The 57,378-nt window shown below is 46.5% G+C and overlaps 1 protein-coding gene across 1 annotated transcript; it reads right to left on the minus strand.

The window, feature by feature from the left end:
• Positions 1-15,600: 15,600 nt before the first annotated feature.
• Positions 15,601-53,291, minus strand: FBXO30 (F-box protein 30). The gene is made up of 3 exons (XM_063918060.1): positions 53,023-53,291; positions 25,990-27,958; positions 15,601-18,379 (listed from the first exon to the last, which is right to left on the minus strand). Exons 2-3 carry the CDS (start codon positions 27,943-27,945, stop codon positions 18,176-18,178), a joined length of 2,160 nt encoding a protein of 719 aa, XP_063774130.1. The 5' UTR covers positions 27,946-27,958; positions 53,023-53,291; the 3' UTR covers positions 15,601-18,175.
• Between the last annotated feature and the right edge of the window lie 4,087 nt (positions 53,292-57,378).

The following is a 57,378-nucleotide window of genomic DNA, read 5'->3' on the forward strand; positions in this document are numbered from 1 at the left end:
TGGTGCTTTCCCTACAGAAATGCTGGAGGCTGAAATTATCACTATACCCAAGCCAGGTAAAAACCCAGCGCATTGTCAAAATTATAGGCCCATTGCACTACTGAACGGTGATATTAAAATGTTTGCCAAACTTGTCGCTTTCCGTTTAAATGTCTTTCTGCCATCTCTCATTGCCTACGACCAAGTTGGGTTTGTGCCTGGTAGACAGGCGTCTGACAATACACATAGGGTTTTTGATTTGATTGCTCTCTTTAGATGCAGAGAAGGCGTTTGATAGACTGAACTGGCAATATATGTCCTCAGTTCTAGACAAGTTTGGTTTTAGTGGCCATATTCTTTCTTCGGTTTAATCTCTATATAGCTCCCCCTCTGCACGGGTATTTAGTACCGGTTTCCTCTCCGATACATTTCCTATTACGAATGGGACCCGACAGGGTTGCCCTCGATCACCCTTAATATTTACGTTGGGCATAGAACCCCTTGCTGAGAAGATTAGGATGTCTGGGGGCTTCCCGGGGGTGACAATTGGCACTACTACTCACAAGTTGTGCCTCTTTGCGGACGACGTCCTTCTGTTTGTCACGGACCCGCTATCCTCCCTTCCTTGTTTGCATGCTATCTTGGGACAATATAGTGACGCTTCCTTTTATAAAATTAATACGACAAAGACAGATGCTCTCCCCATTAATATCCCAGCTCCCATAGTGTCCACCCTTCAATCACACTATCCATATTACTGGCATTCGGCTTCAATTCAGTATTTGGGGATCCAAATTCCACCTTCTACGGCCTCTGTTTTTGATGTTAACTTACCTACACTCATTAATAGTTTTTTAGACCTGACTAAGTCCTGGCTATCTTATGATATTTCGTGGATTGGCCGCCTAGCAGCCTTCAAAATGACTCTCTTACCTAAACTCATGTACTTATACCGAACCATACCTTTTCTTTTACCTAAAACGTACCTTGATAGATGTAGTGCTATAATGCTACGCTATGTCTGGAAGGCACGGCCACCCCGATTGGCTCGGTCCAAAATGATTCTCCCTCGTAGAAAGGGAGGGCTAGATATGCCCGACCTGGTCCTTTACCAGGAGACATGTGTACTGGACCAGTTTAAATACTGGTTGAGTGGGGCACCTGTAGTGGGATGGGTATCTCTTGAACGTACTGGAAGTTTGGACCTTCCCTTAGAAGACCTTTTTAAGATACACCCAAACTCTAGACCCCGCTTATTGTCCCTCCTCCCCGCCACTAGAACATCTTTACAAATCTGGGATAAATTGGTGATTTGCCTGCCTGGACATCAATTTCCATATTCTGCTATCTCACTACGAGCCATAGCTAAATGAATCCCTAATTTAAATCTCTCTACCTGGTTTGTGTGTGGTTTTACTGTCTTGGGGGACCTTATGGATGGTAATGTTATGCTATCGTTTTCTCAACTCCAGTCTCCATATAATCTTCCCAGTGGAGAATTATTGCATTATTTCCAAATTCACCACTGGTACAAAGGTTTGCCTAGACAGGTGGCTCCCCCAAACCCGTTATCCCAGGTTGTCTTAACACGTGTATCTCTGTGTGACTCTAAAGGGGACATCCCGTTTTGGTACAGAACGCTTATCAGCTTGCTTACTTGGATCTTCCCCTATCTGAAGCCTAATGGGAACAAATTTTTATTTCTTCTTACCGAATGTCCAAGTGCTTGAATCACACGGAAATGCATATCAAACTCCTTAATAGACTATATTTAACACCGGAAAGGCTACACTCATTCTGGCAGTCTTGTTCCAAATATTGCTGGCGTACCTGTGGGGAAATAGGCCATATTTTCTGGTCCTGTCCTTCCCTTCAACATTTCTGGAGCGAGATATTTGCTTTGATTAATTCGGTCTTACACCTGTCCCTTACCCCCTCACTGGCCATGGCCCTGCTCCACATTTTTCCTGCTGAGATACCATCTTATCAGAGACATCTGGTGGGGCATATTTGTATAGCTGCCAGGGCTGCATTGGCCCAAAGTTGGAAACAAGCTTCTCCCCCTCCTCTATCACTAGTCACCAACAAAATTCAATTCCATTTTACTATGGAAACTGAGTTCATGCCTTACTCTTCTGCGGCCTCCTCCCCAATGGGGAAATGGAGAGCATGGCATGACTACGTCACTGCTGGAGGGGGTGTTTCACCTTCCCCCTAACTGACTCGGCTTATACTTCCACTCTGAGCACCGGCTGTGCCTTACTAGCCCTGTGTCTATTATTGATTATCTGTTTATTGATATGTATTCATGTTTGATCCAGTGTTTATCTTTATCTGTATCTTTTTCCAAGATGACTTTGTATTTTTCCTATTGGATTGTTATATTTGACTTCTGACAATTTTGATATTTGCATGTTTACATCCTGTTCCCTTGGTTCTATGTACCCCCCCGCCCCTTCTTTCTTTCTGTACCCCTTCCAATAAAAATTGATGAAAAAAGAAAAAAGAAAAAAAAAAAAAGGATTGTCAAGGTATGGAAACATTCTTATCTCCTGCTGGCGGAGATCAGCTGAAATTACAACCATAATCTTGGTAACCCAAAAGGTAGGGCCTGGAACTGAAAATGCTGTTGGAGGATAGCGAACCTGAGATAGCACTGATGGGACCAAGCCATAGGAATATGTAGGTAAGAATCCTGGATATCCAGGGATACCATATAATCCCCTGGCTCCATGGCCAAAATGATGGAACGTAAAAAGTCTCCATCTGAAATCGAGCTACCCAAATGTATTTGTTCAGCACTCTGAGATTGAGAATGGTCCGGAATGACCCATTCGGCTTCTGAACTAAAAAGGTTGGAGTAAAAACCCTGTCCTCGTTGTGCAGGAGGAAATGGAATGATTACTCCTGACAGAAGCAATTTCTGAACTGCCTCTTGCAAAGCCCTGGCCTTCGTCTCTACCCGAGACGGGCTGGTACAAAAAAGAAAACCTGAGGAGGGTGCTTCTTGAAGGCAAATGCATAACTTAGAGATACCGCTTCCTGCACCCAGGCATCTGTTGTAAACTGCTGCCAGATCTGTCCAAACTGAAAAAGCCGGCACCCCACCCTAGGACCCCCCAGGTGGAGGCCCACACCATCAGGCTGATGGATAATTTTCTGTTTTACAAACCTGTCCTCTGGTAGCCCAATGCTTTTTAGTCTTACCAGACATGTTGTATTGGGGCTGCTTGCGATCACTTTTTCCTTTAGCTTTTCCTCGAGACCGAAAGGGACAAAAAGCTGAAACTTTACGTTTGAATTTGTATATAGAAGGAAACTTTACCTTCTTGGAGTCTGCTTCTGACTCCAAAGGATCTGTCAATTCTTTACCAAAAAAAATATTTCCAGAAAAAAAGCAAAGATTCCAAACCTTCTTAGATTCTGAATCAGCTTTCCATGTACGTAGCCAAACTGCTCTGCGAGAAATTATAGTTGAAGCTGGTGCCCTGGAGGCAATAGTACCCATATCCAATGCTGCTTCTTCCAAGAACATTGCAGCCTGTTTTTTTATGTGCTATATGGGATTTTTGCTCTCTAGGAGCCATTGAAAAGTTCCCTTCCAATGCATCAGCCCAGGCAGCCACTGCCTTTGCCATCCAAGCTGAGGCCATGGCTGGTCTAATAACTGCCCCAAACAGGGGGAAAAAAATAGGATTTTAAATTACCTACCGGTAAACCCTTTTCTCGTAGTCCATAGAGGATACTGGGGTCCACATTAGTACCATGGGTATAGACGGGTTCACTAGGAGCCAAGGGCACTTACAAATTTGATAGTGTGTGCTTGCTCCTCCCTCTATGCCCCTCCTACCAGACTCAGTCTAGGAAACTGTGCCCGAGGAGACTGACAAACTGAGAGAATAGAAAAGATTGTGTGTGCTGGTTTGGAATCTCACCACTAACTAGAGGAAAGCCAAGCTAACCAAACTTTAAACCAGGAACAGCAACCGCTGAACCAACAACTTAACCAAGTAACAGTGCAGGAATAAACGAAGCACTTGGCAGGCGCCCAGTATCCTCTACGGACTACGAGAAAAAAACATTATCTCTTACGTCCTAGAGGATACTCGGGTCCACATTAGTACCATGGGGATTTACCAAAACTCCAAAACCGGGTGGGAGTGTGCTGGGGTTCCTGCAAAACGTGTTCTAACCTGACCAAGTAGCTGCTCGGCAGAGCTGTAAAGCAGAGACACCACGGGCAGCCGCCCAGGAAGAACCCACTGACCTAGTAGAGTGGGCCTGTACAGATTTTGGACATGGCAAACCTGCCGTGGAATAAGCATGCTGGATAGTAAGCCTGATCCAGCGTGCAATTGTCTACTTTGAAGCAGGACCCCAAATTTTATTGGTATCATAGAGAACAAACAGCGAGTCAGATTTTCTGTGATGAGCTGTCCCCTTCACATAGATCTTCAAAGCCCTCACAACATACAAGGACTTTGAAGTAGCAGAGGTGTCGGTAACCCCCGGAACCACAATAGGTTGGTTGATATGAAACGCAGACACCACGTTTGGAAGAAATTGCTGACGAGTTCTGAGTTCAGCTCTATCTTCATGAAAAATCAAATAGGGGCTTTTGTGAAAACTCCCCCAGCTCCGACACACGCCTTGCAGAAGCCAAGGCCAACAGTGTGACTGCCTTCCACATAAGAAGCTTGACGTCAATGTCCTGTAAAAGCTCAAACCATTCCGATTGCAGGAACTGCAACACCACGTTGAGATCCCAAGGTGCCGTAGGAGGCACAAAGGGTGATTGGATGTGCAGAACCCCCTTCAAAAATGTCTGAACATCAGGGAGAGAAGCCAATTGTTTCTGGAAGAAAATGGATAAGGCCAAAATCTGGACTTTTACGGAGCCCAGACATAGGCCCACATCCACACCTGACTGCAGAAAAAAGGAGTAAAAGTCCCAATTGAAATTCCACCACAGGAAATTTCCTGTTCTCACACCAAGAGACGTATTTTTTCCAAATATGGTGGTAATGTTTAGACGTTACCCCCTTTCTCGCTTGCATCAGGGTTGGAATAACCCTATCCGGGATCCCTTTCCGGGCTAGAATTTGACGCTCAAACTCCATGCCGTCAAATGTAGCCATGGTAAGTCTTGATAGAAAAACGGCCCTTCTTGGCAGGTCCGGAGCAATGAGAATTGCTTGAACCTTTTCCCCTTTTATTCTTTTGAGAATTTTTGGGGTCAGTGGAAGTGGTAGAAACATGTACACCATCTGGTAGACCCATGGAGTCACCAGAGCGTCCACCGCCACTGCTTGTGGGTCTCTCAACCTGGAACAATACTGCTTGAGCTTCTTGTTGAGACAAGAGGCCATCATGTCGATTTGTGGCATTCCCCACTGACGTGTTAAGCACCCGAACACCTCCGGGTGAAGGCCCCACTCTCCTGGGTGGAGGTCGTATCTGCTGAGGAAGTCTACTTCCCAGTTGACTACTCCTGGGATGAAGATGGCCGACAACGCCACAGTGCGTCTTTTCACCCAGAGGAAATCCTGGTCACCTCTAACATTGCTGCTCTGCTCTTCGTTCCTCCCTGTCAGGTTTATGTACGTTACCGCCGTCACATTGTCTGACTGAACCTGAATGGCGTGATCTTGAAGATAAGGGTGTTGTATATGGCCCTTAGTTCCAGAATGTTCATTGGAAGGATGGTTTCCTGACTTGACCATTTTCCTTGGAACTGTTCCCCTTGGGTGACTGCTCCCCAACCTCTGAGGCTGGCGTCTGTTAGCAGAATCCAAATTTTGAATCCCGAACCTTCGGCCCTCGGTCAGGTGAGAAGTCTGAAGCCACCACAGAAGAGAAATCCTGGCTTTTGGCGACAGACGGATCACAGATCCAGCTGGAAGGGTCTTGCGTGAAACCTTCCGTACTGCAGTGCCTCGTAAGAGGCTACCATCTTCCCCAGGAGGCGAATGCATAGATGCACCAATATTCGGGTTGGTTTTAGAACATCCCGTACCATCGACTGGATTACCAAAGCCTTGTCTAAAAGGAAGGAATACCCTCTGTGCCTCCGGATCCAGTATCATCCCCAGGAACGGAAGCCTCAGTGTTGGTTCCAGATAAGATTTTGGTGTGTTCATAATCCACCCGTGATCCTGGAGTAGTTGGGTTGAGAAGGCAATGTTGTCAAACAACCTCTCCCTGGATGGTGCTTTTATCAGATCGTCCAGGTATATTATGTTCACTCCTTGTTTGCGGAGAAAAATCATCTCTGCCATTACTTTGGTGAACACCCTCAGTGCCGTAGAGAGGCCAAATGGCAGGGCCTGGAACTGGTAGTGACAGTCCTGTAATGCAAACCTTAGATAAGCCTGATGAGGTGGCCAAATCGAAATATGAAGGCATGCATCCTTCATATCTAGAGACACCAAGAATTCCCCTTCCTCCAGACCAGAGATCACCGCTCTCAGAGACTCCATCTTGAACTTGAACACCCATAAGTATATGTTCAATGACTTAAGGTTTAAAATGGGCCTTACCGAACTGTCCGGTTTCGGTACAACAAACAGGTTGGCATAATAACATCTGTTTTGCAGTTGAAGTGGAACTGGAACAATGACCCGAGTCTGTACCAGTTTTTTAATTGCTTTCTGTAAAGTCATGCTTGCTTCTTGAGAAGCTGGCAAGTCTGATTCGAAGAATCTGTGAGGTGGGAGTTCCTGAAACTCCAGTCTGTAGCCCTGGGCGATAAGATTTTTGACCCAGGGATCCTGGCATGATGTTGCCCATATGTGACTGAAATATCTTAATCGGGCTCCCACCTGCCCGTCTTCCAGGCAGTGCACACCAGCATTATGCTGAAGGCTTAGAGGAAACAGAACCGGGGTTCGGTTCGTGTGAACCTGCAGTTGCTGGTTTTCTGTGTTTACCTCTATTGCCTTTGAAGGCCGTAGAAGAACCTTTTTTTTTTTTTTTTTTTTAATTTTGCCGTCCGAAAGGACTGCAGCGTTGGAGCAGAGTAGGTTATCCCAGCTGAGGGAGAGTCAGAAGGAAGGTATGGAGACTTACCTGCCTTAGCATTGGAAATCCAAGTATCTAATTCAGCTCCAAACAGGGCCTCACCTGTAAATGGTAGGTTTTCCAAGCCTTTCCTGGAATCCGCAGTGCACTGGCGTAGCCATAGGCCCCTGCGTGCTGACACTGCCATGGCGGTGTTGCGTGCATTGAGCAATCCTATTTCTTTTATGGACTCTACAATAAAATTTGCAGGGTCCTGTATATGCTGTAGAAGTAAAACTATCTCCCCCCTGGATAAGGATTCTAACTTGTCAATTAGATTTCCTGACCATTTTGCAAATGGCCCTAATGATCCATGCACAAGTAATAGTGGGTCTCTGGGCCACCCCAGCAGCTGTGTACAGGGATTTGAGAGTGTTCTCAATTTTGCGGTCAGCCGTGTCCTTTAAGGAGCCTGCCCCAGGGACAGGTAAGACAACCTAGATACAGACGCATCAACAACCGGTGGGTATTCCCATTTTTTCCTATCATGCTGAGGGAAAGGGAAGGATGTGAGTAATCTCTTAGGGATCTGACAACTTTTTATCAGGATTAACCCAGGTTTCCTCAAACAGAGAATTCAACTCTTTTGATGCAGAAAAAGTAGCAGAGGATTTCTTTTTTACATTAAAATAAGACCTTTTATCCTCCTCTGTCACCTTATCAGGAATTTGCAGAACATGTCTAATAGCTTCTATCAGAGCCTGTACCCCGTGACAGAGCTGCAACCCCCCTGACTGAGTCCACCTCATCCTCCTCTGCGTCTGACACGTCCTCATCAGTTTCAGTCTGCAGGATCTTGGCCAGTGTACACTTTTGTGGACAAATGGTAGGGGTCGGAGACGCTGGTATGGGAACTGAATCTCTATTCATCAGGTCATCCACAGACTGTCTTAAGTTGAGTCTCTTTCTCATTCTGAGATAATTTATTAGAAATATTCGAGATCATCCCTTTTAGAGAATCCAACCATGCTAGTTCGGATCCACTAGCCTGAGAATGAGTACTAACCAGAGTACATTGTAGTGATCCCCCTGGGGAAGAAAAGCACTCTGCCGTACATGAAACACACACACACACACACACACACACACATAGATAGATATCTATATATATCTCTCTCGCAGGTCCGCCGGCCAGTATGTACGCACGAGCGATATGTCTGTTAACACCGTCGTTCACAGACATATTGCGTCGGCCCCGGAGCACTGCCGACGGCCAATATATCTAATGATATATTGGTGCATCGTGCTGTGTGTACGGGCGGTCAAAAAACTGCAGATGCCTGCAATGATTGACAGCACAACTGGGCAGGCGCATGTACATGCCCGCCCAGTTCGTGACATCAGTCCCGACGGATCGGGCAGTGTGTATGCACAACAGCCTGCCCGGTCCGTCTGTAGAAATATCTGCAGATCAAGTGATCTGCAGATATATCTACAAGTGTGTACCCAGCATAAGAAACGTCCACTATAGATTCTCACATTCTGTGCGTGCAAAATCAAAACATTGGTCTCCTGAGTAAGTCTGTGCTGTTGCGGGCAGAGCTGCACCCCTAGGAAAACTGTCAGAAAATGGTCCAGAGGCATCTGCATTTGTCTAATCACACCCGTTACCTCCCCCAAACACTGACTACCTGCCACTCACTTTGCATATAAATTCTGTGTGTACTAAATCGCAATTCAATCAATCAGCGAATCCTTAATATTTGCAGGAATCCCCCAAATATTATACGATAACTAAGCCACCTAGAGGGGCGTGTCCAAATGCAAATAAAAATTAAGCCCAGCATTTGTAAGCTACATGCAAAAACATTTATATTTTTTCCGTGCCTGGTAAATACAGTCTGCATTTACATTCAGTCCACAACCCACCTGCTGTGTAACATGGTCTTGCCCAGTTGCTTGCTTTTTGTGGTTTGCTTCCACATCTGAATAACGCCCAGTGTATACTTATTTTATTCACTGGCAACCAAGTGAAATGCTAAGATTTTACAATTACCGGTAAATCTATTTCTCATAGTCCGTAGAGGATGCTGGGACTCCGTAAGGACCATGGGGAATAGACGGGCTCCGCAGGAGGCATGGGCACTTTAAGAAAGACTTTGGACTCTGGGTGTGCACTGGCTCCTCCCTCTATGCCCCTCCTCCAGACCCCAGTTAGAGAAACTGTGCCCAGAGGAGATGGACAGTACGAGGAAAGGATTTTTGGGAATCCCAGGGCAAGATTCATACCAGCCACACCAATCACACCGTATAACTTGTGATAACTACCCAGTTAATAGTATGAACAAACAGTCTCGGTCTAAACCGATGAAACTATAACATAACCCTTATGTAAGCAAAAACTATATACAAGTCTTGCAGAAGAAGTCCGCACTTGGGACGGGCGCCCAGCATCCTCTACGGACTACAAGAAATAGATTTACTGGTAAGTGCAAAATCTTATTTTCTCTAACGTCCTAGAGGATGCTGGGACTCCGTAAGGACCATGGGGATTATACCAAAGCTCCCAAACGGGCGGGAGAGTGCGGATGATTCTGCAGCACCGATTGAGCAAACAGGAGGTCCTCCTCAGCCAGGGTATCAAATTTATAGAACTTTGCAAAGGTGTTTGACCCCGACCAAGTAGCTGCTCGGCACAACTGTAATGCCGAGATCCCTCGGGCAGCCACCCAAAACGAGCCCAACTTCCTAGTGGAATGGGCCTTAACCGATTTAGGCAATAGCAATCCTGCCGTAGAATGCGCCTGCTGAATCGTGTTACAGATCCAACGAGCAATAGTCTGCTTTGAAGCAGGCGCGCCAACTTTGTTGGCTGCATACAGAACAAACAGCGTTTCAGTTTTCCTAACCCTCGCTGTTCTGGCAACATAAATCTTCAAAGCCCTGAACACATCAAGGGACTCTGAATCCTACAAGTCCCGTGTAGCCACAGGCACGACGATAGGTTGATTCATATGAAAAGAGGAGACCACTTTAGGCAGAAATTGAGGATGAGTCCTCAATTCTGCCCTATCCACGTGGAAAACCAGATAGGGGCTTTTATGTGACAAAGCCGCTAATTCCGAAACACGCCTCACAGAAGGCAAGGCCAACAACATGACCACTTTCCAAGTGAGATATTTCAACTCCACTGTTGTGAGTGGTTCAAACCAAGGTGACATGAGGAAACTTAATACCACATTAAGATCCCACGGCGCCACCGGAGGTACAAAAGGAGGCTGAATATGCAGCACCCCCTTCACGAATGTCTGTACTTCAGGAAGAGAAGCCAATTCCTTTTGAAAGAAAATGGATAAGGCCGAAATTTGGACCTTTATGGACCCTAACTTTAGGCCCAAAGTCACTCCTGTTTGCAGGAAGTGAAGCAGACGACCCAAATGGAACTCCTCCGCAGGAGCAGTCCTGGCCTCACACCAAGAAACATATTTTCGCCATATACGGTGATAATGTTTCAATGTCACGTCCTTCCTAGCCTTGATCAGGGTAGGAATGACCTCCTCTGGAATACCTTTTTCCGCTAGGATCCGGCGCTAAACCGCCATGCCGTCAAACGCAGCCGCGGTAAGTCTTGGAACAGACAGGGCCCCTGCTGCAGCAGGTCCTGTCTTAGAGGAAGAGGCCACGGATCTTCTGTGAGCAACTCTTGCAGGACCGGATACCAAGTCCTTCGTGGCCAATCTGGAACAATGAGGATTGTTCTTACTCTTCTTAGTCTTATTATTCTCAACACCTTGGGTATGAGAGGTAGAGGAGGGAACACATAGACCGATCTGAACACCCAAGGTGTCACTAGAGCATCCACCGCTACCGCCTGAGGGTCTCTTGACCTGGCGCAATACCGCTTTAGCTTTTTGTTGAGACGGGACGCCATCATGTCTATCTGAGGCAGTCCCCACCGACCCACGATCTGTGTGAAGACTTCTTGATGAAGTCCCCACTCTCCCGGATGCAGGTCGTGCCTGCTGAGGAAGTCCGCTTCCCAGTTGTCCACCCCCGGGATTAATACAGCTGATAGGGCGCTTACATGGCCTTCCGCCCAGCGAAGAATCCTGGTCGCTTCTGCCATGGCCGCTCTGCTCCTTGTGCCGCCTTGGCGGTTTACATGAGCCACTGCTGTGACATTGTCTGACTGAATCAGAACCGGTTTGTCCCGAAGCAATGCCTCCGCCTGGCGTAGGTCGTTGTATATGGCCCTCAACTCCAGGACGTTGATGTGGAGACAAGTCTCTAGATTCGACCAGAGACCTTGGAAATTTCTTCCCAGTGTGACTGCTCCCCAACCTCGGAGGCTTGCGTCCGTGGACACCAGGATCCAGTCCTGAATTCCGAACCTGCGGCCTTCTAGGAGGTGAGCACTGTGCAGCCACCACAGGAGAGAAACCCTGGCTCTGGGAGACAGGGTGATCCTCTGATGCATTTGTAAATGGGACCCGGACCATTTGTCCAGTAGATCCCATTGAAAGGTCCTCGCATGGAACCTTCCGAAGGGGATGGCCTCGTACGATGCCACCATCTTCCCCAGGACACGTGTGCAGTGATGCATTGAAACCTTTTTTAGCTTTAATAGGTTCCTGACCAGGGCTATGAGCTCCTGAGCCTTTTCCATCGGAAGAAAAACCTTTTTCTGGTCTGTGTCTAGAATCAGACCCAGAAAGGTCAGGCGCGTTGTAGGTACTAGCTGGGACTTCGGTATATTGAGAATCCAGCCGTGCCCCTCTAACATCCTCACCGACAGCGACACGCTGTCCAGCAACTTCTCCCGAGATCTCGCCTTTATGAGGAGATTGTCCAAGTATGGGATAATTGTGACACCCTGCTTGCGCAGGAGCACCATCATTTCCGCCATTACCTTGGTGAAAATTCTCGGGGCTGTGGAAAGCCCAAACGGCAACGTCTGAAATTGGTAATGACAGTCCTGTACTGCAAATCTCAGGAATGCCTGGTGAGGAGGGAAAAATCGGAACATGACGGTATGCATCCTTTATGTCCAGGGACACCATCCAATCTCCCCCCTCCAGGCTGGCGATGACCGCTCTGAGCGATTCCATCTTGAACTTGAACTTTTTCAAGTACAAGTTCAGGGATTTTAGATTCAAAATGGGCCTGACTGAACCATCCAGTTTCGGGACCACAAACAGGGTTGAATAATACACCTTTCCTTGCTGGAGAAGAGGAACTTTGACTATCACCTGTTGAAGATACAATTTTTGAATTGCAGTCAACACTAACTCCCTCTCTGACGAGGAAGCCGGCAGAGCAGATTTGAAAAACCGGCGAGGAGGCACGTCTTCGAATTCCAGCCTGTATACCTGAGAAACAATCTCTATAGCCCAGGGATCCACATGCGAGTGAATGCAGACCTGGCTGAAAAATCGAAGACGTGCCCCCACTTGAGCTGACTCCCCCCGGGAAGCCCCAGCGTCATGCGGTGGATTTTGCAGATGTAGGGGAGGACTTCTGCTCCTGGGAACTAGCTGCATGCAGCTTTTTTCCCTTGCCTTTTCCTCTGGCAAGGAAGGACGATCCCCGTACCTTCTTGCTTTTATTGGAACGAAAGGACTGCATTTGATAATGAGGTGCCTTTTTAGTATGCTGCGGGGAAACATAAGGTAAGAAATTCGATTTACCGGCCGTAGCAGTAGAGGCCCTCTACAAACAACTCCTCCCCCTTGTAAGGCAACGACTCCATATGCCGCTTTGAGTCGGCATCCCCCGTCCACTGTCGGATCCACAGGTGTCGCCTAGCAGAAATAGACATAGCATTTATTCTGGAGCTTAGTAAACAAATGTCTCTTTGAGCATCCCTCATATATAAAGCAGCATCTTTGATATGCTCTAGGGTCATTAGAAAGATATCCTTATCTAGGGTGTCAAGTTCCGTAGATAAGGAATCTGTCCATGCTGCGATAGCACTACACACCCAGGCCGATGCCATAGCCGGTCTAACGATAGTATGTGCCCCCCCATTACTTTAAAACCCCCTTTCACCGTGTGTCAAGCAGGGAAGAGTCCAGGGAGCTTCCTCTCAGCGGTGCTGTGGAGAGAAAATGGCGCTGGTGAGTGCTGAGGGAGAATCCCCGCCCCCTCGGCGGCGGGCTTCTGTCCCGCTCAAACTTACTAAAAAATGGCGGGGGCTCTTTTATATACATGTACAGTGCCCACCTGTACATGTATATAGACTTTTGCCATAGGAGAGGTGTTTTATTGCTGCCCAGGGCGCCCCCCCGTACGCCCTGCACCCTTACAGTGACCGGAGTGTGTGAGGTGTATGGGAGCAATGACGCACAGCTGCGGTGCTGTGCGTTACCTCAGTGAAGCACCGAAGGCTTCTGCCGCCTGAGACGTCTTCTGTCTTCGTTTCTTCTGGCTCTGTGAGAATAACGGCGGCGAGGCTCTGGGGTGAACGCCCAGGACGAACCTGTGTTCACTGCCTCTGGAGCTAATGGTGTCCAGTAGCCAAGGAAGCAGAGCCTATCATTTAAGTAGGTCTGCTCCGCTCTCCTCAGTCCCTCGATGCAGGGAGCCTGTTGCCAGCAGTGCTCCCTGAAAAAGAGAAAAAATCCTAACAAAAAAGCTTTCTAAGCAGGAAACTCAGGAGCGCTCCCTGCAGTGCACCCATTCTCCTCTGGGCACAGTCTAAACTGGGGTCTGGAGGAGGGGCATAGAGGGAGGAGCCAGTGCACACCCAGAGTTCAGTTCTTTCTTAAAGTACCCATGCCTCCTGCGGAGCCAGTCTATTCCCCATGGTCCTTACGGAGTCCCAGCATCCTCTAGGACGTTAGAGAAAAATACTTAGGGGCTGATTCTGATTTGAGACCAAAGCAAAAATAAAAATAGAGACCCCTGGAAGAGTTTGATGTAAGTAGTGACCCCCTCCTCTCATGACTGTCTCTGCTACCCCTCTGTGTTTCTGTAAACTTTTTTGGGGACAGAGAAAAGTTGAATCTTCACACACAGCATGTTACTCTGGGTCTGGGTTGGGAGTAAAGCAAGAAAGCGTAAGTAACTGTGCACCTGGACAAACCATACTGCAATGTAAGGGTTGCATATATATATCACGCAGAGTAGATATTTGCTGCTTTTGCATGGTTCCCAATACAAATTAAGGGAAAATACACACAAAAAAACCACCAAACACATTTTATACCAGTATGTCTGTGCTGTCCCCCTGCAACAGTACACAGGACTTGTATCAGGTGGAAGAGGAATGCCACGCTATCACCTTAAAGGAATTACCAGAGTATATGCATTGTAGAAGTGTTTCATAAGAAAACATTTACTACTGCCTTGCACAGAAAAGAATTTGATTATTATATTTCAAATGTATGTGTGATTTTCTATGCATGTGTTTGGGAATATTGTCCTAAAAAGAAAAAATAGTTGCTCCAAAAAATCAGATTTGATTGTGCAAAACTATTTACTGGGGGATATTCAATTGTTTGAAGAGCCAGTTGGGTGTCTGTTTTTTCCTATCTAATAGACCTGAAAACAGACAGCCAACCAAACTTTTCCAACAATTGAATATCCCCCACTGAATGTTACTTTTCCATAATCATCTTCTCAGTTTAACTGCTGCTCTGGAAACGTATTTCAATTGCCTTATTATTAATGGCACAAAGTCTGCATCACATCCACATTTTAGCAAACTGTCATGTCCTTTGCAAATGTAATAAGCCTAAAGAGCCTCTTCAGGCACAGGAATAAATGGGGCACAAACAAGATTTACCATGTTCTATTACACTCAGACACTGCGCCTGCTGTAGCTTACATGGAGCCTCAGTGACAGGTTATTTCCTGGATCTGTAAAACATTGAGTGATAGTACAGTACATATAAACCACATCAAATGCAAAAATTAAATTAAATTTATGGAAAGAATTACAAATGACCTCATCACAAACAAATCCGAAGGGTTCATGGACTGAAAAAGCAATTACAGGCTAGAACATGATTAATATAACCGCAAAGGATGTCACCATGCCTGCATTTGTTGCTTTTCAATAAGCAATACAAAGGGTCACAGAGCTAACTGGAAGATCTATACACAATACAAGTAATACAAGACAGTAGTAACCTTTTGGAAATTTTTACAGAGATGAACAAAGCTACCACCTTCTTTATCAGTCACCAATGACTGGAAACCACGCCTTTTCTCAAAGGAGGAGGTACATCATTGATCACAATTATATTGCAATCCTCTCCCCATCACTGGTGACTTACCAACATTTGAGTCCACTGACATGTAACAGTCTCTTCTGGCAAGGACAGCTTTTCCCATATACATCTGTCCCAGCGATGAAGTTACTTCCAGGATTCCGACTATGTGCTTAAAATGGTCATGCGAGAGCACCGGTCTGCAACGGAGAGGGATCCTTCAGATACCTCTTATTGCGGAAATATCTAATGCCAGTGAAGGAGCACACCGCAGCGTCTATGGTGACTGTTCTGAGCGCAGTACAAACAGACCTGTTACCTGCGCCTGAAGGTAATAGTACCTATTGGGATCTTGAACATTTACAAAATAGAGGTTTTAAAAATAAAAATGATTAAACCAATGCGCAGGTGGTTTTATTAGATTTTATTATACACCAAAATATTTTATAATTGAAAATAAAGCATTTTGAACACCAAGTAACGGAATTAAATATTACTGATCGTTACCAAATATGTTTAACTTAAAAGGGGAGGGGAAAAAGGCTTTATTATGTTATCGATAACAATCTAGGCACCATGCATGTCTATGTATTTGTTATGTTACTATAGAGACTTTGATATCTCAAATGAATAATCGGAGAACGTCTCCACCTTAACAGAAAAGGTAAGGCTTCAAATCTTAGCTGCAGTCTCCAGCAATGGAAAGAATTAACCTTTCAATACTGTTACAATGAGATTGTTCCATATGTCTAAGTAAAGCTGTTCAATGTACATCAAATAAAACAATTTTAACATACCAAAAAATAAATCTACACAACCAAATTATTGTAAATTTATGAAATGGGCTCACATTGCTGCATCTTACTTCAATTACAATTCAGAACTTTTTAAAGATTAAAGAAAGGAATTCTGGTGGTGGTGGTGGGGGTACTATCTGGATACACCCTCCCACCATAGGTAAACAAAATAAAAATATGGCCTGGTAAATTTAGCAATACTGATAAGTGTAGAATAAAGTTCTTCACACAATACTGTGCATACATCAATGCTGCTTGTATGGAAACATTGCAGATGTAATGCACCTGAAGAAGAAGTTGCAATCCCCACGAAGCCACTTACCCCGTGCTGAGAACTTAAATCACCTTTAAATTACATTTAAAATAATACAAATGCAAAGTGCTTTAATATGAGTGTTTACAGTCTTCGAACAACTTTCTGAAAAGAAGAAATATTTTGTGAAACACTGAAGTACAAACAGTATAGTGTGTGCTCACTTGACAGTGACAATGTTAACCATCCCTAGAAGTTATGGATAGAAATCACCAACTGATAAGGCCTCTGCAATACAAATAAGCGTTAATGATTGCTGGGTGACAAGAGGAGACAGAAATAGCGCTGATCGTTAGGATCAGCAGTTCCTATCCTCACCTGGAAAAACAATTTTAAAGCGCATTATGTGTGGTAAAAATTGGTTCACCCAGATCCATAGCCCTAAAATAAAGTCTGCACACATGAAAGATAGTATCCCAATAATTACAGCACAGACGAGGACACACAAAAATCAGTGCTATTTGCCTAAAAGGCACTGTACTTTAGGTCAGCCGTGGAAGACTTGTTTAGGAATAAAATCTCAACCCCAAATGCATAATTGAAAATAGTGTTTTATCTCCGCTCACAAAAAATGAATGGTAAAAACATACAAGGAAACAGATAGAAAAAAAAACATTCCTAAAAGTCCTTTTTTAAATATTCTACTTTTAAATAACTTTTAGTAAAACAGAAAACAATGCTTAAAATATGTAAAATAAGCTGCATGTTAAAACTGTAGATGTGTCTGCAATGCTGTATAAACCAATCTCCTTCATGAATGCCAAAAACCATAAAGCTAGTGAGTAAAAGTAATTACACTGGGGGGGGGGGGGGGGTTCAATTGTTTTTGTGCACTTTATTGTGCCTTATCCCCCATCTAAACTACTGGGGTAATAATTAACTATATATTTTTTTTGCTTATTTGCCTATGTCACACCCAAATAGACTGGATAAGGCACCTAAATCCATGTAAAGTCCTGGTTAGCCAGCGCAAACAAACTGGTTTGGTGCCCAAAGTCAGGAATTCAGACAATTTCTATTCGCTACCCCAGGAGGCTGCAAACATTCTACTATCGGGCCCTTTGGTAGCTGTCATTGGGTATGCAATACCACTCTGGGCAGAGAAAAGAACTGAATTACCCCCTAGGTGTGCAGCAAAATATTCCCCAACCAAAGCAGGATGCAGCAAAGTCCCCTTTACTCCTTCTACATGCTGCACTTGATCCCTAAACAGTCTGAAAAACTTCCAGAGCATTGAAAGAAAGTGCTAGCAGTGTCTGTCACTGCTCAAACTTAAGTGCATTTTTGTATTACAGGAAGAGAACAATTGACTTATGGCAAAGTGGTCAGCTTGCAGCACTATAGGAGAAAGAGGGTTCCGTGTGGGGTACCATTTGATGGAAGGCAAACCTGGAGGTTTGCAAGTCTTCCCTGATAACCGGAAGGTGACCAACGCTGAAGAATACATTTACATTCTAACGTTATTTTTGGTCATGGTAAAGAAAAATAACCGTTAGTATTGTTTGAGTGCGTCTGCACATCAGGAAAACGGCACTGGTGAATAAGCATATCATGCTTTAAGATGAAGATCTGTAAGGAAGTTTATATAATTTATACTTATGAAAGGTTAAAGTCCACATCCAAAGTTCAAAATTCCACAACCATTAAGGCATTTCTTACTGCTTACACCTAAACTATTTCTCTTTAATAAGATTTATAAAAAAATAAACATCACTTTCAAAACCATTGTTATATACAGTGAGAGTGGCCTTTTAAATATTTAAGTGTCACAAATTATTTGTATAGAGGTTAAAACTGGTGCTTGAGTGTTGGTGCTTAAAGGATAAGTTTCAAGACAGAACGGAGTGAGTGTCCTTCTGTAGTCCATCTTGCAATTAAAGGACAGGTCTCAAGACTGAACGGAGAGAGCGGCCATCTTTAGTGAGTTCCCGGGTTACACACATGCAAGGAAGAGGGACAGCTTCTTCTCTTTTCTCTATAATATTGTAGTTACATTTCTTCAGATGGTCAGCCATGCTTACAATATCGGCAAATTTCCACTCCTTCACTGTACAGAAAGCAGTGCTGAATCGCCACACCTGAATGGAAACAGAAAAGAAAGTCAGAATAAAATTAGTTAAGTCGTCTAGTTTCCCTGCTTTTATATTTGCCATTTTGAAAATGTGTTTATAAGTGTTGTTTGTCCTATACATTTTACTGTTATTACGCCCCACCTCCTCTGTTCTATGGTTCCATCACTCATCATATGAAACAGTGACACAAAATGAAGGAAAAAAAACATCCTCTTTGAAGAATGATTCAGTGCTGTAGTTGCTGCATTCAACGTTTTCCGAACTACAAAGCTTGTGTGACTAGAGGGGGATATTTCCCTTCACTATGTGTCACCACTGTAGAGACCATATTCTTATGAACACTTCACTTTCGGTCAACTAACCATATCAAATGGTCCAGAATTAAATGAATTTGTTGCTTAAACATTTATAAATCTTTTTATTGTGTTTGTGATGATCCCTGTAAGTAAGTAGTCAGAAACCACCATTACATAACTTTTATGTACCTTCATATAAAGATAGTGGCCATGTTTGTATCATGGCGTATGACCTTTTTTCATTTTGCAGATGTTTTGGGGTAAATGCAATACCTCAGCTAAGAAAAAAGTAATAGAAAGCTGGGATAAAAAAAAATAATATTATTTTCAGCACATTTCAAGCTACATTTTTTGTCATAACTATTTCCCTACCTCCCTTTCTTTTGACTGAAATTTACGGCCAAAGTTAATGGTCAGATTAAAAAAAAAATATATATATATTTTTTTAATTGTATTTCAGTGGGAAGGAATAAAATTTTAAAGCTGTAATATTGTTTGGGAATAATTATACACTCAAATTTTGAATAATCTATCTTGTCTACTTTTTTTATTACAGCACTTTGAAATTGCTTGTTTTTGTACCTAAATTGAAGTCTAACTCTCGTGGGGGATCTGATAAAAATGTCAAAATCACAGCATACACAGAACTCTGTGAGGGTTAACTTTAAAAAAATATTTTGGAGCTTGATATTCCTTTTTTTTTTTTAACAAGTTCTGTTGTGCTTCAGATACAGATTCAGTTGCACACAAATAGCAAGTGTCGCATATAAAATAAATAAGTGCAGTACGGTGTAACAAAAAAAATAAACAGGATTTTAATACCTACCGGTAAATCCTTTTCTCCTAGTCCGTAGAGGATGCTGGGGACTCCAAAAGGACCATGGGGTATAGACGGGATCCGCAGGAGCTTGTGCACACTAAAAAAAACTTTGACTGGGTGTGAACTGGCTCCTCCCTCTATGCCCCTCCCCCAGACCTCAGTTATAGGAACTGTGCCCAGGAGAGACTGACATTTCGAGGAAAGGATTTTTGTTAAACTAAGGGCGAGAAACATACCAGCCCACACCACAAACATACCGTACAACTGGGAGTAGCATGAAAACAGATAACAGTATGAACCAACAACAGCAACAAACTGAACATAACCGATACACAAACCACGTGTAACCGGAAATAACCAGTATCAACCTAACTGCAAGAAACAGTCCGCACTGGGATGGGCGCCCAGCATCCTCTACGGACTAGGAGAAAATGATTTACCGGTAGGTATTAAAATCCTATTTTCTCTTACGTCCTAGAGGATGCTGGGGACTCCAAAAGGACCATGGGGTCTATACCAAAGCTCCAGACCGGGCAGGAGAGTGCGGATGACTCTGCAGCACCGATTGAGCAAACATGAGGTCCTCATCAGCCAGGGTATTGCAAACTCGTATTACTTAGCAAAAGTGTTTGAACCAGACCACGTAGCTGCTCGGCAAAGTTGAAGTGCCGAGACCCCTCGGGCAGCCGCCCAAGATGAGCCCACTTTCCTGATAGAATGGGCCTTTACTGACTTCGGCAACGGTAGCCTAGCCGAAGAATGAGCTTGCTGAATCGTAGTACAAATCCAGAATACAGGACATACAGAGCCTCTGTCTTCCTAGTAAGAGCCGTCCTGGCGACGTAAATTTTCAATGCTCTTACAACATCAAGAGATTTTGGGACCGCCACAGCATCCGTAGCCACAGGCACCACAATAGGTTGGTTAATGTGAAACAAAGAAACCACCTTCGGCAGAAATTGTTGACGAGTTCTCAATTCCGCTCTATCCGAATTGAAAATCAAATATGGGCTCTTGTGAGACAAGGCCGCCAACTAAGACACTCGCCTGGCAGACGCCAGAGCCAAAAGCATGACCACTTTCCAAGTGAGAAACTTTAACTCAACCTTACGCATAGGCTCAAACCAGTGAGACATAAGAAACTGCAACACCACTTCCAGATCCAATGGCGCCACAAATGGAGGATGGATATGCAGCACTCCCTTCACGAAAGTCTGAACCTCAGGAAGGACGGCCAATTCCTTTTGAAAGAAAATAGATAAGGCCGTAATCTGCACTTTGATGGAACCCAATTTCAGGCTTGCATTCACGCCTGCCTGCAAAAAAATGGAGGAAACGACCCAAGTGAAACTCCTCCGCAGGAGCTGCTTTGGATTCACACCACGACACATTTTCTCAAAATACGGTGATAATGTTTCGCCGTGACGTCCTTCCTAGCCTTAAGGAGAGTGGGGATGACTTCCCCAGGAATACCCTTCCGAGCTAAAATCTGGCGTTCAACTTCCACACCGTCAAACGCAGCCGCGGTAAGTCCGGAAACAGGCAGGGCGACTGCAGTAACAGCTTCTCTCTTAGAGGAAGCGGCCAGGGATCTTTCACTAGTAATTCCTGAAGATCCGGATACCAGGCCCTCCGTGGCCAATCTGGAGCGACGAGTATTGCCTGAACCCTTGTTCGTCTTACGATCCTCAGCACCTTTGGCATGAGAGGAAGCGGAGGGAAAACATACACCGACTGAAACACCCACGGAGTTACCAGGGCATCCACCGCACAGGCTTGGGGGGTCCCTTGACCTGGAACAATACGGAAGTTTCTTGTTGAGGCGAGACGCCATCATGTCTATCAGAGTACCCCGCCAACGCCTTGTCACTTCTACAAATACTTCTTGATGAAGAGCCCACTCTCCTGGATGGAGATCGTGTCTGCTGAGAAAGTCCGTTTCCCAGTTGTCCACGCCCGGGAGGAAGACTGCTGACAGAGCGCTCACGTGTAGTTCCGCCCAGCGGAGAATTCTTGTGGCTTCCGCAATTGCTGCCTTGCTCCTTGTTCCGCCTTGGCGGTTTACATACGCCACCGCTGTGATGTTGTCCGACTGGATCAGGACATGGAGACCCTGAAGAAAACTCTTCGCTTGTAGGAGGCAGTTGCAAATGGCTCTTAACTCGAGAACATTTTTGTGGAGAGAAGATTCCTGGCTTGACCATTTTCCCTGTAAAATTCTTCCCAGCGCGACTGCGCCCCAGCCTCGGAGACTTGCACCTGTGGTCAGCAGGACCCAGTCCTGAATTCCGAAGCGGCGTCCCTCTTGGAGGCGAGAGCCTTGCAGCCACCACAGGAGAGAGATCCTGGCCCTGGAAGATAGACTTATTTTCCAGTGCATGTGTAGGTGAGACCCAGACCATTTGTCCAGCAGGTCCCACTGATATACCCTGGCATGAAACCTGGCAAACGGAATGGCCTCGTAAGCCGCCACCATCTTCCCTAGCACTCGAGTGCATTGATGAATCGACACTCTTGTCTGTCTCAAAAGCTCCTTGACCATGGTCTGTATTTCTAGAGCTTTGTCCTCCGGAAGAAACACTCTGAAGCTTTGTGTGTAGGATCATGCCCAGGAAGGGCAGCCGAGTCATCGGAATTAACTGAGACTTTGGTAAATTTAAAATCCAACCGTGATGTTGCAGAGCCGTCAGGGAGAGTTACACATTCTTTAACAATTGTTCCTTTGACCTCGCCTTTATCAGGAGATCGTCCAAGTACGGGATAATTGTGACCACTCGCTTGCGAAGGAGTACCATCATTTCTGCCATAACCTTGGTGAAAACCCTCGGGGCCGTGGAAAGCCCAAACGACAACGTCTGAAATTGGTAATGACAATCCTGCACCGCGAATCTCAGGTGCGGAGGATAAATCGGGACATGTAAGTAGGCATCCTTTATGTCAACTGACGCCATAAAATTTCCCCCTTCTAGGCTAGAGATCACAGCTCAAAGAGATTCCATCTTGAACTTGAAAGTTTTCAAGTATGGATTGAGGGATTTTAGGTTCAGAATCGGTCTGATCCAACCGTCCATTGGGACGGGGGAACGGGAACAATGACCCTCTGATGACACAACTTTTGTATCACCGCATTTACTACTTCTCTTTCTGGAAGAGAAACTGGCAAGGCCGATATGAAAATGCGGCAGGGGGGCATCTCCTGAAACTCCAGCTTGTACCCTTGGGACACTATGTCTAATACCCAAGGATCCAGGCCTGATTGAAACCAGACCTGACTGAAGATCCGGAGACTGCCCGCCCACCGGCACGGACTCCCGCAGGGGAGCCCCAGCGTCATGTGGTGGACTTGGTAGAGGCGGGGGAGGACTTTTGGTCCTGGGTGCCTGATCCTGCAAGCGACTTCTTTCCCCTTCCTCTACCCTTTGAAGCGAGGAAGGACGAGCCTTTACCTCGTTTGTATCTATTAGGTCGAAAGGACTGCATCTGTTGATTGGGCCCCTTCTTCTGTTGAGTGGGAACATAAGGAAGAAAAGATGACTTACCCGCAGTAGCGGTAGACACCAGGTCAGTCAGGCCGTCACCAAACAAGACACTACCTTTGAAGGGGAGAGCTTCCATATTTTTCTTGGAGTCGGCATCAGCATTCCATTGATGAATCCACAGCGCCCTCCTGGCCGAGACCGCCATGGCATTGGCTCTTGATCCCAAGAGGCCAACATCTCTCGCTGCATCCTTTAGCTAATCTGCAGCGTCCTTGATATAACCAAGAGTCAAAAGAATATTATCTTTATCAAGGGTATCCATATCAGAAGCTAAATTGTCCGGCGACTCCCAAGCTTTTTCACAAAGAGTATTCATTTCATGAGAGGGGGGAAACTTTACCTCAGGTTTTTTCCCTTAAAATGAGGCAAATCCTTGTTTCCTGAGCTGCAGGTTCGTCAGATACACGTAAAACATCTTTAATAGCCACAATCATGTACTGAATACTCTTGACTACCCGTGGGTGTAAAGTAGCCTCATTAAAATCGACATCGGAATCCGTGTCGGCATCTGTATCTACCATCTGGGTAAATGAACGCTTTTGTGACCCTGAGGGGGTCTGCACCTGAGCCAAAGCATCCTCCATGGATTTTCTCCATGTTTGTGTCCGAGAATCAGATTTATCAAGCCTCTTAGACAACAAAGCCACATTAGCATTAAGTGTACTCAACATAGCAACCCAATCAGCAGTCGGCTGTGCCGACAGAGCCATTTCCAGCTCCTTTTCTGCGCTCCCAGTAGCTTCCTCCGGGGAGGAACACTCAGCCTCAGACATGCCGACACGAAGTACCAACTCCCAACACACACACAGGCCAAATAAAGGGGACAGCCTACAGGGAAGCCCGGAGAGAGAAACACAGAGGGAGTATGCCAGCTCACACCCCAGCGCCCATATACTACACAATTATAATATATGTCAGTAGCGCTGTAATAAGAAAAGCACCAGATTATCTGTCCCCGCCCCCCCCCCCCGTTTTGCTCCCAATTACTTGTGAGGAGCTTGGAGGTCCGGGCCAGCGTTCTCTGCAGCGGCTGTGGAGAGAAGAAAATGGCGCTGGTGAGCTGTGCGGCTAAGCCCCTCCCCTTCCTGCGCGCTTCAGTCCCGCTCAAATTTTAATTCTTTATACTGGAGGGGGTATTATATACGGTGCCCGGGCACCAAATATGCCTTTTACCAGTCCCAAAGACCTCAGTAATTGCTGCCCAGGGCGCTCCCCCCCAGCACCCTGCAAGTGCCGTTGGTGATGTGTGTGGGAGCATGGAGCGCAGCGCTACCGCTGCGCTGTACCTCCGTTACTGAAGTCTTCTGCAGTCTGAAGTCTTCGGTTCTTCTAATACTCACCCGGCTTCTGTCTTCTGTGAGGGGGGTGACGGCGCGGCTCCGGGAACAAGCAGCTAGGCGAACCAAGTGATCGAACCCTCTGGAGCTAATGGTGTCCAGTCGCCTAAGAAGCAGAGCCTTTAACTAAGAAGTAGGTCTGACTTCTCTCCCCTCAGTCCCTCGATGCAGGGAGCCTGTAGCCAGCAGGTCTTCCTGAAAATAAAAAACCTAACAAAAGTCTTTCAAGAGAAACTCAGTAGAGCTCCCCTAGTGTGTGTCCAGTCACTCCTGGACACAGAGTCTAACTGAGGTCTGAGGGAGGGGCATAGAGGGAGGAGCCAGTTCACACCCAGTCAAAGTCTTTTTAGTGTGCCCATGTCTCCTGCGGATCCCGTCTATACCCCATGGTCCTTTTGGAGTCCCCAGCATCTTCTAGGACGTAAGAGAAAAACAGTTTTTGTTGCATTGTATTATGATTAAGATGCGAATTTGAGCTAAAGGCACTTCATGTCGTACGGATCTAAGGCAGGCCTAGCCAACCTGTGTATCTCCATTTGTTGGGCAACTACAAGTTCCAGCATGGCCTGCCACAGTTTTGCTATAAGGTAATGCTAAAACTGTGGCAGGGCATGCTGGGATGTGTAGTTTCACAACAGCTGGAGAGCCACAGGTTGTTCATTGCTGATCTAAGGTGTATGAAGGCACATCTGTATGCCAATTCAATGGTGTTTTAGGAGGGTTGGACTATCTAGCACTCAGAAATGCTAAGTACTCCTTAAATCATACCTCCTAACATTAGCAAATTATCTGGAGAGTGGTTAACTCCTTGTAGTTCTTCAGCATTGTATGCAGACAGGATATACAGATCGTGTCCTCATGCATCTAGCCTCAATACGCCATACAGCGTGAGCCTCCGGGGTCCTGTGGAACTCTGCTAGCGTCAGGCATCTTTTTTGTTTGCAATAAAATAAGACTAGGACACACCAGGAGACTGTGCTGATTAATTTGATATGCGACACTCGTATATCTGTGTGCGCCAGAGTCTGTATACAGAGCATAACAGAACCTAGCAAGGGGAGAAAAAAAAAAAAAAAGGGTCCGCTGCATCGTAGCACTTTGTATACAGATTCGGAGACTCATTCGCACACAGATATACAAGTGTCATATCAAATTAATCAACACAGTCTCCTGTTGCATCGCGTTGCAGCTAAGATGAATTTTCGTAAAATAAGAAAGAAAAAAAACCACCTGACGCTAGCAGTCTCATGGGATGACATAGGGGGCCGTTTGGAGTGACTGCGTCAATGATGAACAGAGTTGTTCATTCATTTCAAAACAGACTATACATTTTGTTGAAGTCTTAACATTCAATCTACTAATTTTATGACTGGTATTGTGTAACAGTTCAAAAATAAATGTGATTTTAGTGCTATCTGATCATATTAGTTGGTCACTCAATCTGCAGAAAGAACAGCTCAGAGCATTTATTTCCAATAAAGAAAGTAATGCTGACCGTGACAGTGCAGGCACAGCAGTCTGCTGTGTTCTACCAACACCTCCCCCAAACGCTAATCACAAAGAAAGTGGCATTATGACAAACAACAACATTTGAAGATTAAATTATAATATTTTGTAGACAAACCTTTTCTTTGATTTGCCAGGAACTTCCATGTGGATACTTTCTCTTTTCCCAAAGCAGAACAACCATGCCGCGGGACTGCAGCAAGCTGGCACAAACATCTCTCATATGTCTAGACACCCTTGAAAGTTGGCACAAGGTAAAACCATCAAGAAACCCTGCAATATGCTGCAGAACTTCATAAGGCAAACTGCTAAAATGATCCTCAAACTGCCCTAAAGAACAGCTCTTTACAGATTTAATGTCACTGGTTAAATGAGGCTGAACCCCAAAGGATTTCAAGTGTCTATCATGAATTATTTTTGATCCTTGTGTTGATGGACAAAATCTACGTTGGGAATATGTACATCCATAATATGCTAACGGGCATCTTTGTTCCATCCAGCCATTTAAGCCTGCATGAATATCACCATGTACATTCTTAAAGTGAGAAGAGAATTCATCTCTTCTAAATAGTTGTCCACATACAAATGTAAACATAGACCTCTGTTTGGCTTGGTATCTTGCAACGCATTCCAGAACTAAGTCGAGACCAAGTGTCTGGAAAGGACTTGGGTTGGAAAGTTGAGGATTTGCATGGTCACAAGCAGAAGCTGATGCGATTTCTCCAACCATAGTATTTGTTGCTAAAATAGCAGATGGAAATGAAAAGGTTTGTGTTCCAAAGTCAACATGATAACCGTCTACATTTCGACTATCTGAAATACCTCTGCCACCAGGGGAATCCCCCAAGTGGAATAGCAAAGCTGCCGTGATTAAGTCAATACTATTGAGGCCCATGGGATCTTCTTGTAGTTCCAAGTCCGCAGTGTCCACTGCTTTGTTCTCCATTTTAGCTTTGAACCAATAGGTATCAACCAAGAAAGGCCGTCTTCCAAAGACCACAACATTCCGTAATCCTTGTTCATCTTTTTTATCTATTTGTTCTTCTGAGCCATTCGTAATGCATGATGCCGACAACTGTTCAACAATGGGCAAATGATTGGACGAATTTACAAGTTGTTCACTGGCTTCTGAGACAGCACCATTGTGTATTGATCCTACAGTGAACATAGCGTCCCTTCTCTCATCATGGAAATCATTGCACAGTGTAGATGACCGGCTCATGTTAATGTCTTCACTTTCTACTACATAACTACCATTTGTTCCTGGGTAAAAGTCACTTGAACCATTCTGATGCAGCTGTTTCAAGGAACTGCAAGTCATGCCACCAGCAGCTTCAATACTTTCCTCTTCTTCAGATTCCGGATCCGTGAGGGTATCATTTTTACTACATTGCTCTGTAAGCTGGAAATTCCGGTTCATCTCACAGCTTGCATCGCGTAGCCTACCATTAAGCATAGCAATGTCTCTTGTAGCGTTATTTAAAATATCCAGAGCAGCAGATAAACTCTTAGTGGTCTCCATTGTTGCTTGGTAAAGTGCACTATAGGAATCTTCTTCACCAGATACACCGTTTGTAAGTATTTTATCAACTTCCTCTTTTATGACAGATATTTCTTCTTGAGATTCAAGTTTTTCTGTTGTTTTGGGCATCATTGTTGCTACTCTGAGAGACTGCAGAAGCATTCTTTGATCTTGCAAAGCTAAAGCCATATCTAGCTGTTCTATTTCATCAACATCTCTACTTAGGTTTTCATAAGATTTCCTGTCTGCATAGCTCACAGGCCATCGATTCCATTCCATTGTACAGCACACTACACTCGCAGGACATATTTGTAAGTGATCAGCAAGTTTGTTACGAACCATGACAAATGGACATCCAAACCCTTTGTTTAAGCAAGGCACTCTTTCTAGGGGGCATAATGTCCGATGTTCATCAGCTTTGCATGAGTGAAAGACTGCTCCGCAAACATGCGGGCAGCCCACCAGGTCACATGAAACACCAGTCTCTGGTCTTATCATGCAGCGTCGACTGAAACAGGTAACACAATGTGAATGTTGATGTTCTTCATCCATGATGGGTCCAGTTCTAAAGAACATAAAAAAAAACCTTTTATTAAATAACATTCTTTAAAAACTATATAGACTTTGTATTAAAAAACAAAACAGGTTCTGTTCAAAAGGTACGAAGCACTACCTAAACACAGCTGTGTCCTGATACACTGTGGTTTCAGTCACGCGAAACAGGCCGCTAAGCGTGCCAGGCGACTCTGCATAGCATCTTTTTTCATTAAAACTATGAGTCTTATTTGCAGAAATATTAATACTGGAAGAGAAAAAACTTCTTTGCGCTGATCAATTTGATATGTGACAATTGTAAATCTGTGTGCGGCAGAGTCTGAATCTGTATTCAAAGTGAAGTGCTATAGTGCTGCGGCTGCAGCTTTTTCTCACACCACGTCACTGTGCTTCATCTGTAACTTAGAATTAAGCACATACAAATACCTGCGCTGCTAAAGTTGCAGCCCAGCATCCGTATTACACTGCGAGTAGTGTTTCTCAGCATCTGCGTTGTGACTGAGGGGTCTACTTACTAAGCTTTGGATGGAGATAAATCCTATGGAGATAATGGGGGAGATGTATGAAAGTGCGCTATGTGCCTTTGTGCACATAACGCACGTTAAGTACTGCTGTCTCCGCTTCTCCCTGATGTAAGAACCGGCTGTCAGTGTAGTTTTAACGAATGCACACAGCGCTCAGGACTGTAACGTATCCCATGCTGTGTGCATAGGAAGACGTACCATACCTAATGTATGAAGGGGGATACTGCGCTTTTCGCCACGTTGTGTCTCCCTGCACGCTTCGCCTCCTCCGACATGGCGTTGTAGGCATTTCCCTGTTCTTTCTGCCTATAAGGTTTTTTTTTTTTTTTTTTAAGAGTTTGAATAAACTTTATTGATTGTCCCGTCAGGTGCGCATGTGCAAACGACCCGGCGGGGGACAGCGCATGCGTGCACCCACAACAAAGTGACCCAACGGACCAGGAAGACATCGCCGCAGGGCTGTCATAGCGCATCGCTATGACAGCTGCCCAGCGGTACATACATTCAGGTGATCTGCGTAAGCAGATCACCGCGAAAAACAAGTGAAGTGACAGCGCTCATAAGGGACAGTAAGGAGATGTTAATGCATCTGCCTCATTGTCCCAGCAACCGGCTCCTGTCATTTTTCAAAACCAGCCTGTGACATGGCAGATAGGAACAGATTGACTGGTACTTTATCTCCGTCGGATTTATCTCCATCCAAGGCTTAGTAAATAGACCCCTAAGATACAAAATAAAGAAAATAACGCTATACTACACCTCTCAGAATGGCTCAGTCACGCCAGGTGTCTTGCGCTGTATTGAGGCTAGGTGTATGAAGACACATATGCATACCTCACAACATAACCCTCTCCAGGAGGGACAAAATGCTCTGTTCCTGGACTTTCCTCTTAATTTAAGATTGCCGGCATCTGTGCTGTAATACCTTTCTCCTCAATTAACTAATTCTACACAGGTGATGGCAATCATAAAGGTAGCGTCTAGTTTACCTTCGTGGAGAGTACCTTTCCCATAACCCCCTGGGTCCATGTCACAATCTATTTGGAATAGTAAAGTGTGGCGAGCAAAGCGGAGCGAGACACAGAGCCCGAAGCATGGCGAGCAAAGAGCCCGCGAGGGTCCAATGCTGCATAGAAAAAATAAAAATAAAAAAAAATTACCCCAAACGAACGAAGAACAAAGAAAACATTTAGGAGCTGTAAGGGCGGAAGTTCTCTCCTGCCCTCTCATTTTGTCACTTCCAGGTCCTGAGCACGAAGGTAACAGACACAACCCAAACATAAATTGAGAGAAGTCCAGGAACAGAGCATTTTGTCCCTCCTGGAGAGGGGGTTATGTTGGGAGGTATGACATACGTAACCCCAAATAAACATAAGCAGTACTCTAAAACATTTTGCCAAATGGATGCAATACCCTGCTGTTTTCCTTGTTCTTCAAGCAATGCTTCTTAGAAACAATAAAGAATCAGACTGTCTATCTGACCTCAAGGACTGTACAAGTGCAGCAAAAGAGGAAGGACAAAAAAATAGCAAACTATATTTTGTTTCTAGTTACAGCTAAATTTGGAATCACTAACCCATTAACCATAAGAAGGTCTTATGCTGGCCATGGGCTTAGATCAAACTCGCCATCAGAAAGACAGAGCAATTATCTGACATCGCCATGAACGAACACATTATAGGTCTGTGTCACGGTGATTATACCCACCGTCAGTTCAGCAAACACATTATAAAATCTGTCAGGCATGCTGGAAGATTTCTCATGCCCGATAGAGCGATACTTGCTGCTCAGTCACGGCCATACACTGTGCGACAATTGGCAGCAACCAGTACCAACAAATGTTACAATCGGAGTGATTTGCAAAAAACGACCACAGTTCAAACCATACTTTAGTGCATCATATTAGGCACATTGCTTCAATACAATGATGTTACAATAAATCAAACCATTAAAAACCCAGGAGAGGTGTTGAAAGTGGGAGATTGGTCATGCAGGCAAGATTTAAAGACCCCAAGAAATTAGGAAAGTATGCCCACAGAATAAAAAGAAAACTGTCTAAAAGCATAAACAAGAATCGCTTTATGTGAATGGCCAACTAAATATGTAGGGTATTTTTTAGTTTGCTGTGAGCCTGTACTGCTGCCTTCTGAAAATAAATTTATGGGGGAATTCAATTAGCCTCGGTAATTTACAGCGGGCTAATTGATCCCATGGGGCTAGCCAATTAGCCCCAACTGCAGCTGCAGTTAACGGAGATCTCTTTTCAGGCCTGAGCAAATCAAAAAGTAATTCCTTGATAAATAGCCTGTTATCAGGTGCCGAGCACCCATTAACACATAGGCACGGGAACTAATCCTGGTCTAATTCAATTCCCCCCATACTGCAGGGCTGGCTGGTTTAAACCATTTTTTTTTTTTTTATTATTATGCTGCGACTACAGACACGACGCAGTTACTTTTTTAAAAAGAGCTTATTATACTAAAAACTAGTGTTTTTATTCAAAATGTCTAATGCCAGTGACATGCCCAGTGCTACTGCTTAACTCCTGGTGTGTGTATTTTCAGTTTCATATCCAAGTGTACTTTGTATGTATTAATAGGTTTAGTCTATCTACATATATTTAGATGTAATAAAAATAAGCAGTACAAAAAATAAAGAATTTACTTACCGATAATTCTATTTCTCGTAGTCCGTAGTGGATGCTGGGGACTCCGTAAGGACCATGGGGAATAGCGGCTCCGCAGGAGACAGGGCACAAAAGTAAAAGCTTTAGGATCAGGTGGTGTGCACTGGCTCCTCCCCCTATGACCCTCCTCCAAGCCTCAGTTAGGATACTGTGCCCGGACGAGCGTACACAATAAGGAAGGATTTTGAATCCCGGGTAAGACTCATACCAGCCACACCAATCACACTGTACAACCTGTGATCTGAACCCAGTTAACAGCATGATAACAGCAGAGCCTCTGAAAAGATGGCTCACAACAATAATAACCCGATTTTTGTTTAACAATAACTATGTACGAGTATTGCAGACAATCCGCACTTGGGATGGGCGCCCAGCATCCACTACGGACTACGAGAAATAGAATTATCGGTAAGTAAATTCTTATTTTCTCTGACGTCCTAAGTGGATGCTGGGGACTCCGTAAGGACCATGGGGATTATACCAAAGCTCCCAAACGGGCGGGAGAGTGCGGATGACTCTGCAGCACCGAATGAGAGAACTCCAGGTCCTCCTCAGCCAGGGTATCAAATTTGTAGAATTTTGCAAATGTGTTTGCCCCTGACCAAGTAGCAGCTCGGCCAAGTTGTAAAGCCGAGACCCCTCGGGCAGCCGCCCAAGATGAGCCCACCTTCCTTGTGGAATGGGCATTTACATACTTTGGCTGTGGCCTGCCTGCCACAGAATGTGCAAGCTGAATTGTACTACACATCCAACTAGCAATCGTCTGCTTAGAAGCAAGAGCACCCCGTTTGTTGGGTGCATACAGGATAACAGCAAGTCAGTTTTCCTGACTCCAGCCGTCCTGGAAACATATTTTCAGGGCCCTGACAACATCTAGCAACTTGGAATCCTCCAAGTCCCTAGTATCCGCAGGTACCACAATAAGCTGGTTCAGGTGAAACGCTGACACCACCTTAGGGAGAAACTGGGGACGAGTCCGCAGCTCTGCCCTGTCCGAATGGACAATCAGATATGGGCTTTTGTGAGACAAAGCCGCCAATTCTGACACTCGCCTGGCCGAGGCCAGGGCCAACAGCATGGTCACTTTCCATGTGAGATATTTCAAATCCACAGATTTGAGCGGTTGAAACCAATGTGATTTGAGGAATCCCAGAACTACGTTGAGATCCCACAGTGCCACTGGAGGCACAAAAGGGGGTTGTATATGCAGTACTCCCTTGACAAACTTCTGGACTTCAGGAACTGAAGCCAATTCTTTCTGGAAGAAAATCGACAGGGCCGAAATTTGAACCTTAATGGACCCCAATTTGAGGCACATAGACACTCCTGTTTGCAGGAAATGTAGGAATCGACAGAGTTGAAATTCCTCCGTGGGGGCCTTCCTGGCCTCACACCATGCAACATATTTTCGCCAAATGCGGTGATAATGTTGTGTGGTCACCTCCTTCCTGGCTCTGACCAGGGTAGGGATGACCTCTTCCGGAATGCCTTTTTCCCTTAGGATCCGGCGTTCAACCGCCATGCCGTCAAACGCAGCCGCGGTAAGTCTTGGAACAGACATGATCCTTGCTGAAGCAAGTCCCTTCTTAGTATCTCTTGAAGTTCCGGGTACCAAGTCCTTCTTGGCCAATCCGGAGCCACGAGTATAGTTCTTACTCCTCTCCTTCTTATAATTCTCAGTACCTTGGGTATGAGAGGCAGAGGAGGGAACACATACACCGACTGGTACACCCACGGTGTTACCAGAGCGTCCCAGCTATTGCCTGAGGGTCTCTTGACCTGGCGCAATACCTGTCCAGTTTTTTGTTCAGACGGGACGCCATCATGTCCACCTTTGGTCTTTCCCAACGGTTCACAATCATGTGGAAGACTTCCAGATGAAGTCTCCACTCTCCCGGGTGGAGGTCGTGCCTGCTGAGGAAGTCTGCTTCCCAGTTGTCCACTCCCGGAATGAACACCGCTAACAGTGTTATCACATGATTTTTCGCCCAGCGAAGAATCCTTGCTGCCATTGCCCTCCTGCTTCTTGTGCCGCCCTGTCTGTTTACGTGGGCGACTGCAGTGATGTTGTCCGACTGGATCAGCACCGGTTGACTTTGAAGCAGAGGTCTTCCTAGGCTCAGAGCATTGTAAATTGCCCTTAGCTCCAGTATATTTATGTGGAGAGAAGTCTCCAGACTTGACCACACTCCTTGGAAATTTCTTCCCTGTGTGACTGCTCCCCAGCCTCTCAGGCTGGCATCCGTTGTCACCAGGACCCAGTCCTGAATGCCGAATCTGCTGCCCTCTAGTAGATGAGCACTCTGCAGCCACCACAGAAGAGACACCCTTGTCCTTGGAGACAGGATTATCCGCTGATGCATCTGAAGATGCAATCCGGACCATTCGTCCAGCAGATCCCACTGAAAAATTCTTTCGTGAAATCTGCCGAATGGAATCGCTTCGTAAGAAGCCACCATTTTTCCCAGGACTCTTGTGCATTGATGCACTGACACTTGGCCTGGTTCTAGGAGGTTCCTAACTAGCTCGGATAACTCCCAGGCTTTCTCCTCCGGGAGAAACACCTTTTTCTGGACTGTGTCCAGAATCATCCCTAGTAACAGCAGACGTGTCGTCGGAATCAGCTGCGATTTTGGAATATTTAGAATCCACCCGTGCTGTCGTAGAACTACTTGAGATAGTGCTACTCCGACCTCCAACTGTTCTCTGGACCTTGCCCTTATCAGGAGATCGTCCAAGTAAGGGATAATTAAGATGCCTTTTCTTTGAAGAAGAATCATCATTTCGGCCATTACCTTGGTAAAGACCCGGGGTGCCGTGGACAATCCAAACGGCAGCGTCTGAAACTGATAGTGACAGTTCTGTACCACGAACCTGAGGTACCCTTGGTGAGAAGGGCAATTTGGGACATGGAGGTAAGCATCCTTGATGTCCAGGGACACCATATAGTCCCCTTCTTCCTGGTTCGCTATCACTGCTCTGAGTGACTCCATCTTGACTTGAACCTTTGTATGTAAGTGTTCAAAGATTTCAGATTTAGAATAGATCTCACCGAGCCGTCTGGCTTCAGTACCACAAATAGTGTGGAATAATACCCCTTTCCTTGTTGTAGGAGGGGTACTTTGATTATCACCTGCTGGGAATACAGCTTGTGAATTGTTTCCAATAATGCCTCCCTGTCGGAGGGAGACGTTGGTAAAGCAGATTTCAGGAACCTGCGAGGGGGAGACGTCTCGAATTTCCAATCTGTACCCCTGGGATACTACTTGTAGGATCCAGGGGCCCACTTGCGAGTGAGCCCACTGCGCGCTGAAACTCTTGAGACGACCCCCCCCCCCCACCGCACCTGAGTCCGCTTGTACGGCCCCAGCGTCATGCTGAGGACTTGGCAGAAGCAGTGGAGGGCTTCTGTTCCTGGGAAGGGGCTGCCTGCTGCAGTCTTCTTCCGTTCCTCTACCCCTGGGCAGATATGACTGGCCTTTTGCCCGCTTGCCCTTATGGGGACGAAAGGACTGAGGCTGAAAAGACGGTGTCTTTTTCTGCTGAGATGTGACTTGGGGTAAAAAAGGTGGATTTTCCAGCTGTTGCCGTGGCCACCAGGTCCGATGGACCGACCCCAAATAACTCCTCCCCTTTATACGGCAACACTTCGATGTGCCGTTTGGAATCTGCATCACCTGACCACTGTCGTGTCCATAAACATCTTCTGGCAGACATGGACATCGCACTTACTCTTGATGCCAGAGTGCAAATATCCCTCTGTGCATCTCGTATATATAGAAATGCATCCTTTAAAAGCTCTATAGTCAATAAAATACTGTCCCTGTCAAGGGTATCAATATTTTCAGTCAGGGAATCCGACCAAGCCACCCCAGCGCTGCACATCCAGGCTGAGGCGATCGCTGGTCGCAGTATAACACCAGTATGTGTGTATATACTTTTTAGGATATTTTCCAGCCTCCTATTAGCTGGCTCCTTGAGGGCGGCCGTATCTGGAGACGGTAACGCCACTTGTTTTGATAAGCGTGTGAGCGTCTTTAATTTTCTATCGGGGGAAACCCACGCATCATCACACACTTCATTTAATTTATCTGATTCAGGAAAAACTACAGGCAGTTTTTTCACACCCCACATAATACCCTTTTTTGTGGTACTTGTAGTATCAGAAATATGTAACACCTCCTTCATTGCCCTTAACATGTGTGGCCCTAATGGAAAATACGTTTGTTTCTTCACCGTCGACACTGGAGTCAGTGTCCGTGTCTGTGTCGACCGACTGAGGTAATGGGCGTTTTAAAGCCCCTGACGGTGTTTGAGACGCCTGGACAGGTACTAATTGGTTTGCCGGCCGTCTCATGTCGTCAACCGACCTTGCAGCTTGTTGACATTATCACGTAATTCCCTAAATAAGCCATCCATTCCGGTGTCGACTCCCTAGAGAGTGACATCACCATTACAGGCAATTGCTCCGCCTCCTCACCAACATCGTCCTCATACATGTCGACACACACGTACCGACACAGCACACACACAGGGAATGCTCTGATAGAGGACAGGACCCCACTAGCCCTTTGGGGAGGTAGAGGGAGAGTTTGCCAGCACACACTAAAACGCTATAATTTTACAGGGACAACCTTATATAAATGTTTTCCCTTATAGCATCTTAATATGTAATAATATCGCCACAAAAATGCCCCCCCTCTCTGTTTTAACCCTGTTTCTGTAGTGCAGTGCAGGGGAGAGCCTGGGAGCCTTCCCACCAGCAGTTGTGAGGGAAAATGGCGCTGTGTGCTGAGGAGAATAGGCCCCGCCCCCTTTTCGGCGGGCTTCTTCTCCCATTTTTCTGACAACCTGGCAGGGGATAAATACATCCATATAGCCCCAGGGGCTATATGTGATGTATTTTTAGCCAGCATAGGTACTTTCATTGCTGCCCAGGGCGCCCCCCCAAGCGCCCTGCACCCTCAGTGACCGCTGGTGTGAAGTGTGCTGAGAGCAATGGCGCACAGCTGCAGTGCTGTGCGCTACCTTAAGAAGACTGGGAAGTCTTCAGCCGCCGATTTCTGGACCTCTTCTCTCTTCAGCATCTGCAAGGGGGTCGGCGGCGCGGCTCCGGTGACCCATCCAGGCTGTACCTGTGATCGTCCCTCTGGAGCTAGTGTCCAGTAGCCTAAGAAGCCAATCCATCCTGCACGCAGGTGAGTTCACTTCTTCTCCCCTAAGTCCCTCGATGCAGTGAGCCTGTTGCCAGCAGGACTCACTGAAAATAAAAAACCTAACAAAACTTTTACTCTAAGCAGCTCTTTAGGAGAGCCACCTAGATTGCACCCTTCTCGGCCGGGCACAAAGATCTAACTGAGGCTTGGAGGAGGGTCATAGGGGGAGGAGCCAGTGCACACCAGCTAGTCCTAAAGCTTTTACTTTTGTGCCCTGTCTCCTGCGGAGCCGCTATTCCCCATGGTCCTTACGGAGTCCCCAGCATCCACTTAGGACGTCAGAGAAAAATATATATATTATACAAATATACACACACATCTATCTGTCTCAAGCAAAACTGGGAACTCGTGGTTTTCTTGTAAAATAAATACTCCGCATACAAGAGAAATTTGCAACGTTTCGGGCGTTTAATGCCGCTCGTCAGGCAGAAATAACGTATTTTTTTTTTTATTTCTGCCTGACGACGCCCGAAACGTTACAAATTTCTCTTGTATGCTGAGTATTTATTTTATTTTTTACAAGAAAACCACAAGTGCCCAATTTCGCTTGCTATATTCTTCTGTTGTGAGCATCATGGTAGCTGCAGTATTGAACCGAGTGTCGGCCAGTCCCAGTATAAAATATAAATAATATATATATATATATATATATATATATATATATATATATAACTTTTTCTTCTCCAACTCTGCCCTGTAATCTCTAAATAAAATTAGATCCAATCGAAAAAGTACACCACAGTAAGGCCCTAGCACACGGGAATCATTATTTTTTAATAACTGTAAATTACCAGGGAAGGAAGCACAAACCTACATACTGTATATGGACAATTTTCTCATGTAAGCATCTTGATTTGTATTAAATTGATATTGGTGTATTTTAAGAAAAAAAATAAATGAAACTGAAATAAAAGGGACTTGTTAGGACACCGTATTATACACACCTGACAGGAGAACACTGTGAGGGTATACACACTGGGCGGTTTTGAGCTGAAAGCAGCTCAAAACACCAAAAGTGAGCTGCTTTCAGCTCAAAATCGCCAAGTGTGTATGGGCCTTAAAGTATATTGCAAAAGATTTGTCTCTCTGTTATTAAGCAACTGTTTCCAACATTTCTATGAAGTATACACATGAATGGGAACAGTTTGGTCGTAGAGAAGACTATAAATAGCATATTTCCACAGAGGTTGCCATGTTAATTAAATCATTTCTAAGAACACAGCTTTTTTTTCTTTTTATGAACTGCTGGCTATAGGGTCTATCCTAGACTGAGCAGTTCAAAAGGTTATTAGAGCAGCTGCTTCCTCTGCTCATGACATGCAACTTGTGTCTCTAACATGATGAAGCAATTCCCTGCTAACCATGTAACACGTTTATCAGTGTACACAAGAACCATCAGATTAGTGTAGATCTGATCACTACTATATAAATATTTCTTTTTTTCTTTAAATTTCCTTATGCGTTAAATTAGAACATTTATGCAGCTACTGTAGCTTAAAGGGAAAATGTGCCATTTGTATTTGGCTGCCTTCTATTTGGAAACATTACACATGGTTACAGTTAAAAGTAACTCCAGTTTAACAAACACAGAAATATCCATTGTGTAGTATGAATATAAAGAACAAGTAAGGGGCGAGGGATAGAATTTAAAACCTATCTTCACCTCCACTGTGCTTTAATGGGAGGCCCCAATAATGAACCACTGTTGGGGGGCAGGGAGATGGATTACCATGAAGGATAAACTGTGGTTAAAGATAATGGGAAATATTCAATTGTTTGAAAACTGAGTTGGGTGTCAGTTTTTTTCCTATCTAATGGGCCCTACACACTGGCCGACATCAGTCAAAGATATGAACGATCTCGTTCATAAATGAACGAGATACCGATTATATCTTATAGTGTGGAGGCTCCAGCGATGAACGATGCGCAGCCTCGCGCTCGTTCATCGCTGGTCCCCCGTCGGCTGTACATGAAGGCCAATATGGACGATCTCGTCCATATTTGCCTGCACTTCAATGCAGCCGGGTGGCGGGGGGAGTGAAGAAACTTCACTGCCCCTCCGCCGTCGGGCAGCTCGGTGGCGGATCGGCCAATGTGTAGGGCCTATAACACACAGGAAAAAACAGACACCTAACTGACTTTTCAAACATTTGAATTCCCCCCACTGTAACCAATAGTAACCTGGATAATTTTACGAAACGGAAATATACAACTGAATAATAGTCCAGTAAGCTAGTCAATTTGTGAGTTGATAGACTACCCACCATGGTGGTCATACACCAGACCAACTGTACTCCACCATCCAACTTGTCAGTCCAACTAAAACAGCACTCCACACAACCAATTTTTCATCAGACTATCTAACCAGCCAACTTCTCTCCAACTTGTTATATCACAGTAGTAGGCGGGCAGTGTCTGCCTACAGTACTTCTCCATGTTGTGTAAAAAAAAAAAAAAAAAAAAAAAAAAAGATTTACATATTTTATTAGTGTCTCTTTAATCAATCTGATAATTTGGCCACAAATTGGTGCAGTTCTGTTTGTGTATAAAATGTGATTTCATTGGGATGTAGCAAGTGGCATAGCAGCTTCCACTCATCAGTGAGTGACAAAATGCTATAGAGTTAATGGATGATTTATCGAGATCAGATTATTGTGATATTGGAACATACTGTGTAAATGGAAATCAGTTATGAGAGTTTCACCATATACCAGGCAGATTGATGGATTAATAAATCTGACCTTTTTTTCTTTGAGACAGAATCACTCATTAATTCTCCATGTATAAATGAGGGAGGAGGAGACTGATTCTAATCACTAATAAGATAGCATATTAACCCCTCGCTGTGCTTTATCAGGCACTGGAATTGTGATTGTATTTATCCTTGTAAATTACATATATGACTAGTGTGGTTCTGGTTGTAGTACTGTCATGTCATCCACCAGTCAGGGCTGCATATGTCATGTATGACCAGGGAGGCACAGGATTGTAGTACTGTCATGACCTATATCAGTCAGAGCTGTGTGTGACTGTATGACCAGGGGGAAGCGGTTACAATACTGTTAGTCGGGATCACAATGCCGACGCCAGAATCGACTAGCGGTGAAATGCTGCCACCGGAATACCAGCGTCACATGCTTTTCTCCCTCAGTGGGTGTTCACGACACTCACAGAGGGAGAATATATCCTGTGGCGAGTGCAGCGAGCCACCGTGCCCGCAGCGTGGTGAGCCACTGTGTCCGCAAGAGGCTTTCTAGAGTGTGCCCCGCTGCCGGTATACTGATCTCGGCCGCCAGTATTTCATGCTGATTCATGACAGTGAGGAATGATGCAGAACTGTCATGTACCCCATCAGTCAACTCTGTGACATGAATGGAGAAAAAAGGTACAGTTGATCAGATTACATATCAGGGCTGTATGAAGCCCTTGGTTTGGCCATTCCAGCAACTCACTCCTCCTGTGAAATCCATATGATAAACAGTACATATTAGTGGTGGGATTGTAGAGGTTAATCCTAGCACTGATCAATGCTGTCCAGCCAATTCTTCCAGTGCCCATTGCAGCTGGTAAAATAAAAGATGTGGTGTTACCTATCACTGGTAGCTTAAATCTTTCCTCTGAGGTGTAGGAGGGGGATCGGTACATTTATGGGGTGGTGGGTGATGAAGGAGAGGGGGGTGGGGGTGGAAGACTGATCAGATGGGTTGTCTGTCAAACTAGTTACCCCCAAATACTCCTACTACCTGGCGGCTGACCCTGTGAGGGTGACGGAACTCAGCCCGAAGTGGAGGCATGCATCGAATAAAGGAAACATGAGACTAGCCGTAAGGTGGGAGCAGAAAGGGGAGGACCGGCAAGGACAGCAGGGTGCCGGGCATAGAGTCCTTTGGGAAAAACTGGCAACCTGTATTGTATTGTGAAAAGTATAAGTAGGTGAACAGAGTGTCTGCCTACATCGGTAAAAATTGTTTGGTAGGGGGAAACTGTCCAGCACTGAAACAATAGTCTCCAAACTAGCTGGGAAATTAAGTTGTTTTGGGCGTCTAAGTTTCTTGTCTAAACAGGACTTTTTAGATTCCCAAACAATTGTCACAATTCAGTTGTTTAGGCGCACAGGCATATCGTGGCCAGACAGGGTTTAGAAGAGTAAAACAGCTAAACCCATCCAAAGTCCATCTTTGGGCATCCAAACTAGCAATTAAAATAAGAATTTACTTACCGATAATTCTATTTCTCATAGTCCGTAGTGGATGCTGGGGACTCCGAAAGGACCATGGGGAATAGCGGCTCCGCAGGAGACTGGGCACAAAGTAAAAGCTTTAGGACTAGCTGGTGTGCACTGGCTCCTCCCCCTATGACCCTCCTCCAAGCCTCAGTTAGGATACTGTGCCCGGACGAGCGTACACAATAAGGAAGGATTTTGAATCCCGGGTAAGACTCATACCAGCCACACCAATCACACCGTACAACTTGTGATCTGAACCCAGTTAACAGCATGATAACAGAAGGAGCCTCTGAAAAGATGGCTCACAACAACAATAACCCGATTTTTGTAACAATAACTATGTACAAGTAATGCAGACAATCCGCACTTGGGATGGGCGCCCAGCATCCACTACGGACTATGAGAAATAGAATTATCGGTAAGTAAATTCTTATTTTCTCTAAAGTCCTAGTGGATGCTGGGGACTCCGAAAGGACCATGGGGATTATACCAAAGCTCCCAAACGGGCGGGAGAGTGCGGATGACTCTGCAGCACCGAATGAGAGAACTCCAGGTCCTCCTCAGCCAGGGTATCAAATTTGTAGAATTTAGCAAACGTGTTTGCCCCTGACCAAGTAGCTGCTCGGCAAAGTTGTAAAGCAGAGACCCCTCGGGCAGCCGCCCAAGATGAGCCCACTTTCCGTGTGGAATGGGCTTTTACAGATTTTGGCTGTGGCAGGCCTGCCACAGAATGTGCAAGCTGAATTGTACTACAAATCCAACGAGCAATCGTCTGCTTAGAAGCAGGAGCACCCAGCTTGCTGGGTGCATACAGGATAAACAGCGAATCAGATTTTCTGACTCCAGCCGTCCTGGAAACATATTTTCAGGGCCCTGACTACGTCCAGCAACTTGGAATCCTCCAAGTCCCTAGTAGCCGCAGGCACCACAATAGGCTGGTTTAAGTGAAATGCTGAAACCACCTTAGGAAGAAATTGAGGACGAGTCCTCAATTCTGCCCTGTCCGTATGAAAAATTAGGTAAGGGCTTTTATAGGATAAAGCCGCCAATTCTGAGACACGCCTGGCTGAAGCCAGGGCTAACAGCATTACCACTTTCCATGTGAGATATTTTAAGTCCACAGTGGTGAGTGGTTCAAACCAATGTGATTTTAGGAATCCCAAAACTACATTGAGATCCCAAGGTGCCCCTGGAGGCACAAAAGGAGGCTGTATATGCAGTACTCCCTTGACAAACGTCTGAACTTCAGGAACAGAAGCCAGTTCTTTTTGGAAGAATATTGACAGGGCCGAAATTTGAACCTTAATGGACCCTAATTTGAGGCCCATAGACAGTCCTGTTTGCAGGAAATGCAGGAACCGACCCAGTTGAAATTCCTCTGTAGGGGCCTTCCTGGCCTCGCACCACGCAACATATTTACGCCAAATACGGTGATAATGTTGTATGGTTACATCCTTCCTGGCTTTGATCAGGGTAGGGATGACTTCATCCGGAATGCCTTTTTCCTTCAGGATCCGGCGTTCAACCGCCATGCCGTCAAACGCAGCCGCGGTAAGTCTTGGAACAGACATGGTCCCTGCTGGAGCAGGTCCTTTCTTAGAGGTAGAGGCCACGGGTCTTCCGTGAGCATCTCTTGAATTTCCGGGTACCAAGTCCTTCTTGGCCAATCCGGAGCCACGAGTATAGTCTTTACTTCTCTCCTTCTTATGATTCTCAGTACTTTTGGTATGAGAGGAAGAGGAGGGAACACATACACTGACTGGTACACCCACGGTGTTACCAGAGCGTCCACAGCTATTGCCTGAGGGTCCCTTGACCTGGCGCAATATCTGTCCAGTTTTTTGTTGAGGCGGGACGCCATCATGTCCACCTTTGGTTTTTCCCAACGGTTCACAATCATGTGGAAGACTTCTGGGTGAAGTCCCCACTCCCCCGGGTGAAGATCGTGTCTGCTGAGGAAGTCTGCTTCCCAGTTGTCCACTCCCGGAATGAACACTGCTGACAGTGCTATCACATGATTCTCCGCCCAGCGAAGAATCCTTGCCACTTCTATCATTGCCCTCCTGCTTCTTGTGCCGCCCTGTCTGTTTACATGGGCGACTGCCGTGATGTTGTCCGACTGGATCAACACCGGCTGACCCTGAAGCAGAGGTCTTGCCTGACTTAGGGCATTGTAAATGGCCCTTAGTTCCAGGATATTTATGTGAAGTGACGTTTCCATGCTTGACCACAAGCCCTGGAAATTTTTTCCCTGTGTGACTGCTCCCCAGCCTCTCAGGCTGGCATCCGTGGTCACCAGGACCCAATCCTGAATGCCGAATCTGCGGCCCTCTAGGAGATGAGCACTGTGTAACCACCACAGGAGAGACACCCTCGTCCTTGGAGACAGGGTTATCCGCTGATGCATTTGAAGATGCGATCCGGACCATTTGTCCAGCAGATCCCACTGAAAAGTTCTTGCGTGGAATCTGCCGAATGGAATCGCTTCGTAAGAAGCCACCATCTTTCCCAGGACCCTTGTGCATTGATGTACTGACACTTGGCCTGGTCTTAGGAGGTTCCTGACTAGGTCGGATAACTCCTTGGCTTTCTCCTCCGGGAGAAACACCTTTTTCTGTACTGTGTCCAGAATCATCCCTAAGAACAGCAGACGTGTCGTCGGAATCAGCTGCGATTTTGGAATATTTAGAATCCATCCGTGCTGTCGTAGTACTACTTGAGATAGTGCTACTCCGACCTCTAACTGTTCTCTGGACCTTGCCCTTATCAGGAGATCGTCCAAGTAAGGGATAATTAAGACGCCTTTTCTTCGAAGAAGAATCATCATTTCGGCCATTACCTTGGTAAAGACCCGGGGTGCCGTGGACAATCCAAACGGCAGCGTCTGAAACCGATAGTGACAGTTCTGTACCACAAACCTGAGGTACCCTTGGTGAGAAGGGCAAATTGGGACATGGAGGTAAGCATCCTTGATGTCCAGAGACACCATATAGTCCCCTTCTTCCAGGTTCGCTATCACTGCTCTGAGTGACTCCATCTTGAACTTGAACCTTTTTATGTAAGTGTTCAAGGATTTCAGATTTAAAATGGGTCTCACCGAGCCGTCCGGCTTCGGTACCACAAACAGCGTGGAATAATACCCTTTTCCCTGTTGTAGGAGGGGTACCTTGATCATCACCTGCTGGGAATACAGCTTGTGAATGGCTTCCAATACCGCCTCCCTGTCGGGGGGAGACGTTGGTAAAGCAGACTTCAGGAACCGGCGAGGGGGAGACGTCTCGAATTCCAATTTGTACCCCTGAGATACTACCTGCAGGATCCAGGGGTCCACTTGCGAGTGTGCCCACTGCGCGCTGAAATTCTTGAGACGGGCCCCCACCGTGCCTGAGTCCGCTTGTAAGGCCCCAGCGTCATGCTGAGGACTTGGCAGAAGCGGGGGAGGGCTTCTGTTCGTGGGAAGAGGCTGTTTGCTGCAGTCTTTTTCCCCTTCCTCTGCCCCGGGGCAGATATGAGTGGCCTTTTGCCCGCTTGCCCTTATGGGGACGAAAGGACTGAGCCTGAAAAGACGGTATCTTTTTCTGCTGCGAGGTGACTTGGGGTAAAAAGGTGGATTTTCCAGCCGTTGCCGTGGCCACCAGGTCCGATAGACCGACCCCAAATAACTCCTCCCCTTTATACGGCAATACTTCCATATGCCGTTTGGAATCCGCATCCCCTGACCACTGTCGCGTCCATAATCCTCTTCTGGCAGAAATGGACATCGCACTTACTCTTGATGCCAGAGTGCAAATATCCCTCTGTGCATCTCGCATATATAGAAATGCATCCTTTAAATGCTCTATAGTCAATAATAAGAATTTACTTACCGATAATTCTATTTCTCGGAGTCCGTAGTGGATGCTGGGGTTCCTGAAAGGACCATGGGGAATAGCGGCTCCGCAGGAGACAGGGCACAAAAAAGTAAAGCTTTACTAGGTCAGGTGGTGTGCACTGGCTCCTCCCCCTATGACCCTCCTCCAGACTCCAGTTAGGTACTGTGCCCGGACGAGCATACACAATAAGGGAGGCATTTTGAATCCCGGGTAAGACTCATACCAGCCACACCAATCACACCGTACAACTTGTGATCTAAACCCAGTTAACAGTATGACAACAGAAAGGGCCTCTTAAAGATGGCTCCTTAACAATAACCCGAATTAGTTAACAATAACTATGTACAAGTATTGCAGATAATCCGCACTTGGGATGGGCGCCCAGCATCCACTACGGACTCCGAGAAATAGAATTATCGGTAAGTAAATTCTTATTTTCTCTATCGTCCTAAGTGGATGCTGGGGTTCCTGAAAGGACCATGGGGATTATACCAAAGCTCCCAAACGGGCGGGAGAGTGCGGATGACTCTGCAGCACCGAATGAGAGAACTCCAGGTCCTCCTTTGCCAGGGTATCAAATTTGTAAAATTTTACAAACGTGTTCTCCCCCGACCACGTAGCTGCTCGGCAGAGTTGTAATGCCGAGACCCCTCGGGCAGCCGCCCAAGATGAGCCCACCTTCCTTGTGGAGTGGGCTTTTACAGTTTTAGGCTGTGGCAGGCCTGCCACAGAATGTGCAAGTTGAATTGTGTTACAAATCCAACGAGCAATCGACTGCTTAGAAGCAGGTGCGCCCAACTTGTTGGGTGCATACAATATAAACAGCGAGTCAGATTTTCTGACTCCAGCCGTCCTTGCAATGTATATTTTTAAGGCTCTGACAACGTCCAACAACTTGGAGTCCTCCAAGTCGCTAGTGGCCGCAGGCACCACAATAGGTTGGTTCAGATGAAATGCTGATACCACTTTAGGGAGAAAATGCGGACGAGTCCGCAGTTCTGCCCTATCCGAATGGAAGATTAGATAAGGACTTTTATAAGATAAAGCCGCCAATTCAGATACTCTCCTGGCAGAGGCCAGGGCTAGTAACATAGTCACTTTCAATGTGAGATATTTCAAATCCACCTTTTTCAATGGTTCAAACCAATGGGATTTGAGGAAATCTAAAACTACATTTAGATCCCACGGTGCCACCGGAGGCACCACAGGAGGCTGTATATGCAGTACTCCCTTGACAAAAGTCTGGACCTCAGGGACAGAGGCCAATTCTTTTTGGAAGAATATTGACAGGGCCGAAATTTGAACCTTAATGGATCCCAATTTGAGACCCATAGATAATCCTGATTGCAGGAAATGTAGGAAACGACCCAGTTGGAATTCCTCCGTCGGAACCTTCCGATCCTCGCACCACGCTACATATTTTCGCCAAATGCGGTGATAATGTTTCACGGTGACTTCCTTCCGTGCCTTAATCAAGGTAGGAATGACTTCTTCTGGAATGCCTTTCCCTTTTAGGATCTGGCGTTCAACCGCCATGCCGTCAAACGCAGCCGCGGTAAGTCTTGAAAAAGACAGGGACCCTGCTGTAGCAGGTCCCTTCTCAGAGGTAGAGGCCACGGTTCGTCCGTGAGCATCTCTTGAAGTTCCGGATACCAAGTCCTTCTCGGCCAATCCGGAACCACTAGTATTGTTCTTACTCTTCTTTGCCGTATGATCTTCAATACCTTTGGTATGAGCGGCAGAGGAGGAAACACATACACTGACTGGTACACCCAAGAAGTTACCAGTGCGTCCACAGCTATTGCCTGTGGATCTCTTGACCTGGCGCAATATTTGTCCAGTTTCTTGTTGAGGCGAGACGCCATCATGTCTACAATTGGTCTTTCCCAACGGTCTATTAACATGTTGAAGACTTCTGGATGTAGACCCCACTCTCCCGGATGAAGATCGTGTCTGCTGAGGAAGTCTGCTTCCCAGTTGTCCACGCCCGGGATGAACACTGCTGACAGTGCTATCACGTGATTCTCCGCCCAGCGAAGAATCTTGGCAGCTTCTGCCATTGCACTCCTGCTTCTTGTGCCGCCCTGCCTGTTTACATGGGCGACCGCCGTGATGTTGTCCGACTGAATCAACACCGGCTTTCCTTGCAGGAGAAGTTCCGCCTGGCTTAGAGCATTGTAGATTGCTCTTAGTTCCAGAATGTTTATGTGAAGAGACTTTTCCAGACTCGTCCATACTCCCTGGAAGTTTCTTCCTTGTGTGACTGCTCCCCAGCCTCTCAGGCTGGCGTCCGTGGTCACCAGGATCCAATCCTGAATGCCGAATCTGCGGCCTTCTAATAGGTGAGCCTTCTGCAACCACCACAGAAGTGACACCCTTGTCTTTGGTGACAGGGTTATTCGCAGGTGCATCTGCAGATGCGACCCTGACCATTTGTCCAACAGATCCCTTTGGAATATTCTTGCATGGAATCTGCCGAATGGAATTGCTTCGTAAGAAGCCACCATTTTTCCCAGGACTCTTGTGCATTGATGTACTGACACTTTTCCTGGTTTTAGGAGGTTCCTGACCAGATCGGATAACTCCTTGGCTTTTTCCTCTGGAAGGAAAACCTTTTTCTGAACCGTGTCCAGAATCATTCCTAGGAACAGCAGACGAGTTGTCGGGATTAAATGGGATTTTGGAATATTCAGAATCCACCCGTGTTGTCTTAGCACCTCTTGAGATAGTGCTAAAGCTGTCTCCAGCTGTTCTCTGGACCTTGCCCTTATTAGGAGATCGTCCAAGTATGGGATAACTAATACGCCTTTTCTTCGAAGAAGAATCATCATCTCGGCCATTACCTTGGTAAAGACCCGAGGCGCCGTGGACAATCCGAACGGCAGCGTCTGAAACTGATAGTGACAGTTTTGAACAATGAACCTGAGGTACCCCTGGTGTGCGGGGTAAATCGGAACGTGTAGATACGCATCCTTGATGTCCAAGGATACCATAAAGTCCCCTTCTTCCAGGTTCGCTATCACTGCTCTGAGTGACTCCATCTTGAACTTGAACTTTTTTATGTAGAGGTTCAAGGACTTCAGATTTAGAATAGGCCTTACCGAGCCATCCGGCTTCGGTACCACAAATAGAGTGGAATAATACCCCTTTCCTTGTTGTAATAGGGGTACTTTGACTATCACCTGCTGAGCGTACAGCTTGTGAATGGCTTCCAACACCCTCTCCCTTTCGGAAGAGACGGTTGGTAAGGCAGACTTCAGGAAACGATGAGGAGGATCCGTCTCTAATTCCAACCTGTACCCCTGAGATATTATCTGCAGGATCCAGGGGTCTACCTGCGAGTGAGCCCACTGCGCGCTGTAATTTTTGAGACGGCCCCCCACTGTCCCCGAGTCCGCTTGAGAGGCCCCAGCGTCATGCTGAGGTTTTTGCAGGAGCCGGGGAGGGCTTCTGTTCCTGGGAAGGAGCTGCCTGTTGGTGTCTCTTCCCTCTTCCTCTGCCTCGTGGCAGGTACGACAAGCCCTTTGCTCTCTTATTTTTGTAGGAGCGAAAAGGCTGCGGTTGAAAGGTCGGTGCCTTTCTCTGTTGGGGAGTGACTTGAGGTAAAAAAGTGGATTTCCCGGCAGTAGCCGTGGCCACCAAGTCTGATAGACCAACTCCAAATAACTCCTCCCCTTTATACGGCAAAACCTCCATGTGACGTTTTGAATCCGCATCGCCTGTCCACTGTCGTGTCCATAAGGCTCTTCTGGCTGAAATGGACATAGCACTCACCCGAGATGCCAGTGTGCAAATATCCCTCTGTGCATCACGCATATAGATAAATGCATCCTTTATTTGTTCTAACGACAGTAAAACATTGTCCCTATCTAGGGTATCAATATTTTCAATCAGGGATTCTGACCAAACTACTCCAGCACTGCACATCCAGGCAGTTGCTATAGCTGGTCGTAGTATAACACCTGCATGTGTGTATATATTCTTTTGAATAACTTCCATCTTTCTATCTGATGGATCCTTAAGTGCGGCCGTCTCAGGAGAGGGTAACGCCACTTGTTTGGATAAGCGTGTGAGCGCCTTGTCCACCTTAGGGGGTGTTTCCCAGCGCGCCCTAACCTCTGGCGGGAAAGGGTATAATGCCAATAACTTTTTTGAAATTATCAACTTTTTATCAGGAGCAACCCACGCTTCATCACACACGTCATTTAATTCTTCTGATTCAGGAAAAACTGTTTGTAGTTTTTTCACACCATACATAATACCCTGTTTTACGGTATCTGTAGTATCAGCTAAATGTAACGTCTCCTTCATTGCCAAAATCATATAACGTGTGGCCCTACTGGAAAATACGTTTGAATTTCTACCGTCGTCACTGGAATCAGTGCCCGTGTCTGGGTCTGTGTCGACCGACTGAGGCAAAGGGCGTTTTACAGCCCCTGACGGTGTTTGAGGCGCCTGGACAGGCATTAATTGATTGTCCGGCCGCCTCATGTCCTCAACTGACTGTTTAAGGGAAGATAAACCATCACGTAATTCCACAAATAAAGGCATCCATTCTGGTGTCGACCCCCTGGGGGGTGACATCTGCATATTTGGCAATTGCTCCGCCTCCACACCAATATCGTCCTCATACATGTCGACACCACGTACCGACACACACCGCAAACTCACAGGGAATGCTCTAATGAAGACAGGACCCACTAGCCCTTTTGGGGAGACAGAGGGAGAGTCTGCCAGCACACACCACAAAGCGCTATATATACAAGGGATATCCTTATATTAAGTGCTCCCTTATAGCTGCTTTAATATATATATATATAGCCATTAATGTGCCCCCCCTCTCTGTTTTACCCTGTTTCTGTAGTGCAGTGCAGGGGAGAGACCTGGGAGCCGTTCTGACCAGCGGAGCTGTGACAGAAAATGGCGCCGTGTGCTGAGGAGATAGGCCCCGCCCCTTTTTCGGCGGGTTCTTCTCCCGCTATTTTTCCAGTCAGGCAGGGGTTAAATATCTCCATATAGCCCCTATGGGCTATATGTGAGGTATTTTTAGCCTTGTATAAGGTTTATATTTGCCTCTCAGAGCGCCCCCCCCCAGCGCTCTGCACCCTCAGTGACTGCCCAGTGAAGTGTGCTGAGAGGAAAATGGCGCACAGCTGCAGTGCTGTGCGCTACCTTATGAAGACTGAGGAGTCTTCAGCCGCCGGTTTCCGGACCTCTTCACGCTTCAGCATCTGCAAGGGGGTCGGCGGCGCGGCTCCGGGACCGGACTCCACGGCTGGGCCTGTGTTCGATCCCTCTGGAGCTAATGGTGTCCAGTAGCCAAGCAGCAAATCCACTCTGCATGCAGGTGAGTTTACTACTTTCCCCCTAAGTCCCACGTTGCAGTGATCCTGTTGCCAGCAGGACTCACTGTAAAGAAAAAAACCTAAACTAAACTTTCTCTAAGCAGCTCTTTAGGAGAGCCACCTAGATTGCACCCTTCTCGTTCGGGCACAAAATCTAACTGGAGTCTGGAGGAGGGTCATAGGGGGAGGAGCCAGTGCACACCACCTGACCTAGTAAAGCTTTACTTTTTTGTGCCCTGTCTCCTGCGGAGCCGCTATTCCCCATGGTCCTTTCAGGAACCCCAGCATCCACTTAGGACGATAGAGAAAATATATTGTCCCTGTCCAGGGTATCAATATTTTCAGTCAGGGAATCCGTCCAAGCCACCCCAGCACTGCACATCCAGGCTGAGGCAATTGCTGGTCGCAGTATAATACCAGTATGTGTGTATATACTTGGATATTTTCCAGCTTCCTATCAGCTGGTTCCTTGAGGGCGGCCGTATCAGGGGACGGTAACGCCACTTGTTTTGATAAGCGTGTGAGCGCCTTATCTACGCTAGGGGGTGTTTCCCAACGCGCCCTAACCTCTGCGGGAAAGGGTATAATGCCAATAATTTTTTAGAAATTAGCAGTTTTTTATCGGGGGAAACCCACGCTTCATCACACACCTCATTTAATTCATCTGATTCAGGAAAAACTACGGGTAGTTTTTTCACACCCCACATAATACCCTTTTTTGTGGTACTTGTAGTATCAGAAAGGTTCAAAACCTCCTTCATTGCCGTGATCATGTAACGTGTGGCCCTACTGGAAAATACGTTTGTTTCCTCACCGTCGACACTGGAGTCAGTGTCAGTGTCTGTATCGACCTGAGGTAACGGGCGTTTTATAGCCCCTGACGGTGTTTGAGACGCCTGTACAGGTATTAACTGATTTGCCGGCTGTCTCATGTCGTCAACAGTCTTTTGTAAAGTGCTGACACTATCACGTAATTCCTTCCATAAGACCATCCAGTCAGGTGTCGACTCCCTAGGGGGTGACATCACTAACACAGGCAATTGCTCCGCCTCCACACCATTTTCCTCCTCATACATGTCGACACAGCGTACCGACACACAGCACGCACACAGGGAATGCTCTGATAGAGGACAGAACCCCACTAGCCCTTTGGGGAGACAGAGGGAGAGTTTGCCAGCACACACCAGAGCGCTATATATAAACAGGGATAACCTTATATAAGTGTTTTTCCCTAATATAGCTGCTGTATATATTAATATGCCAATTTAGTGCCCCCTCTCTCTTGTTTTACCCTGTTTCTGTTGTGCAGGACTGCAGGGGAGAGTCAGGGAGCCTTCCTCCAACGGAGCTGTGAGGAAAAAATGGCGCCTGTGTGCTGAGGAGATAGGCCGCCGAAAAAGGGGCGGAGCCTTTCTCCCGCTTTTTTGTGGAAAACTGGCAGGGGTTAAATACATCCATATAGCCCAGGAGCTATATGTGATGTATTTTTTGCCATCTAAGGTGTTTTTATTGCGTCTCAGGGCGCCCCCCCCCCCCCAGCGCCCTGCACCCTCAGTGACCGGAGTGTGAAGTGTGCTGAGAGCAATGGCGCACAGCTGCGGTGCTGTGCGCTACCTTATTGAAGGCAGGACGTCTTCTGCCGCCGATTTTCCGGACCTCTTCACTCTTCTGGCTCTGTATGGGGGCCGGCGGCGCGGCTCCGGGACCCATCCATGGCTGGGCCTGTGATCGTCCCTCTGGAGCTAATGTCCAGTAGCCTGAGAAGCCCAATCCACTCTGCACGCAGGTGAGTTCGCTTCTTCTCCCCTTAGTCCCTCGATGCAGTGAGCCTGTTGCCAGCAGGTCTCACTGATAATAAAAAAAACCTATTTAAACTTTTACTCTAAGCAGCTCAGGAGAGCCACCTAGATTGCACCCTTCTCGTTCGGGCACAAAATCCTAACTGAGGCTTGGAGGAGGGTCATAGGGGGAGGAGCCAGTGCACACCAGCTAGTCCTAAAGCTTTTACTTTGTGCCCAGTCTCATGCGGAGCCGCTATTCCCCATGGTCCTTTCGGAGTCCCCAGCATCCACTAGGACGTTAGAGAAATCGCAACTGTCAGGAGCCATCTAGTAGCGGCAAAATTTCCCAACTAGTTGGGATGACCACGTTTTGGCATTTGGGAGCAAAAGAACAATTATCATACAGATGTAAGGCCTGCTTTAGTTGACACAGACTTATATGTATAATATAATCCAAGAATTGAGACGTTTGTTATTACCTTTTAAAGGAATATTGATTTGTTTCTCAACCGTAGCTCCCAACTAAAGTGACTGGAAGTTATTTGGGTGACCAAACCTGTGCATTTTGATGCTAGAATGTGGCTGTCATATACAACACGAGGCTGATCGCCCAAGACAACTGAATATCTCCCGGTCACTTTAGATGGGAGGTACAGCTGCAAGAAAACAATTGAATTGCCCCCTATAAGATCAAAGACATTTATACCACACATTCAAATGCATGTGGACACCTGAACATCTCCTTGCTGTAACATCCTAATGCACCTGTCTCCATGGCTGAAATGGCAAACACACTAACTGGGCTGGCCACAGATTTCTGGTCATGTAGTACATTTCAAATTAATCATGTTATTATTAGTAGACTCAGCATCTGACACAGGAAGAACACAAATAACAAAACCAAGCTGGACACATGTGTCATGATGGGAAAGACACGCTTTGCAAATCCAACCTGCCCAGACTTTCTGCTGCGAACAGGGCTACTTAAGTGATCAGTGAGGTTATTTAAGGACACACCATTATTAATCTCAGATTTCACCGTGCATGTGGCTGGGAGTGACCATGCAGAATGCAGCAAGCACCATGAGCTTTATCCTTTCCAACAAAAACAAGCGTCTAATGTTACCGAGCCTGCATGTGACCTGTACTCACTGGGACTCGCCATAGCATGCCCCGCACACACAGGCTGTGCACTGTCACCGCAATACACACACAGGCGGCAGCAGCAGCTGAGAATGGGTTATGTTCAGGCAGGACAGTGTCATGTACAGAGCGTAGAGCAGGACTGCAGGGTTATGTCACAGCCTGTATAATAAGCGCCTGGCCAGCGCTGCTCCCCCCGGCTTACTAGCGCCAGCAGGTTTCTAGCATGTACAGCACCCGGCGCACTGTGTGGCAGGGACGCTCTGTATAATCACGGCTTACCTTCTGTATAGCGCTGCTGCAGGGTCTCCTGTGTGTCGGGCGCTCCGCCCGGCACCGTGATGCGGCCGATATAGTCGCGCTGCGCTCACTCCTGCCCGGCGCCCGGCACTGTGATGTGACGCGGCCGATAGTTTCTGTGCGCTCACCCCTGCCGCCCGTCACCGTGATGCGGCCAATAGTCGCGCCGTGCTGACGTAGAAACGTCACACAAGCGCGACTATCGCTGCGTCACGTTGCCGGGCGGCGTCAGACTGGGGGCTGGAGGGCAGAGAGGGTCCCTCCCCCTGTATAAAGGGAAGGGCGGGGACCTTGGTTGGTAGGAATGGGGTAGGTTTGTGTGCCAAACGCTGCTGAGACAGGTGCATGAGTATTATTAATGACTGTCTAGCGTCCTCTGCAGCCTGCTGTCTTCCTGGTGGCACTTGCAAGTGCAATAAAAGTTTACTTTATTTTAATTATAGTACATATATATCCATGTGCCTACATATATACACATGTATATACATACATACATATAAACACACACACACACACATATGATATATATATTTCTCTATCGTCCTAGTGGATGCTGGGGTTCCTGAAAGGACCATGGGGAATAGCGGCTCCGCAGGAGACAGGGCACAAAAGTAAAGCTTTCCGATCAGGTGGTGTGCACTGGCTCCTCCCCCTATGACCCTCCTCCAAGCCAGTTAGATTTTTGTGCCCGGCCGAGAAGGGTGCAATCTAGGTGGCTCTCCTAAAGAGCTGCTTAGAAAAGTTTAGCTTAGGTTTTTTTTATTTTACAGTGAGTCCTGCTGGCAACAGGATCACTGCAACGAGGGACTTAGGGGAGAAGAAGTGAACTCACCTGCGTGCAGGATGGATTGGCTTCTTGGCTACTGGACATCAGCTCCAGAGGGACGATCACAGGTACAGCCTGGATGGTCACCGGAGCCTTGCCGCCGGCCCCCTTGCAGATGCTGAAGTAAGAAGAGGTCCAGAATCGGCGGCAGAAGACTCCTCAGTCTTCTAAAGGTAGCGCACAGCACTGCAGCTGTGCGCCATTTTCCTCTCAGCACACTTCACACGGCAGTCACTGAGGGTGCAGGGCGCTGGGAGGGGGGCGCCCTGGGAGGCAAATGAATACCTATTTTGGCTAAAAATACCTCACATATAGCCTCCGGAGGCTATATGGAGATATTTAACCCCTGCCAGAATCCGTTAAGAGCGGGAGACGAGGCCGCCGAAAAAGGGGCGGGGCCTATCTCCTCAGCACACAGCGCCATTTTCCCTCACAGAAAGGCTGGAGGGAAGGCTCCCAGGCTCTCCCCTGCACTGCACTACAGAAACAGGGTTAAAACAGAGAGGGGGGGCACTAATTTGGCGCTAGAAATATATAAAAAAGATGCTATAAGGGAAAACACTTATATAAGGTTGTCCCTATATAATTATAGCGTTTTTGGTGTGTGCTGGCAAACTCTCCCTCTGTCTCTCCAAAGGGCTAGTGGGTCCTGTCCTCTATCAGAGCATTCCCTGTGTGTGTGCTGTGTGTCGGTACGTGTGTGTCGACATGTAGGAGGACGATGTTGGTGAGGAGGCGGAGCAATTGCCTGTAATGGTGATGTCACTCTCTAGGGAGTCGACACCGGAATGGATGGCTTATTTAGGGAATTACGTGATAATGTCAACACGCTGCAAGGTCGGTTGACGACATGAGACGGCTGACAAACAATTAGTACCGGTCCAGACGTCTCAAAAACACCGTCAGGGGTTTTAAAACGCCCGTTTACTTTAGTCGGTCGACACAGACACAGACAGGGACACTGAATCCAGTGTCGACGGTGAATAAACAAACGTATTCCTTATTAGGGCCACACGTTAAAGGCAATGAAGGAGGTGTTACGTATTTCTGATACTACAAGTACCACAAAAGAGGGTATTATGTGGGATGTGAAAAAACTACCATAGTTTTTCCTGAATCAGATAAATTAAATAAAGTGTGTGATGATGCGTGGGTTCCCCCCGATAGAAAATTATGGGCGGTATACCCTTTCCCGCCAGAAGTTAGGGCGCGTTGGGAAACACCCCTTAGGGTGGATAAGGCGCTCACACGCTTATCAAAACAAGTGGCGGTACCGTCTATAGATAGGGCCGTCCTCAAGGACCAGCTGACAGGAGGCTGGAAAATATCATAAAAAGTATATACACACATACTGGTGTTATACTGCGACCAGCGATCGCCTCAGCCTGGATGTGCCAGAGCTGGGGTGGCTTGGTCGGATTCCCTGACTAAAAATATTGATACCCTTGACAGGGACAGTATTTTATTGACTATAGAGCATTTAAAGGATGCATTTCTATATATGCGAGATGCACAGAGGGATATTTGCACTCTGGCATCATGAGTAAATGCGATGTCCATAACTGCCAGAAGATGTTATGGACACGACAGTGGTCAGGTGATGCAGATTCCAAACGGCACAAAGGTGTATTGCCGTATAAAGGAAGAGGAGTTATTTGGGGTCGGTCCATCGGACCTGGTGGCCACGGCAACTGCTGGAAAATCCACCGTTTTTTACCCTAAGTCACATCTCTGCAGAAAAAGACACCGTCTTTTCAGCCTCAGTCCTTTCGTCCCTATAAGATCATATCTGCCCAGGGATAGAGGAAAGGGAAGAAGACTGCAGCAGGCAGCCCATTCCCAGGAACAGAAGCGTTCCACCGCTTCTGACAAGCTCTCAGCATGACGCTGAGACCGTACAGGACCCCTGGATCCTACAAGTAGTATCCCAGGGGTACAGATTGGAATGTCGAGACGTTTCCCCTTCGCAGGCTCCTGAAGTCTGCTTTACCAAGGTCTCCCTCCGACAAGGAGGCAGTATGGGAAAAAATTCACAAGCTGTATTCCCAGCAGGTGATAATTAAATTACCCCTCCTACTACAAGAAAAGGGGTATTATTCCACACTATATTGTGGTACTGAAGCCAGAAGGCTAGGTGAGACTTATTCTAAAAATTTTTTTTTGAACACTTACAAAGGTTCAAATCAAGATGGAGTCACTCAGAGCAGTGATAACGAACCAGGAAGAAGGGGACTATATAGTGTCCCGGGACATCAGGGATGCTTACCTCTATGTCCCAAATTTGCCCGTCTCACTAAGGGTACCTCAGGTTCGTGGTGCAGAACTGTCACTATCAGTTTCAGACGCTGCCGTTTGGATTGTCCACGGCACCCCGGGTCTTTACCAAGGTAATGGCCGAAATGATGATTCTTCTTCGAAGAAAAGGCGTCTTCATTATCCCTTACTTGGACGATCTCCTGATAAGGGCATAGTCCAGGGAACAGTTGGAGGTCGGAGTAGCACTATCTCGGATACTGCTACAACAGCACGGGTGGATTCTAAATATTCCAAAATCGCAGCTGATCCCGACGACACGTCTGCTGTGCCTAGGGATGATTCTGGACACAGTCCAGAAAAAGGTGTTTCTCCCGGAAGAGAAAGCCAGGGAGTTATCCGAGCTAGTCAGGAACCTCCTAAAAACAGTGCATCATTGCACAAGGGTCCTGGTAAAAATGGTGGCTTCCTACGAAGCAATTCCATTCGGCAGATTTCACGCAAGAACTTTTCAGTGGGATCTGCTGGACAAATGGTCCGGATCGCATCTTCAGATGCATCAGCGGATAACCCTATATCCAAGGACAAGGGTGTCTCTCCTGTGGTGGTTATAGAGTGCTCATCTTCTAGAGGGCCGCAGATTCGGCATTCAGGATTGGATGCTGGTGACCACGGAGCCCAGCCCGAGAGGCTGGGGAGCAGTCACACTAGGAAAAAATTTCCAGGGAGTGTGATCAAGTCTGGAGACTTTTCTCCACATAAATATACTGGAGCTAAGGGTAAATTTATAATGCTCTAAGCTTAGCAAGACCTCTGCTTCAAGGTCAGCCGGTATTGATCCAGTGGGAAAAACATCACGGCAGTCGCCCACGTAAACAGACAGGGCGACACAAGAAGCAGGAGGGCAATGGCAAAAACTGCAAGGACTTTTCGCTGGGCGGAAAATCATGTGATAGCACTGTCAGCAGTGTTTCATCCCGGGAATGGAAACTGGGAAGCAGACTTCCTCAGCAGGCACGACCTCCACCCGGGAGAGTGGAAACTTCATCGGGAAGTTTTTTCCACATGATTGTAAACTGTTGGGAAATACCAAAGGTGGACATGATGGCGTCCCGTCTGAACAAAAAACGGGACAGGTATTGCGCCAGGTCAAGAGACCCTCAGGCAATAGCTGTGGACGTTCTGGTAACACCGTGGGTGTACCAGTCGGTGTATGTGTTCCCTCCTCTGCTTCTCATACCTAAGGTGCTGAGAATTAT

This window comes from Pseudophryne corroboree, chromosome 4, assembly GCF_028390025.1.
Source record: "Pseudophryne corroboree isolate aPseCor3 chromosome 4, aPseCor3.hap2, whole genome shotgun sequence".
Lineage (NCBI taxonomy): Eukaryota > Metazoa > Chordata > Amphibia > Anura > Myobatrachidae > Pseudophryne > Pseudophryne corroboree.

What these genes read in the sequence shown, in the direction of transcription:
- FBXO30 (XM_063918060.1), bottom strand. Translation starts at nt 27,945, where the DNA reads ATGGATGAAGAACATCAACATTCACATTGTGTTACCTGTTTCAGTCGA. An exon ending in CCTGGCAAATCAAAGAAAAG is followed by an intron (nt 18,380 to 25,989) that starts GTTTGTCTACAA and finishes GTTTCCATTCAG; the next exon opens with GTGTGGCGATTCAGCACTGC.